Consider the following 72,089-nt stretch of genomic DNA (forward strand, 5'->3'; position numbering starts at 1 on the left):
AAATCCTAAAACACAGATAACTCTATTTTTGGCATTACTTTTTATTTATATTGTTACTGTCACTGGCAACATGGTCATTGTTGTTATTAAGATCTGCAGCCAGACTTTGGACTCCCCAATGTACATCTTCCTGGCCTTCTTGCATTGATAGATGCTGCTATTCCAATTCCATAATCCCAACATGCTAGCTGGTTTGTTCTATTATTAAAAGCTGTCTTCTTCAGTGTCTGCATGACACAGCTCTTTACTGACCATTTCTCAGGAGCTTCAGAGATTTTCCTTCTTGTGAACATGACCTCTATGTGGTCATCTATCGACATCTGAACTATGTGACCTCTTGAAGCACCAAATATGCTGCTTTCCAGTGGGGATGTGTTGGGCAGTGAATTTTGTCCTCTGAAATGGACCTGTCCTGGTCACTTTCTGCCTTCCATTCTGTTGTTCCAACATCATGGATCACTTCACATGTGACATTCTCCCCCCAGTAAATTTGCCTGCACTGACTCTTTCCTGGTTGGTCTCTTTATTGCTGCCAAGGGAGAGTGACACCTGTGATCACTTTTGTAATATTATTAGTATCCTATGTGGTCATCCAATGATTCTTGAGAATTCACCACTCTGCAGGGAGGACAAAGCCTTGACTACCTGTAGTTTTGACATCACTGTTTTCTTGTTTTTTGTGCCTGTATTTTAATGTATCTGTGACCAGTAGAAATTAATCCCATGAATAAAGCCATAGCACTATTCTAGACTCCCGTCACTCCTATGTTAAACTTTGCATATACATAGTAAGATATACAGAAGTTAAAAAAATCACTAGAAAGTTATTAAATAAGAAGATAATTTCAGATAATAATTGGTCTAATGTACAGATTTTATTTCTATTATGACCTTTATTATTTTCATATTTTATTACTGTAAAGCCCTTAAAATACCTCTCACATGACACTTATATACCTGTACAAGGTGAATATTAGGTTATTCCTATTTCACAGATGAAGAAATAATATGAAGTTTCAAGAAATTAAATAATCCACCTGATTTCAGAAACAGAAATAATATTCAGAGCTGCATTATTATAAATTCCAATTTAATAGTATTTCAACTGTTTACACAATATCAGAAAAAAGTCATTTCATCAGAACCAGTTCCCTTTTGTAATACATTGAAAAACATTTTCTTTCCAATTACATAGTTATGTAATATGTCAGCATGTATAAACAGTTGGTACTGAGAAAGCTGTATGGCCTATTGTTATCCAGGATAGTGTGGGATACAATACAGAAAGAAGATAACTCTCAGTACTTCTTGACACACATGTGATATACCTAATATTTAAAATTATATTGGATTTATTCTACTGTTGAGTACAAGTTGTCAGTGATTGCAAAAATTAGTTTTAGGAGTTCCCATCCTGGCTCAGTTGTAAGGAACCTGGCTGTTATCCATGAGGATGCAAGTTTGATCCCTGGCCTCACTCAGTGGGTTAAGGATCCAGTGTTGCTGTGAGCTGTGGTGTAGGTTTCAGCCATGGTTCAAATCTGGCATTGCTGTGACTGTGACTTAGACCAGTGGCTGTAGCTCCTATTCAGTCCTTAGCCTGTGTTTTTCCATACTCCATAGGTGTGACCCTAAAATGACAAAAAACAAAAATGGTTTTATGTGTTAAACCTAATGTGAAAATTTTAAGTGTTCTAATATTATCACGATATTATAAAATTAACATCTAGCATTCTTATTTTACAGAAAAAAATGAAGGATCAAAAAATTTAAAATATTAGATCATATAAGATGTAAGACAGCTTTGAACACAAATATTCTTACTCAAGATACTATGACCTCCTTGTTACACAGAATTCATTTTCCCTGGTATTTGATTGTGGTTTGGAATATAAAAATACTTTGATTATATACCATATAACAAGTTAAAATTTATTAGATTAACAATTAATAGCAATTAAATGCATACATTAAAATGTGTCCTTAAAATGGAGTTCCTGTCATGGCTCAGTGGCTAATGAATCTGACTAGGAACCTTGAGGTTGTGGGTTAGATCCCTGGCCTTGCTCAGTGGGTTAAGGATCCAGCGTTGCCATGAGCTGTTGTGTAGGTTGCAGATACAGCTTGGATTCCATGTTGCTGTGGCTCTGGCATAGGCAGGTGGCTAGAGCTCTGATTCAACCCCTAGCCTGGGAACCTACATATGCCATGGGAGTGGCCCAAGAAATGGCAAAAAGGCAAAAAAATGTATCTGTAAAACAATGTCACTATTAGAAAGTTGACCTTTCATTTAGTTACTTGAATCTGGAATCCTTTTTTGAAAACTGCTTTAGGAGATCATTTATAAGAGATATTTACATATTAAAGATAGGAATCATTACTTCATTGGTGACAAAAGAAAGTATTTCTCAGCTAAACACCTTACCTAACTTATGACTGTTGTGAATTAATTTTGACTCAGTTGAAAAATGAAATCTTTTACCAAAATACAAAAGTGTGTGTATGTCACAGATGTATTTATAGTAAAGATCCAGACTCCCAGTGTTATATATTTTGTTAAAGAAACAAAGGACTCCATTATATAACAACATTTAGCCAGCATATTCTGTTTATGAAAACATGACGGAGGGTAACATGGGTTTTATTTCTCACTATACCATCATCTTATTCCAACCTTAAAAATATTTCCCTATTTCCACAAGTGCTTTACTTTAGGTAATATGGAAAGTGTTTCCAAGTTTTGTGATTCTTCCCATGCCAATATTTTATTGTCATAAACATCATTATATCTTCTTCTATTTCAGTTAGAAGTAAAATTAGAAGAGTTATGAGACCTTTGCTTACCTCCCAAAAGTTTTCCATTCTTAGTAATCAACTTAGGGGATATATATATGGGATAATATGTCATTGGATTGGATTAGTACAATATGAAATCTGCTCTTCAGTGCTTTGTTACTCTGAGATCTGTTCCTCTACCTATTAAAATGCATGAAGCTGCAAATAAAAACATTTCAGCAGGTACCTGGTTTTTGTGAAATTAGTCCCTGAATCTATCAGATGTAAAACCGTACCTCAAAGTGTTTTTGATCAACTGTGAGGTGATCCATACATAATTTCTTTTGCTTCAATTCTGGTTTACCCTGCAAGTTTGAAAATCTTTGTTGCTGTCTCTCCAGCATTTTAGACCACTTCGTATTTTGGAAACAGACTTTCCTTGTAGAGCTCTAGGAACTCCTACATTGAAAAAAGTATTTTCATTGACAATATTCATGTGTTTAGACCAAACCCTGTTCTCTTTCCATTTTGTGCTGCTCTGGCATTTGGGGAGCAGAACAAGACAGATGTAGTGGTTTTAGAGCAGTCTCTCCACCAAGCACTGTAGCTATTTAAGCAAAGCCTGAAAGAGCACTCAATGGGCCATTGTGAATGGATTGCAATCTTTTATGACGTTGGGAATGATGACTTGTCAATTCTCGGATCTGACACTGGCTTTCATTCCAGAGTTGAGAGACAGTTTGAAGAAATTTTCATGACACTTCAGTAAAATATATTTAGATGGCTTCAAATCATCATTCACACTCTCTTCGTCATCTGCCATCACCAATATTATTACAGCACTATAATATTGAGGTGTCTAGTCAAACTAGGTTCAGTTATGTGGTTTCAGTTTTCTTAAACTCTTTTTTCCTTCATGACATATGTTGTTCACAGTGACCATATTCTTTGGAGCTAATCCAGAGTTTGTATAGTTTATTTTCTTATTATTCAAGCTAGCATATTTGAACATGGTGAGTGAGTATGGTTCTATATGGGGAGACTAACAAATTAAATTGAATTAAATTTATTAAACATAATTCAAAATATTGATATTTATTTCTTTTAGTAAATAATTATAATATGCCACACGTCTGCTGGGAGTATAAATGTATAATGCCACTATAGTTGCAAAGCAATAACATAAATTTGTATGTCCTAGCCAGGATTTAGTGGTTGGTGTTCTTTTTTTACCTTGACAGATGGTATTCTGAGACTTTCTTATATTTCCTTGTTATAAGCTGTGGATAGTGATGCTTATTTTTTTCTATTGCATAGAGATATGAGATTAAATATAAATGTCTGAAATAAAGTCATTTTACCATCTCTTAATATAAATGAAGAAAAGAATTATCTTCATCATTATAATGTTAATCTAATTCCAGAATTGGCACAGAAAAAAATACTTTGAGGAAGTATTATAAATTTTATCTGGAGTTAAGTGCCACTATATAATAAGGTTCATAATTATGGCTTAATGTACATCTGAAAACAATATTTAAAATTATTATTAAATGAATGGGAGATCAATTAAAAATAAAATATTATAAAAACAATTTAAAAGTCAGAGAGTTATTCACCTAAGTGATTAATTTATAAAGTACCAAACATTCAACTCCTTATTTAAACTCACTATCAAATATCCAATTTTATACATGGTCATTTTTTTTTCTCTTCTCATGGTGTTTTGTTTTCATGTAGACTTAAGGATGAAGTTCAAAATAATAAAGGAGTGCTATAAAAATTCTCCTCTGATCTTCAGTTACCTTGAGATAATAGTATTGTTGGCAAGATCTCTACTAATTATGGTTAAATACCCCTGAGGTCCAATTAGCCAAGGCTGAGTAAATTCATAGATTTGCAGACAAAAAGGATACCTGGTAGCACAGTTAATGTTCCAGAGAAAGGAGTTATTCAAAGGTACCATTTTATATCTCAAGAAAGACAATTATTGCAGCTGATCTAGATGGCATTTTTAAACTAAAAATTTATTTCTCTTTGAGTGAAGTAGCAACTGCCTGAGGACCTGCCCATGGAGCTATATCAAGTAAGTTCATAGGTGAGATTTTTTTTCTAGGAACTCATAAATAATAGCCTATTAGGTTTAAATAGATCTTACAAATCACACAATCGCCCTTCACTCCAACCAATATAAAATTTAAATCTCCTTTCAGCATAACAAGCATCAGGAAATATAGAGTCAACTTCAATAATTTAGGAATAAAAAATATTTTGAAGTATTTTTCTTAGTGATATGTATTTAACAACTCTGTTAAAAACTCATGTTATTCAAAGATATGAACTATGTCTTAATGATCCATTTCTCCAATGACCATTCTGTGTAGTTTCTAAATTTTCCATAGCTCTTAATAATTGTGCTGAACATATTTGAACATATTGATTTTTCCCTTTTAAAAAATATTTTCATTTAGGATTTATTCCTAGAAAGATATTTGTGAACTCAAAGAAAGAGGACAAAGTAATTTCTATGTTCATAGTTATTACTTTTTATTTATTTTTTTGACTTTTTGTCTTTTCTAGGGCCACACCTGTGGCATATGGAGGTTCCCAGGCTAATCAGAGCTGTAGCTGCCAGCTTACACCACAGCCATAGCAATGTGGAATCCAAGCCACATCTGTGACCTACACCTCAGCTCATGGAAATGCGAGATCATTAACCCACTGAGCGAGGCCAGGGATTGAACCCACAACCTCATGGTTCCTAATTGGATTCATTAACCACTGAGCCACAATGGAAACTCCCATAGTTATTTCTAAATCACTTTTATTAATTATGTCTGATTCTTACTTTATGTATACTGTACTCTTCTGATCTGCTGGGGAAATCTACCTCAGCATAACACAATGCAATGAAGCTACTGAATTTTGTTTCAACATATGAATGGAATTTTCATCTTGGATCATTAAAAAAGAAAGGCATTATTCAATTATTTTTTAAAGGGATAGTTTTTGTAGAATGCATTTTATTATATTTATGTTTCCTCTTCTTTAGGTGAAATGTATGCCCCCAAAATTTCCTCATCCAATTAGAAATGCACTACTTTGTAACCAGAAATGAAGGATGATGGTTGCTGTGGGAATATGGGAGAAGAAGACATGAGGATGCATGTAGCAAAAATATAAAGAAGTGGACGATCACTCATATCATGGCTGGGCAGTTCCTGCTATTGGTAACAAAATATTGGGGGAAAAATATTAAGACATTAAATAGGGATACTTTTTATGAATTTATATGAACAAACATACATTACTTAATATATAGGGTTAGTGTCTAACAAATATTTGTTGAAAGAATGAATTGTTTATTTATTTATTATTTTATTATTGTTATTTCCCCAATACATTGTTTTTGCTACTGTACATCATGGTGAACAATTTAAACATACATGTATACATTCTATTTTCTCATATTATCATGTTTCATCATAAGTGGCTAGATATAGTTTCCAGTGTTGCACAGCAGGATATCATTGCTAATCCATTCCAAAAGTGAGTGTGCATCTATTAACCCCAAACTCCTAATCCATTCCACTCCCCCTTGGCAACCACAAGTCTATTCTTCAAGTCCATTATTTTCTTTTCTGTCGAAAGTTTAATCTGTGCCATATATTAGATTCCAGACATATGATATCATAGGGTATTTGTCTTTCTCTTTCTAACGTACTTCACTCAGTGTGAGAGTCTCTAGCTCCATCCATGTTGCTGCAAATGGCATTATTTCATTAATTTTTATGGCTGAGTAGTATTCCATTGTGTATATGTACCATATCTTCCTAATCCAATCTTCTGTGGATGGACATTTGGGTTGTTTCCATGTCCTGGCTATTGTGAATAGTGCTGCAATGAACATGTGGGTGCATGTGATTTATTAAGGAGAGTTTTGTCCAGATATATGCCCAAGAGTGGGATTGTTGGATGATATGGTAGTTCTATGCATAGATTTCTAACACACATCCATACTGTTCTCCATAGTGGCTGTACCAGCTTACATTCCCACCAACAGTTCAGAAGGGTTCCTTTTTCCCTACACTCCCTCCAGGATTTGTTATTTGTGGACTTATTAATGATTTCCATTCTGAAGTGGTGTGAGGTGGTATCTCATGGTAGTTTTGATTTGCATTTCTCTAATAATCAGGGATGTTGAGCATTTTTTTCATGTGCTTGCTCACCATCTGTATGTCTTCCTTGGGGAAATGTCTTTTCCTTGGAAAAATGTCTTTTCCTTGGAAAAATGTCTTTTCCTTGGAAAAATGTCTTTTGCCCATTTTTTCATTTTTTTTTGTTTTTTGTTTTTTTTTTTTTTGCTTTTTTGCTGTTGAGTTGTATAAATTGCTTATATATTCTGGAGATTGTCAGTTGCCTCATTTGAAAGGATTTCCTCCCATTCTGTAAGTTGCCTTTTTGTTTTCCTTTTGGTTTCCTTTGCTGTGCAATAGCTTTTTAGTTTGATTAGGTCCCATTGATTTTATTTTTGCTTTTACTTCTGTTGCTTTCAGAGAGTGACCTGAGAAAACATTTGCTTGGTTGATGTCAGAGAATGTTTTGCCTATGTTCTCTTCCAGGAGTTTGATAGTGTCTTATTTTTAACTCTTACAGCCATTTTGAGTTTATTGTCATGTATGGTATGAGGGTTTGTTCTAGTTTCATTGATTTGCATTCAGCTGTCCAGTTTTCCCAGCAATGCTTGCTGAAAAGACTAAATTTTTCCCATTTTATGCTCTTGACTCCTTTGTAAAATATCAATTGAACATAGGTGTCTGGGTTTATTTCTGGGTTTTCTATTCTGTTCCATTTGTCTGTCTGTCTGTTTTGGTACCAGTACCACACTCTTTTGATGACTGCGGCTTTGTAATATTGCCTGAAGTCTGCGTGATTTATGCCTCCTGCTTGTTTTTTGTTCCTCAGAATTCCTTTTCAATTCTGGGGCTTTCATGTTTCCATATTAATTTTTTGGATTTTTTGTTCTAGTTCTGTGAAAAATGTCATGGGTAATTCAATAGGCATTGCATTGAATTTTTTCAATATTAATTTTTCCATCCCAGGAGCATGAGATATCTTTCAATTTCTTTACATCTTCTTTAATTTCATTAATCAATGTTTTATAATTTCTGGAGTATAAGTCCTTTACCTCCTTGGTAGGTGAATTGACAGGTAATTGGATTTTTTGCGGTGAAATTTTAAAAGGTATTGTATTTGTGTTTTTTCCTATTCTAATATTTCATTGTTAGGAGACAAAAATGAGGCTGATTTGTGAATGTTTATCCTATATCCTGCTATTTTGCTGTATTTGTTGATCAGTTCAAGTAGTTTTTTTGTTGAGTATTTATGATTTTCTGTGTATAGTGTCATGTCATCTGCATACAGTGACAATTTGATCTCTTCTCTTCCTATTTGGATTCTTTTATTTGTCTGATTGCTGTGGCTAGGACTTCCAGTACTATGCAGAAGAACAGTGGTGAGAGTGTGCATCTTTGTCTTGTTCCAGATTATAGTGGGAAGGCTTTCAGCTTTTTTCTAATGAATATTAAATTTGCTGTGGATTTGTCATAAATGGCTTTTATTATGTTAAACTATGTGCATCTATAAACATTTTGGTAATAATTTTTACCATGAATGGATGTTGGACTTTGTCAAGTGCTTTTTCTGCATCTCTTGAGATGATCATGTGGTTTTTGACTTTGGTTAATGTGGTATATGATGTTGATTGATTTCCATATGTTGAACCATCCTTATGGACATGGATGAATCCCACCTGGTCGTGGTGTACAATCTTTTTGATGTGTTTTTGGATTTGGTTGGCTAAAATTTTGTTGAGAATTTTTGTGTTTGTAGTCATCAAAGTATTGGCCTACAGTTTTATTTTTGGTGGTATCTTTGTCTGGTTTTGTTATTAGGGTGGCATCAGAGAATATCTTCTTCAAAATTTTGAACAAGTTTAAGGAGGATATTTATAAGTTCCTCTTTGTATGTTTGGTCGAATTCATCTGTGAAGCCATTTGGTCCTGGACTCTTATTTGTAGAGAGTGTTTTTATGACATATTCAATTACATGTCTAGTGATTGGTCTGTTCAGTTGATCTATTTCTTCTTGATTCAGTTTTGGCAGGCTGTAAGATTCTAGAAAATTGTCCATTTCTTTTAGGTTTTCAAATTTGTCAGAATACAATTGTTCATAGTATTCTCATAATTTTTTTTTGTATTTCTGTAGTATCCGTTGTGACTTCTCCCTTTCTTTTTTTATTTTGATTATATTGGGTATTTTCTCTACTCTTCTTGGTGAGTCTATCCAGTGGTTCATCAGTTTTTTTTTTTTTTACCTTTTCAAAGAACCAGCTCTGAGTTTGATTTTTTCTATTGTTCTTTGAATATATATTTCATTTATTTCCTCTTTGAACTTTATGTTTTTCTTCCTTCTGTTGACCTTAGGTCTGTATGTTCTTTTTCTAATTCATTTAGGTGTTGGGTAAAGTTGTCAATTTGAGATTTTTCTTCTTTTTTGAGGAAGGCCTGTATTACTATTAACTTCCATCTCAGCATTTCTTTTGTTGCATCCCAGATATTTTGAGAGGTATTGTCTTAATTATCATTTGTCTCGAGGTATTTTTTAATTTCCTTCTTGGTTTCCTCATTGACCCATTGGTTTTTTAGTAGCATGTTGTTTAGTCTCCAGGTAGTCAGTTTCTTTATCATTTATTTTCCTGTGGTTGATTTCTAGTTTCATTCCATTGTGGTAAGAGAAGATACTTGAAATAATTTATATACTCTAATATTTGTTGAGGTTAGATTTGTTCCCCAGGGTGTGATCAATTTTTTAGAATGTTCCATGTGCACTTGAGAAGAAATTATATTCTGATGTTTTTGGATGTAGTGTCTTAGAACTGTCAATTAAGTCTAACTTTTCTATTATTTCCTTTAGGATCTCTGTTGCTTTATTGGTTTTCTGTCTAGAGGATCTGTCCATTGATGTGAGTGGGGTGTTAAAGTGTCCTACTATGATTGTATTCCATCAATTTCTCCTTCTATGTACATTAGTATTTTTTGGAGGTATCTGGGTGATCCTATGTTATGGGCATATATATATATATATATATATATATATATATGATTGTAATACCCTCTTCTTGAATGGATCCTTTAACCATTAAATAGTGTCCTTCTTTGTCTTTCCTTATGACCTTCATTTTAAAGTCTATTTTGTCTGAGTAGAATGTGCTGAGACATACTGAGTATGAGTATTGCAACTCCTCTTTCTGGTCTTTTCCATTGGCATGAGTTATCTCTTCCCATCCCCTCACATTCAATGTATATGTGTCCTTTGTGATAAGGTGAGTTTTTGTATACAGCAGATTGAAGGCTTTTGCTTTTTTATCAAATCTTCCACTCTGTGTCTTTTGATTGGAGCGTTTAGTTCATTGACATTTAAGGTGATTATTGACAGATATGTATTTATTGCCATTTTAAACCTTGTTTTCCATTTTATTATATGTTTCTCTTTTCTTTTTTTTGTTGGATGTTTTCATTTTATTTTATGCTTGAGTACTTTTGAAAGAACAATCTTGTAATAGTACTTAAAGTAAATAAAAAATGTATATGAGTTTGTGTATATATGTATAGTACTATGCTCATCCTACCTAGCAGACTATTTCTGTACTCCACATTAAATTTCTATTTTTAAAGCTTTGAAAATAAAGTCATTCAGAGTTCCCATCGTGGTACAGTCATTAATCAATCTGACTAGGAACCATGAGGTTGTTTGTTCCATCCCTGGCCTTGCTCAGTGGGTTAAGGATCCAGCATTGCCATGAGCTGTGGTGTAGGTTGCAGACATGGCTTGGATCCTGCATTGCTGTGGCTCTAGCATAGGCTGGCAGAAACAGCTCTGATTAGACCCCTAGCCTGGGATCCTCCATATGCCACAGGAGCACCCCTCGAAAAGGCAAAGAGACAAAAAAAAAAGAAAAAGAAAAAGAAAAGAAGGCCATCCTTTGCATGAAAGATTCCATTGTATTGAACACCTATTGAAGATTTTGTTTATTTAAGTCTATGGACATTTTAAATTTACTAAAAAAGACCACATTAAATTTTATGAGAAAGAGAATTTTGAAGTATAAAAAATGTTAAATAAAAATATTTCAATTACCTTGAAAACAAAGTGACAAAGTAATACTCTTTCATAGAGCCAATTAACATTTGTATATTTATTCTATAAATTGTGTTAGAAATTATTAATCTGGATGTCATTTTCCTTTCAAATGTTTATTTATATTTTCCACAAAGCAGAGATTAATAATAAGCAAAACATCATGAGGAGAATATTCAAATTCCTCTTCAGTTTATGATCGAGGAAGCTGTCATATTTTTACCCATGGAGAAGTGCAGTTCACTAAGTGTTTACTCATCTCCTATTAGATTTCTGACGCTGAAGACATCCGACCAGGCACTATGGTATGTGGAGAAACACACTTAAATAGCATATGTGGTCTGGTGGGTACCATGGAGGGGAAGTTGCCAATGACTTATATGCATATCCCTAAACTGCTGGTCTATGATTTTTTTGATGGTCTCATTTTTTCTGCAGTAAGAGATGAGTGTTCAAATGTAAATTTTCACAGAAGAGTGGGTAACTCTTACTTGTGTATTGCAACTCTGTATGGCAACTCTCAGTTTACAAGATACATCTGACAATTGCAATGTATAAGCTCAAAGGCACAGAGGAGATCTCAGAAGTGTGGCACTCTGAGATGACTTAACAATGTCACTTGCATTTGGAATCAAGACGAAAATCAACATCTCTTTTAGATAACCCAAAGTTTTCTCAGTATTTACACAAAGAATTTTACCCTGTAGGTGTTTTAGGTAACAGGTACTAAGTGTCTGGAGAGATGTAAATCATCATGGAGAAAATAGGAAGGGATTGAAATAAGAAGTGTGAAAGACATGCTTTACAGTTATAGTGACCAGTCTAATTTTCTTCTATGAAATTCAGACAAATTGATTCAACAAATCAATCATTTCCTGATTAATATGTATCATTCATTATTCCTTTGTAGATAACTCAGGCCCCAGTAAGGTGTTCCATACTGAAGGAGCTCAGACTCCCAATGATGTGACTGAGTTTGTTCTCTTGGGACTCACACAGAATCCACACTTGCAGAAAATACTCTTCATGGCCTTGTTGTTCATTTCCCTATTTACCTTGCTGGCCAATCTGATCATTGTCATTACCATCTCCCTCAGCCCCACACTCGGGGCTCCCATGTACATTTTCTCAATTACGTGTCCTTCATAGATGCCTCTTACACATCTCTCACCACCCCCAAAATAATCAATGACCTGTTGTATCAGAGGAGAAACTTGGGTGTCTTCTTGACTCACTTCTTTGTGTAACATTTCCTGGGAGAATCAGAAATCATCATCTTTATTGTCATGGTCTATGACCACTATATGGCCATCTGCAAGCCTATGCACTGCATGACCATAATGTGACATGGTCTCTGACATCTCCTGGTGGTGGTGGCCTGGATTGGGGAGATCCAGTGCTGCCACTGTGCAAATACATTTCATGGTCAACTTGCCATTCTGTGATCCTAAAGTCATTGACCACTTAATGTGTAATGTCTTTCCACTGTGAAACTTGCCTGCAGGAACACTTACAGGATTAGAATTGTGGTGGGAGCCAACAGTGGGGCCATATGCTTGCTAATTTTCTTCATGATACTCATCTCCAATATAGTCATCCTGAATTCCTTGAAATCCCATAGCTCTGAAGGATGATGCCAAATCTCTACATGTGGCTCACATTTTACAGTAGTGGTACTCTTTTTGTGCCTTGTATATTCACCTGCATGAATCCTGTGGCCACTTACACTGTCAACACACGTTGGTGACTGTGTTCTTTGAAATCCTCACTCCCATGTTAAATCCTATCATTTTTACAGTGAGAAACATGGAGGTGAAAAAATGCCATTAAGAGCTTATCAAAGAGGAGCACAAATAAGGCTGTTTATGAAGCCTAGAAAGTGATGGAATATATATCTAAAAATATGATAAAAATATCCATAAATATACCATAAAAATATCAAGGGAAATTAATAAGTTTGGCAGACTACTGACAGAATAAAAGACTTGAAAACTAGGATTTGCTGAGTAGTCAATGCTGAGGCTGATAAATTTTAATATACTTTGTCAAACCTTCTGAATTCATGTGCATAGATTCAGCATATACAATGGAAATAATATCTATTAATGCCTAGTTTAATGATTATATGTTATGTTTTTCTCTAGTTTCACTGCTGCTTTACTAAGTTCTTGATACATATTTTACTTGAATGAAATTGGCTTTTCCCTAGGACACTGACTTCCCAACTTCTTTTATTTTTGCTTAGCCTGTAGTAAAGCAAGAAATATGATAGAAATTCTTGTACATTGGCAAGAAAGATTTGGGAAGTGAAATTACTGCTGAAATTTTTTGGCAAGATGAATTTACCAAAATCAAAAAGAGAAACACCCATAAAAGGGGGAAATAATAATTCACAGCCTATTTTTAATTCTTTTTGTTGCACCAAAAACATGAGCCAGAAACATAAAAATTATTCCTAAATTGGTCTTATTTTCTTAAACATCCTATGGCTTACTGCTTTTTCTTGGGTAACTATGATTTAATCCCCTTTTAAAAATAAAAACATGAGGAAAATTTTTTAAATAAATAGTAAATATTATTTAATGAAATTTCAGTATACAGGCAGAGTTAAGAGTTTTAGCTACAAAATTTGAATCTAGGTTTTACAAATTTCAATCCTACTTTATTTCAAATAAAACATAGTTGTCTTTGGTACATTTACATCTTTAGATAAGACATGTACCCATAGTCTTAATGGTTCATTTGTCCTTCAAGAAGATGGTGTCATATTTGTTGTAGCCATGTCTCCTCTGTATCAATATATTTCATCAATATAAGAGTTTCCTGTTTTCCAATAGTTGCTCCACTTTGCTTTATGAAAGATTTACATTTGGGCCTGTTTTCACTGAAAGAATTCTGGAAAGGATTTTTGCTTTTATGAAAAAGTCATTATTGTAATACTGTTGGCTTTTCTGTAAAAGTAAACTTCTACAAAAGTTTTCATAATAGAAGCTTTAGGAAATTAGGTGACACATGTGATGCTCCTCTATGCACATGGAGAATACCAGGCCATTATTTATTACTACATCATTCTTAATAAGTCAAAGATTCTCTGAGCACAACACTCCAATTTGTGTTACTACAAATAAATGGTCAAACTCACTGGTCATCTGGAGCAATTTCTTCCATAATTTTACCATATATTTATGCTAGAGCACTGTACACATGTCCTTTGGTTTTACCATTTATTAAGCTTACACACAGGATCTCAATTCATCAGAAACAGAAACTTTCCCCCACACTGTCCAGGCTTGGAAGATAATATAATTAGCACTTAATATACTAAGGATAATCAGTTTTGCAGTTGATGTTGAGAGTTCAACATTGCAACAGCATCTAGACTAAATGACATATAGTTCATTTTGCTTCATGACTTTTTGATAGAAATTGGAGTAATCCTGGGATACAAATAGGAGACATATTGAGTAAATTGAACTAGAGACTCTCATCTTGAGTGAAGTAAGTCAGAAAGAGAAAGACAAATACCATATGATATCACTTATCTGGAATCTAATATATGGCACAAAAGAATCTTTTCACAGAAAAGAAAATCATAGACTTGGAGAATAGACTTGTGATTGCCAAGGGGTAAGGGGAAGGAGTGGGAAAGACTGGGAACTTGGGGTAAATAGATGCAAAATATTGCTTTAGAGATGAATTAGCAATGGGATCCTGCTCTGTAGCACTGGAAACTCTGTCTAGTCAATTATGATGGAACATGTAATGTGAGAAAAAAGAATGTATACATGTATCTGTAACTGGGTCACCATGATGTACAGTAGAAAAAAATATATATATATAAATGATGAAAAAAGGAATGATAGGAATAAAAAAAAATGTCATATATATTCTAAGATAAAAGGAGGATTTGAAGAGGAAAAGTAAAGCAGCAGTTGAGATTTAGGGACTTTAACAAGGGCTCTGTAGAGAAGCAAGAAGATTAATAATGACCAAACTATAAATTGTCAACAGCAGACTTGGAGGGTATGAGAATTGAAGAAGGAAATGTAAGGCAGTTTGGCATTCTCAGAGAATGGATTTTGTTGGATTTTGAATAATTTTAAGTAATGTTATGATATACCTTTGCATTCATAATCAGAAATTTCCTGAGGACTAGTTGCCACCTAATTATTTCTCATTCTTAAAAAAAAAAGGAAATATGTCTCTCATAAAAATTAATGAGATAAATAATATTTGTATCTGTTGTATAAGGATATTTTGTTTGAATAAAGACATTTTTTTTTTTATTTTCCCACTGTACAGCAAGGGGGTCAGGTTATCCTTACATGTATACATTACAATTACACTTTTTCCCCCACCCTTTGTTCTGTTGAAACATGAGTATCTAGACATAGTTCTCAATGCTATTCAGCAGGATCTCCTTGTAAATCTATTCTAAGTTGTGTCTGATAAGCCCAAACTCCCGATCCCTCCCACTCCCTCCCCCTCCCATCAGGCAGCCACAAGTCATTTCTCCAAGTCCTGATTTTCTTTTCTGAGGAGATGTTCATTTGTGCTGGATATTAGATTCCAGTTATAAGTGATATCATATGGTATTTGTCTTTGTCTTTCTGGCTCATTTCACTCAGGATGAGATTCTCAATTCAATGAAAATATTAGGCATAAGGTGAGGAAAGTGATCTATCTATTGTTGAAGGCCAGCTGTGAGGCATAGATTTTGATATATTATTTTCATACATTAACTATTTTTAATGTAACAGCAAGTATTATTAGATATATTTTTTACTCTATTGTACAGAAAGAAAATGAGACTCAATGTAGTTTAGCATAAATATCAAGTCTTTTAAACTCTTGTTACCTCTACTTCACCCATTTCACAATATTCCTCGATATCATGATGTGAAAAGTACCAAAAGATAGATCTGATCATTAGCACAGTGTGGAGATTGTCATTTAAGCATTCATCCCTTATTATTATGATATTTTTATGGGAGGGAGGGTTTCCTCTTCAAATATCCATTAACCTCCAGGCTACTTGCAGTCTCTTGATTCCTCTTGTATCATGGAAAAGTCATCTAATGATCCCATTTCTGAAGATGTAGTACCATTCATCACGTCATGAAAAGTGAAATGTAATGGGCTCAAGAATTGAAATTCAAATGGTTAAATTTCAAAGAAAGTGACACTTAGATGAAAGAGATATTTGGAGAAACAAAAGAAGTCACTCTCAAGAGACTGAATACTCTGTTTTGGCATAAGGATAGTATTCTGAAGAACTAATTAGGTCCTATTTCTATAGGACATTTCCTTTTATTTTCCCACATTATTAACATTTACTACTGGAAGAATGTCTTCATTGTCAGTTCAGTCTAGGAAATTTTGACTTATTTAATTTACTCAAAAGATATTTTGCAGGACCTGCAGTGGTCCAGAGAGTTATGGGTACAAGATATACAATTTTGAATGACACTGATTCAAATTTAATTCTAGTGGAATTAAGTAGAAATTAATTAAAAACTAGTAGATTATAGGTGGATAATAAAAAAGTAATGAAATAAAAATATAATTTCATTAGCAATGGGTCTGATGAACAACATCTTATGAGAGGCAAAAGAGAATTATGTAGATTTGTGTAGTTGTTTGAAGCACAGCTGGAATTTCAGTTAGGGCAAAGTTTAAATAAATACATTATTCTACCTTCCATTTTTTTTTGTCTTTTTTCCATTTCTTGGGCCACTCTCAGAGCATATGGAAGTTCCCAGACTAGGGGTCGAATTGGAGCTGCAGCTGCTGGCTTATGCCACAGCCACAGCAACACAGAATCTGAGCCACATCTGAAATCTGCACCACAGCTCACAGCAATGCTAGATCCTTAACCCACTGATCAAGGCCAGGGATTGAACCCACAACCTCATGGTTCCTAGTCAGATTTGTTAACCACTGAGCCACGACAGGAACTCCACCTTCCATTTTTTTTTTTTTAATAAATGTTACTCTAACACATGCATTTGAAATGGGGACAATATCTCCCACAGTAGTAAAACTGGTTTCTTAGAATATGCAAAAAACTCTTTGTTTTAATATATAAATCACAGATATACACAAGTCACATAGACAGGTAGTATGTTTCTGGTAGCAATATTTTAAGGGGCAAGATTAAGGGGACCAAATATCTAAAAAATCACCAGAGGTGGGCAATAGTGCAAAGAATATTGAGGAATACTGCCCTAACTCTTGTCTGAATGGTTAGGAAAGAGCATGGTGTGACTGGGCTGTTAGTAAAGGTAATCTAAGCACAGAGGTTGGACCATCACCTGGGAATATCACAGTCAATAAAACTGAGAGGCACTGCCTTCAAAGGAGACTTCCTAGAGTGTATGTGCAACCATGTTTTTGAACCAGTTGTAACCCGTGATGTGTGTGATAAATGTAGAACATTGGTATTTTTAAGTATTGAAAGTTGAAAATGTTTGGAATTTATAACTTCCAATATTTCTAAATCAATTTGAGAATATTGTTATGCAGTGAGAAAAAATGTAGTTCTTGTTTTTTTAAATTTTAAAATCCTTCCTAATGGCAATTCTCACATAGTTAGAGGTGATACTGTTTTAACAATAGTCTTAAAATAGGTAGAGAACATGAGATTATGTAATATAAAAATTGAGTCTGGTACTGGGTGGGTGGCCAAGAACGGGTCCTCTTGACTTTTCTTCATCAGACAGATAATTCATTGACAATTCTATTGAAAAAGAAAGATTAATTTTTGAACAATAATTAAATGGTTGGGGATTTTTGTGGATCCAGCATTGTCACTGCAGCAGCATGGGTTTGATCCCTGGCTAGAGAAACTCCACCTGCCCTGGGTGCCACAAGAAAAAAAAAAAGAATAATAAGAATAAATGAACATCTCCTCAGAAAAGAAAATCATGGACTTGGAGAAGAGACTTGTGGCTGCCTGACGGGAGGGGGAGGGAGTGGGAGGGATCGGGAGCTTGGGCTTATCAGACACAACTTAGAATAGATTTACAAGGAGATACTGCTGAGTAGCATTGAGAACTTTGTCTAGATACTCATGTTTCAACAGAAGAAAGGGTGGGGGAAAAATATAATTGTAATGTATACATGTAAGGATAACTTGACCCCCTTCATGTACAGTGGGAAAAAAAAAAAGAAAATAAAGTGTATTAAGATTAGGTTGTAAAAAAAAAAAAAAGAATAAATGAATGGTTAATACCATGATCTGGTTTTGTGTTTGTGGAGCATCAGCTTGGCCTGGCTCCAGTGAATCTCTGTTCCTAGCAAAAGTGCATCATCGAAAAGGTGGATGGGAATTCAGTGGTATGGTGAGTAGCATCTCAGTTAGTAGAGACACAGCCTCAAAGGGATGCAGTTGATATGATGCAAGTCTACACAGTTTGAGATCATGTGTTATTTGAAAATGGCATTCTGCCTTATTTGAGTCCAGGTCTGTTTCTCAAAGGAATACATTTTTGTAATTATGTTTCTTCTAAGATATGGATTTGAAGCTATTTACAAATTAAAGTCAAATACAGCTGAAAGACAGGTACAGGTACCGAAATGATTTTTTAAGCAACTTATCTGGCTGCCATTTTTTTCTTTTTCATTTTTTTTTCTTTTTTGGCAAGCTTTCCTATTTAGATGAACTTTGAATCCCTCTGCCATCTGCAAGTGTTGTTTACTATACAAGTTTCTGGACACCCAAGACATGTTTCTTTAAAATCATTATAAACTCTGATAAATCAACACAGCTCCCCAATAAGTTATTGGATGATTTGATCCAATTGCAGCTCCTGATTTTTTTGCCTCCATGCTTGGATTTGCTAAGATGAAACTCTAATGTGTCATGGTTCTTATCTCTTTTTCCAATAAAAGTTCCTGTAAGTACATCCTGCGTGGAGCCAGAACTTCACTTACCCTGACAGGATCCTAGAAAAATTATTTGTAGAATATCTGCCTTCTATTTAGAGGGACCATCAGGTAACTTGCTTTTAGAGGTCACAGAGGTGACATGAGACTGAGTTTTGGAGATGATTTTCACAACAATTTTGAGTATTATGGTCTTATTAATTTGAACTACTATTTTGAAATTATCGAAATAACTGAATCACATGTATGTGTAATTATATTTGCAATGTGTCAGTAGTTCATGTGTTTGGTCTCTATAAACAATTTGTAACCTTAGGGTGGAGAGCATTGAGCTATCTACTATTTTTAGCTTAATTTACTTAGATCTCTTTTGGCAAATTATCAATACTTTTGTGTCTACATTTTGTCTCTATCCAGATCATGTGATTAATGTGTAAAAGATTATGCTTATGTTTCAGAGATGTGTCTTGAAATTAAGGAAAAGGAGAAGCTGATGTATAGGACAGTTTTAAACATTTTTTTTTCTTTTTTTCCTTTTTTGGCTTTTTAGGGGCATACCTGTGGCATATGGAAGTTCCCAGGCTAAAGGTCAAAACTGAGCTGCAGCTGTAGGCCTATGCCACACTCACAGCAATGATAGATCTGAGCTGTATCTGTGACCTACTCCACATGTCATGGCAATGCCAGATCCTTAACCCACTGAATTAGGCCAGGGATCAAACCTACATCTCCATGGATCATAATCAGTTCATAACCCATTGAGCCACAATGAGAACTCCCTAGTTTTAGACAATCTTATGTTTCCTTTATTTTATTCCATTTTCTATGTGTGTGTGTGTGTGTGTGTGTGTGTGATTATGTGTATTATAACAATATTATATATGTGTTATATATATATGTGTGTGTATATATATATATATATATATATATATATATATATATATATATATTTCTACTTTCCTCTTGTGCCAGTTTCCTTAAATTTTATTTTTGTTCAAATAACCTTTCAGAAAGACTTTACATAGTGATTTTATTTCCATTTTAATCAGATAATGATTCTAACTTTTCAAAGATGATAAAAAAAGTTGGCTTTAAAAAGACATCTCTCTATCTATGCAAAACCACAATTTATTTGTGAGCACCTCTGCTCACAGCTTTTTTTTTTTCAAGTCATTTTCTTTTTTTTTTGGTTTGTTTTTTTTTTGTTTTTAATAATTTTTTTATTTTCCCACTGTACAGCAAGGGGGTCAAGTTATCCTTACATGTATACATTACAATTATATTTTTCCCCCACCCTTTGTTCTGTTGAAACATGAGTATCTAGACAAAGTTCTCAATGCTATTCAGCAGGATCTCCTTGTAAATCTATTCTAAGTTGTGTCTGATAAGCCCAAGCTCCCAATCCCTCCCACTCTCTCCCCCTCCCGTCAGGCAGCCACAAGTCTCTTCTCCAAGTCCATGCTTTTCTTTTCTGAGGAGATGTTCATTTGTGCTGGATATTAGATTCCAGTTATAAGTGATATCATATGGTATTTGTCTTTGTCTTTCTGGCTCATTTCACTCAGGATGAGATTCTCTAGTTCCATCCATGTTGCTGCAAATGGCATTATGTCATTCTTTTTTATGGATGAGTAGTATTCCATTGTGTATATATACCACATCTTCCGAATCCAATCATCTGTCGATGGACATTTGGGTTGTTTCCACGTCCTGGCTATTGTGAATAGTGCTGCAATGAACATGCAGGTGCACGTGTCTCTTTTAAGTAGAGTTTTGTCCGGATAGATGCCCAAGAGTGGGATCCTGGATTGGGAAAATCAATATTGTAAAAATGGCCATACTACCCAAAGCAATCTACAGATTCAATGCAATCCCTATCAAATTACCCAGGACATTTTTCACAGAACTAGAACAAACAATCCAAACATTTATATGGAACAACAAAAGACCCAGAATGGCCAAAGCAATCCTGAGAAACAAAAACCAAGCAGGAGGCATAACTCTTCCAGACTTCAAGAAATACTACAAAGCCACAGTTATCTTAACAGTGTGGTACTGGTATCAAAACAGACAGACAGACCAATGGAACAGAATAGAGAATCCGGAAATAAACCCTGACACCTATGGTCAATTAATCTTTGACAAGGGAGGCAAGAACATAAAATGGGAAAAAAAATGCTCACAGTTTTTGCTGTTGGTGCTGAACTGATGCTGATTATTTGCTCAAGGAAGTGGTGATGAAACCAAGAAAGCTGTTCAGAGATTAAGCCCCCAGCCTCTGGAAATATTCCAAGAAAGCATAGCTTTTTGTATCTACAATGGTATAATAATTTCCATGCTAAAAATGTGCTACTGTGGATAATTCCATTCCCACTCATTTTCAAGGAAAGCACAGTGAAGACCAATGAACAGAAATAACGCTTTAAAACCCTTCAAAACCCTTCATTAGAGACATAATCTGTTGATGCTTGGGCCCTGGGCATACATATTCAGAGGAACACAAGGCATTTTTGCTCCTTAGAATTGACAAGCCAGAGGCTCTCTATGAGTACATGGCTCTCACTTTACTGTTATCCAGGATTTAATTGACTAAATAATTTAGCTCCATCAGAAATTCAGATACAAGAAACACATGTCAGCTATAAAGGTAGCTTCTTAGATCCATATCCAGACTTTATTAATTATTAACTGTACAATCTTAAGCAAATTAATTATTAGAAAAATAAAGCAATTATCTCAATCATAAAATATGTTTTATCACAACTAGATATGAGGATTAATTGGGTAAACATGTATAAAGTATTAGCAAAGTATCTGGCACATAGTACATACTGAATGATGTATTATTATTAGTTTGATTTGTATATAAGTATAGTTTATTTCTATATAGACATTACATTGAATTCAATTTAATGTTATCTTGAAACCCATAGTGCATTTATTATATAATCAGTGAAATTCTATGAATGAATAATTGAATGACTTAAAATTAACATTACTGTTTGGTAAACATATTCATGAATGGTAATATTTAAGGTAAGGCTGTGGGGAAAATTATTCTTTAATACACTTTGGCAATGAAAGGTTCTTCAGAATTTCAAGAGAAGAATGTTACAGAATTATAAACATATACATATTTTTGACTTTGTAATGACATAGATTTCCTCACCTTATGTTTTAGTAAGTGGCCTGACTACAGTGAAAAGCAAGTTTGCACACCAATGACCATATGGCCTTTCCAACAGTACAAGACAGACTGAGGTGTGCTCTGGCAGTAAGTGATGGGCTTGACTACAGTGGGAGGGAATCATAGAAAAATAGAAGGATGACACTTATGTGAGACTGTCTTGAATCTCAGATTGGGAACTTGAGATGTGAACCAGCAGTCAAGAGAGATTTGCAATTAACTCATAGAGTATAAGGCAAAAAGGGCAGAGTTATCTATTCTGGTGTCTTTTGTTTTAAAATAGCTTAAGTCATGAAAGGGCACAAAGGAAATCTTACTTGGAAACATGAAAATTTAATGAATATCAAAGCTGAGCTACTGTATTTAAAAAGGATATGGTCCCTAACATGGATCTTCTGAAGTCCTACTTTTTCTACTCATAAGCCACAACTCCCTTTTCTACAGATGAAGGAACTGTGACCCAGAGTGGTGAGCAATGTAAAAACACATTCCAGGAGTTAGACAGATGACCTAGAATAGGACCCAGCTTTCCTGAATTCCAAGAATGTTGTCCTTTCTACTTCATTTAGACTGTCTAATATTTTTTTTTAATTCCCTGGGCTGGAGATGGGAGAGGTTGCAGTTAATCTGTATTGTAAATTTGCAAAAAGCATCCTGTAAGGTGGATGCTTCGTTTAGTAAGAGGGATGATTCAGAGAATGATTTTTGGGGTATTTAAGGAGGGCTTAGATAATGTGTAGTTTACTTCCCTATTTAAAGCCATGGTCTCTACTATATTCCCATCAAGGGAAAAACAGTCTCTACTTAACTATTCCTGGAAGAGGAGAGTTTGCTATCAAAGTGATTCTTTTACCATATCATTTGACTATAGTAAAAATTATATTTAGCCAATTGAGGCCACTGATCACTTCTTCAGTGGTATATTCCAACAGTTAAGAATTTCTTTTTCTTTCTTTTTTCTTTTCTTTCTTTCTTTCTTTCTTTCTCTCTCTCTCTCTCTCTCTTTCTTTCTCTTTCTTTCTTTCTTTCTTTCTTTCTTTCTTTCTTTCTTTCTTTCTTTCATTCTTTCCTTCCTTCCTTCCTTCCATCCTTCCTCCCTTCCTTCCTTCCTTCCTTCCTTCCTTCCTTCCTTCCTTCTTTCTTTCTTTCATTCTTTTTTGTTAGAACAACTCAGCAAAATCAAACTCTGGTTTATTATTGGACAGCATTGTTTCACACATACATCAAACAGGCCAAAAAATAAATAAAGACCAACTTAGACAAAAAGAGGAAAAAAGAAGAAAGCTTTTCTCTTGGGCATTTTTAACCATCTAATATGAACCAACTACTTATAGTAAAGCTAAATACACAAAAAAGTTACTGAAATGCTCAGAATAAGATTGTTTTGTTGTTGTTTTTACTTTTTTTAAATAGGTTTTTTCTTTTCTCCTTTGTGATTATAATTAACATGATCACATCACAAGTAAAGTCAGAAGTAGGACAGAGAATGCTATGAAGTCTGGCTTGGTCATCTGAGATCATTAAAAATGGCTGACCCCTAAGGATATGTACAAAAATATAAAATGTAAAAAAATGCATGTAAACAAATTTTCCTTTCTAAAGTACTTTAAGAAAAAAAAATTAGGGCCTTGAAGGTTTGGGTACATTTTTTTCCTCCCCTGTTGAAAATTGATGTTGTGGTTTTGGTTGAGTGGTGGAGAGAGCACTTGTCATCTGTGGGTAGCACAGCCTACAGTAGGCAGGCAGGCAAGTGGGACTCTCTACTCCCAAAAGTAACCATGTTTAGGATTCTTCTGAGAAGGGTAGTGGAGGGTGAATATATCAGGGCCAACTTTTTTTAAGCTGAACTTTTCCATTTTTGCTGTCTAGTCATCCTCACCAGTCTTCTGCTTCTTGCCTTCAACATTGTCATCCTCATCATCTTAAGCTGCCCATTTGCCTGTAGCTGCCTCAGCCTCCTCATCTTCATCTCATCCACTTCCTCACCATAACCTTCCTCCTCCTCCTCTTCCTCTTGCTCCCCACATTTTTCCTCTTCTTCCTCTACCTCATTGTCAGCCTCCATCTCCCTAATTTTCTAATTAGCTTTCCCAATAGCAGGTGCCTCAATCCATTCACCACCTCCTCCATAACTTCCTTCTTTTAAGTCCTTTGTGGTGATCTCAGAGCTGGTGTTCACACCTGCATCTGACATGATGGGAAATGCCTGATAGAATGCTGCTGATTAAAAAGAAAACAGGACTCTGATAACAAGAAAAACAAGAGATCTTGCTATATGTATTGATTTGATTCAGAAAAATCTGGATTTACAATATTTACTAGCCATGGAAAGTAGGTGTCATTCTGTTTTTACCTATTTTAGACATTAGTATCATCTCTAAAATGAAGAAAATTCTCTTAGAATACTCCATTGCCTGAAATGTAATAGATATTCATTGAAGCGTCACAGTGTATGATAATAATCCAGCTTGAGAGGAAGAAATGTAGATGGAAAGAGTATCTGCATTTTAGACACTTCAACTAGCACAGCCCAAGAGTTCAAAAAGTATATGTGGTAAATGAATGAGAAATTATACGAAATGTTCTGAGTTCTTTGTTATTTAGATCTATGCAATGATAAATTAAAGTGAGCTTTCCATCTTGAGGTTCCTAAAATACAGAGACCGAGAGAACAGCTTGTGTGTAGGTAGTTTATTTTGGAAAACAAGAGAGACAGTAAATGACAGAAGGAAAAAAGTGAATCTAAGATTGTGTTTATCTGAATACAATTTGTCCACTGGCTCCTATTTATTCTTCCTTAATTTATGTTAATTCTTTCATATTACAGTGTGTGAGTGATGAAATAATGTCTTCTAAGAGTCTATAGCAGCAAGTTTCAGGAAGTGAAGCAAAGGCCACACTGGTGGGACATAGTGTTGTTGGGGAATAGCAGGGTTAAGCTGTTGTCAGGGAATACTTTTCAGCAGCTGGTTGCTCTACAGATGGCTAGAGGAAAAGGTAAGTCAAGATGGTGTGAGACAGTTTGCAAAAAAGGTCCAACACAGTCAATAATTACTAATTACAAATAATATTCTTTTCGTAGGTTTTCTAGCACAAAGAGTTCATCTTACATCAGAACACAGTAAATGGAGCATCCAAACAATGTGACAGAATTCATCCTTTTAGACATTACAAAGAATCCAGAGCTGAGGAAAATACGCTCTGCTATGTTTCTAATCATTTATTCGTCCACCATCTTGGGAAACCTCCTCATTGTGGTAACCATGGTTACAAGTCAGAGTCTGAGATCACCTATGTATTTATTCTTTACCTCCTTCTCCCTCATGGATGTCACCTACTCTTTTGTCATTGCCCCGAAGATGATTGTGGACTCCTTCTCTGAGAGCACTGCCATCTCTCTGGAAGGTTGTATGGCCCAGCTATTCACTGAGCACTGCTTTGGTGGGGTGGGAATCATTCTTCTCATTGTGATGGCCTATGACAACTAAGAGGCCATCTGTAAGTCCCTTCACTACATGACCATCATGAGGCCTCACGTGTGCTGCCTGTTGCTGGGAGGTACCTGGGTGGGGGGATCCATACATGCAACTATACAACTTCTCTTCATGTATTGAATACACTTCTGTGGCCAAAATGTCATTTATCACTTCACATGTGATTTGTTTCCACTGTTGAAACTGGCCTGCATAGACACCCACCTCCTGGGCCTTTTAGTCATCCTCAACAGTGGGGTGATGTGTATGGCCATCATCCTTATCCTCACCACCTCTTATGTGTTCATCCTCTGCTCTCTCAAGTTTTACAGCTCTGAAGGGCAGTGTAAAGCCCTCTCCACCTGTGGCTCCCACCTCATTGTGGTTGTCTTGTTCTTTGTGCCATGTATTTTCTTGTATGTGAGGCCTGTTGCCACTTATACTACAGACAAGGCAATGGCGGTGTCCTTTACCATTGTTGCACCCATGTTAACCCCCTTGATCTACACCTTGAGGAATGCAGAGGTGAAAAATGCCACGAGGAAACTGTGGATGAAACAAAAGACCTTGTCTTATCATTAACTTACATGCTAAGAGCAAATCTTTCCTAAAATACAATGAGGGCTCACCTTCCCCATTCATTCTAATCCACTGGAACACAGTAGCCAATGACACAATATCTGATTAAGACTGCAAATCAAGTTAAGACAGTAAAATCAGGTCAATGCCTACTTCTTAAGTACATTTTGTATTTCATTCATTTTCTAGAGGCTCCAGTCTTTCTCTCTCTTTCTTTCTCTCCCTCCTTCAATTTTTAACCTGTCTTTTGCATAATTTAAGCCTTTCTCATTTCAGGGTTTTTATTTTTCTTATTCTACTAACTTCTGGAATTTCTTTTCCAGAATTTTTGCTTGGCTGGTTCCATCTCATTTTCTCTACTATCAGATGAACTCTCCTCTTCACACAAGCTTCGCTGATGACTTTCCCTAAACATTCCTCTCAGTTATACTCTAAAACGTCATCTGGTTATACATTTAACATCAATTATCACAAGGTAGACTTTAAAAAATACTTCTTAATTTTGTTTTCATATAATTATTTTTATTTTTATTTTTCTGTTATAGCTGGTTTACAGTGTTCTGTCAATTTTATACTGTACAACATGGTGACCCAGTTATGTCTGGCCACTTATGATGGAGCATGATAATGTAAGAAAAAATATGTATTTCCTAATTTTTATTTTCTATGTTTTTCCCTGACAAGCTTGTAGTCCTTATAGAGGGAGGGATTATATTTATTCATTCATGCTGTGTCAGTCACTTATAAGTTGCTAAATACATATTATTGAATGAGTAGAAGTCTAATAGAAACTAGTTTTTAAATAAATATTTGCAAATCCACAAATTGGATTAAAGCTAGGGGATAAAAATAAATAAAAACTCTTTAGGAGATAGAATTTTCCCAGTTTTCATGCTGCCAAATATTTTTGGACACTTTTGGAAGAAAATACAATTTCAATTTAGTGGTTTACTATTTAATACGGTAGACAACATTACCAAACTTCCCTACTAGTGTTTTTCTTCCTTTAGTGAAGCAGAATAAGAATGACTCTAGTCTATGCACTTTAGAATCTTGTGTCTGTATCTTGAAGTTATATATCCTTTATGAGAAAAGAGTAAATATATATATTTGTCTTTTAGGGCCACACCCATGGCACATGGAGATCCACAGTCTAGGGGTTGGATCACAGCTGTAGCTGCTGGCCACTGAGCCACATTGGGAACTCCTATATTGTTTTCAACTATGGGATAAATGATTCTTGCTGTTTTATCCTAGAGGGGAGTTTCTAAATCCAAAGGATGTGTATTTTCTTCCCATTTTGCTTTCATTGGAGAGACATAGAGGCTTTTCACACCTATCCCTAACTAGATATGTCGGAAGACTAAGGATTTAGACAAATTGTGTATTCAGTTATGATTTTCTTATATATATATATATATATATGATATTACAATATCAGTTACAGTATTTGAAACAGGCATAACAGTTAAAACACCATTTTTATTTTTAAATATAAAGCATGTGTGCAATAGGAAATTCACATTAATTATCAATTGTTTTCTTTTTTCTTTAGTTTTTCATTTTTTGATTTTTTATTATAGCTGGTTTACTTCAACAACTATGAGGTACATTGATTTTTTGAAGAATATTTGCTCTGTATGAAGCATTGAATACTCCTATAGGAGTAAGTTAGACAGAGATTAATTAGACAATACTTTTCACTTTTGTTCTGGAGTTGCTTTCAAACAGAGGAGACAATATAAAAAAGGAAGCTGAGGTCATAGAGTGAAAACTAATATCCAGAAAATTTTAGGGCTGATTGTGTGTGTGTGTGTGTGTGTGTGACTAGTTAGGTTGATAAGGAGGCTACACCAAGACCTGAAAGATGAGATAGAACCATCATTAAGCATTAAGCACATCAGTGGGAAGAGCAGAGAAGGCAAGAGATGGAGTTCCCATTGTGGCACATTGGTTTAAGAACCCAATTATTATCTGTGAGGATACAGGTTTGATCTTTGGTCTTGTTCAGTAGACTATGGATCTGGCATTACCTCAAGCTGTGGTTAGGTCATGGATGTGGCTCAGATCTGACATAAGCCTGTAGCGGTAGCTCCAACACAACCCCAACCTTGGAAACTTCCATATGCTGTGAGTATAGCCCTAAAATAAAGAAAAAATAAAGGAAAGAGAAAAGCTTGTATATAAACCAAATGTAGGACCCAGCCTGAAGTGGAAAATGTCAGGGTAATCAGTGCACAGTGGTCAAGAGGGAAGCTCGTAGAATGTAAGCTGTGAAATGTACACAACAGGGATCTGATAAAAGAATGCTATTATTTTTTTTTAACTCTAGGGCTCACAACCTATATTGACATCAAAATAACTCCATTAGAATAATAACTAATAACAAAATCATGACCATATAGATGACACAGAAAATTGCTGTCAAACATCTTAGCACATAGCTTCCATTTAATTTTGCTATGCCAATAGCAAAGCATAACATTTACTGCCTGCTCACAATATCTAAAAATTGAATTTCTGGATACACATTACAACACTTCACCTTGCCTCATGGCAAAAAAGAAGAATAAAGCCCATGACAGTGTAATAACTTTGATGTCTATAAGAACCTTATGATGAATTTTTTTTCTGTTTTAAATATGAATTTAAAGAACTGGGAAGATCATCATGGGATCCCTAAACTTAAGGATTTTTTTATTAGAGTATAGTTGACTTACAAGGTTGTGTCACTTTCTTCTGTACAGTATAGTGATCCAGGCATACATATATTTTTTACTCAGTATATCTTCCATTATGTTTTGCCCTAAGAGATTGGATATAGTTCCCTGTGCTGTAGAGTAGGACCACATTGCTTACCTATTCTAAATGTAATAGTTTACTAACCTCAATCTCCCTGTCCATCCTACTTCCTCCCCTCTCCCTCCTGGCAACCCCAACTTTGCTCTCCATATCCATGACTTGTTTCTGTTTTGTAGATAGTCATGTGTGCCATAGTTTAGGTTCCATATATAAGTGATAGCATATGTTATTTCTCTTTCTGATTTACTTCACTTAGTATTAGGATTTCTAGTTGCATCCATGTTGCTGCAAATGACATTATTTTGTCATCTTTATCATTGAGTAGTATTCCATTGTGCATATGTACCACATCTTCTTAATCCATTCATCTGTTGAGTGACATTTAGCTTGATTCCATGTTTTGGCTATTGTGAATAGTGCTACAAATGAACACACGCGTGCATGTACCTTTTTGGATTATAATTTTGTCTAGATATATGCTCAGGAGTAGGACTGCTGGAACATATGGCAGTTTCATATTTAGTTTCTCAGGTACCTCCATACTCTTTTCCACAGTGGTTGTACTAATTTTTAATATTTTGGTAATTTTCCAGCATTAAAATTAGAAACATAATTTGTCTCTACTAATAATTAGGCAAGAGCTCTTCTGGCCATTCATGCAGAAATTATTACCTGTCAGTTAGATTCCACAATTTTTTCCTCTGCTCTGTTCTATAGGTTTCCCTAATTACTTCAAAGGAAGTAGCTTTACTCATTAAACATATTACTTAGCAATTCAATGCTTGCTTTTTTTTTTTCATCTGTAACACAAACTTTTGAAATAAATCTTGGTCTTAGTGGCTTTTTACAGGAAATTGCTTTTGCCAATATTAGATTGTAAATCATAAGATCTCTATATCAGAATTGAAAAAAGCAATAGTATTTATGATCCAAAGACATTTCTGGAAATGCAGAAATCCAATAGCATTTTAATTTGAAGGAGAGTGTTGGTCAAAAAAAAATTGCTGCAAATATCAAACTTATTGGGAAACATTAGGTGCACTTGCTTCCAGTTTCACTCAGAAAATTTATGTCACCAGAGGAGAACTTCCTCAGATTCTTACACCTCTGTCTATGAATTTCCCAGCACCAATTCAATTATATTCTACCTTATTGAATCTTATAAATACATTTTATGTGCTACTATCCAAACCTCAAAACCAACCTCACAGACACTGTCCTCATCTGTTAATATTTTACATTGGTAAAAAATCTCATCTATGGATTGAATAAGCAGCGAGGTCCTACTGTACAGCATAAGGAACTATATCCAGTCTCTTGGGAACTACATCCAGTCTCTTGATAGAACATGATGGAAGATAGTATGAGAAAGAGAATGAGTGTGTATGTGTATGTGTGTGTGTGTGTGTATGTGTATATATATATATGTATGTATGTATACATATTATATATGCAGTTTTCTATTTCTGAATATGAAGAGAAATGAAATCATCTTCAAGTAGAAACTGAGAAATATTTAAAAAGGAAAAAAAAAAACACTTGGCTTTGTTGAGGACATGAAAGTTTTGCAAACATTTGAGCAAGTCAAACCACAAATAACTGTGTCATGGAAAATCATATAGAAATTTCCAAACCCCAAGGGGAACTGAGAGCCAATTCTGCAGGTTCATGACCTCTCACAGAAACCTCTTTAAATTCCAGTTGGAAGCCAAGGAGGAAACTCTTTCTTTTTTGTTTTATTTTTTTTTAATTTCAGACCATGTTGAAGGCAGTGCTTGAGAAGCAGTAGGGATAATATTCTACTAGAGTTGCCCTTCCTCTCTCTCAGACCTAGAATTAAGATCTGGAACCCTGCTTCACATTTTGGCAAGTTATCAAATTGACTTTTCTCCATATAAAATAGGAGATTGTCATTACCAGAAATTTCAAGGAACTGTCACATAGTGAGATTTATAATAAATATTTCTGTATTTTCACAATTCAATTTTAAATTGTAATGCAGTACTTAAAAGCATGAATATGGTGGTCCAGGCTCCCAATTTTAAGGCAAGTTAGTGTATCACATAACTGTATATACTTGAGCTAGTTATTTAACCATCTTTGGTCACAGAATCTTTGTTTCTAAAGATGGTTATATATTAATAACCTCAAAGTATTTGGAAACAAAGAAAATAATAATGTGAATTCCATTGGATAGCACTTAGCACATATTAGGTCCTCAATATATAGCCACTGTTTGAATGCAAACATTTTTTGTTGGACTACTCATACCTAATTTCTTCAGGTTAAGGAGATTAGACCTACCTTCAGTCTTTCTTCTTCAAGTTAAATCCAAAAAACTGTGAAATGCAGGGGAATATTTTGTAATAGCTACTCAATAGCATTTTATTTATTCTCTCAATATATTCTCATTTATTGTTAATTCTCTATTGCTGTCCCTCATCCTGGTGTTTTAGATTAAAAGCCAGATTTTTTTGAGTGATATGATTCACATAGGAACATGGTAATTCAAGTGCTGTTTACCATTTATGGTGTTATGGGTGTATCATATAGAACTTAATATTCCCACAACAAAATGCTAAGGAATGGGCCAGAGAAGGACAGTAAGGGTAAGAAGGAGTTTCTTACTCAAGCCACAGAGCAGAGCCTTCTGAATTAATATTTGCCCACTTAGTTTTCTCTAAGATCACATGATGTCATAAATGGTATTATACTTCTGCCATAATTGTTAAGAATATTTAAATGGGTGAGATCTGATCTTCCTTCATGCTAGTTGCAGTTTTATCTCTCTCTTTTAAAATGAGCTAAATTGCAAGACAACAGAAGGAAAGAAGAATTAGATGTCCATCAGAAAAGAGACAAATAGGAATATTAAGTTTATTTTTTTTATAATTCCAGAAACAATACCTGTAAAAAAAGTCAAGGCATTTAGGGAATTCAACAGAGAAATGCTGAGGGTAGAGAAGGACTCTGAAATCTGAAGAAAACATATTTCTCAGATTGTCAAGGGAAGAAATATGCATAACTAGGCAGACAAAGAATCCAAAGAATCAATCTTTTATTGCTCAAGTAAATAATAATCCTGGACCAAAAAATACAGTACATTTAAGGAATTTACAAAGTAAAGTAATTCAAATGGGATTTTAATCTAATAACTTTATATTGATTTATAATTCTAAAACACTAGTTAGAGTGACAAACTATTGATTTCTTACATAGTTTTGAATATATATTTTAAATTTGAAGCAAGAATTTATATTATTTTCCTAATGACGCTAGAATAATATTGTTGCCAAAATGAATGGGAAGGAAGTGTGGGCAGTGGAAACAGCGGAGAGGAAAAATTCTAAAGTCACAATCCCAGAAGTTGGTGCAGAGCCCACAGTTCATGTTTTGAGGGGCCATGAACAAAGCTCTGATATTTCTTCAGCATTTAAAGAATATGACTATAAAGAAAGACCTGGAGGTCCCAGCTGGCAAAGTTGTATAAAGATCTTGCATTGTTTCTACTAAGGCTCAGGTCACTGATGTGGCTCAGATTTGATCTCCTGACCCAGAACTTCTGCATGCTATGGGTGTTGGCAAATAAATAAATAAATAAATAAATAATACGAGGAAAGAAAAAAAAGGTTGATCTTGGAATCTTCTAGGAGAAATAGGAACAGAATAAGATATCTACCATAGGAGTATATGAAGTTAAAATTGACATCAAAGTGAGTACATAGGATAGGGAAGGCTGGGCCCATTATTCATCTATTTGTGGATGATTTAGCATAGCTAAATAATTTTTTTCAAAAATTATTGCAATAATTACAGTGTTGTGCTAGTTTCAAGTTTACAGCAAAGTGATTAAGTTATACACATTTTTTTTAAATTCTCTTCCTTTATAGGTTATTAGAAGATATTGAGTGCAGTTCCCTTGGCTATATAGTAGGTCCTTATTTGTTGTCAATTTTGTACATAGTAGTGTGTACATTTTTTATTTTATTTTTTAAATTTTATTTTGATTTGCATATAGTTGATTTAGAGTGTTGTGTCAGTTTCTGCTGTACAGCATAGTGACCATACATTATTTTTCTCATGCTATCTTCCACTATGTTTTATCCCGAGAGACTGGATATAATTCCCTGTGATATACAGTAGGACCCCATCACTTATCCCTTCTAAATGTAATAGTTTTAAACTACTAAACCCAAACTCTTGGTCCATCCTTCTTCCTCCCTTCTCCCCTTGGCAACCACAAGTCTGTTATTTATATTTTTAGTATGTTTGTTCCACTTTTGTAAGTTAATTATACTGAATAGATAATGAAATTTTCCTTAAACCCTATCTTCATTTTCTGAACTGTTAAATAATGGAGAAGATTGTGTCATGGGTTTTAAACTTGATTTTTGATGTTAAAACTTCTTATAATTATATCAATACAGGTATTAAAAATAAAATTCTCTATTTTCTAATGTTCCCTTCTTGATTTTAAAATTATATTAAAACATCTGTACAACTGGGCAGAAATAATGTTTTCATTTTTTTCATTTAACAAGTAAGATTGCTTAACCCTCCATATCCTTATATTAATAATTACTATTTTATACATAAAATACTGTGATATTAATTTGTAGAGGCTTTATTTATATAATAATCTACTTAATATTGAGCATTTTGGAAATTTTCAAATTTTCAATAGTGTAAATGACACAGTGTCACCCTCCATTATAAAACTTACAGCACCTCATTTCACTTTTAGAAAACTTTTTAGATATGGGGTCACTATAATTAAGAATACAGACTTGTTTATGATTCTAAAAATAGTTGCTGTTAGTTTTCCTGATAAACATCATCTAATATTACTAGGAATAGTCTTCAAAACTGCACGGAGCCAAGAATATACAAGGAGCCAAGGAAGAGAGCTTGCCTGAATGGTGCAAAACCGAGGGCAGGCTCCTAATCAGAAAAAGGACCTTGCTTGATGGCAGAAAAACCTGAAGGCAGGTTCGTAACCAAGGAATGGAGCTCACCTGAATGGTACATGCTGAAGGTGGGCCTCTGGACAGGATAAAGCCTGCCTGTATGGTCCAAGCTGAGGGCAGGCCTCAGGTTACATGGCTCTCATGTTGATGTTGATGGGGAAGAATTGGGGCTTTCCTGGGAAAACAATTTCCATGTTTGCACTGGAGAACATGGATTGTTTCTTGGGTGAACTAGTCTTTTCCTGTTGTTTTATTTGTTATTCAGTTTTCCTCAGTCTTTCCTGATTATTTGCTTATTATGCTTATTTCCCATTCTTATTTTCCTGTGGTGATTTGTGGTTTAACAAAATTACAGTAATAAAATAATATGAATTTCATCGTGAAGAACTTTCCCCTATTTTAAATCCAACTTAATTCAAACATAGTGTTTATCTACTAACTAGTTATACAATAAACTTTAATGAAGTCTATAGAAGTTAGACATATATTATTCTTGATCAAAAGAAACCCAGCTATGAGTTTTGTCCTTGATTTTAGAAACTTTTAGAGTTATCTAACTAAGTTGATTTGTATGTTTTCACTCTGTCTCTCAGCCAAGGACACTTTGAAGATAGACACTAATCTGAAGACAGGATTTTTTGTGTCTGTAACTTCTTCAGCTTGTAAAAATTGGCTGCCCATGAGATGGTTTGTTCTGGGTCTCCTCTTTCCCACATGATATGCTGTGCCTGTTTGTCCTTGAAGTGTACTCACTAAATTTACTTGCACTAAAGATTTTAAAACATGACGTTTTGCTACTTTACCATGTGATCAAAAAACAAATCCTAATAGCTAACCAGTGTACTTTTAACAATATGATGTAATCCGTAGTAAAAAACTGTCTGTATAATCAACCACTTATGCTAATAAAACTTGAGCAGTCCAGCGCCCTGAAAGAAGGGACAAAGAGGCTGTCTTCATATCAAACAAACACCGATGCCATGCATCTCCTATCAGGAAAGTGTACACTCCCTGGCAGCCGGAGTTGGGCTCCAGCACAAACCTTGGAAATTAACATTTTTATAGCATTCTTAATGAAGCACCAGATTTTATTCATATTTCACTGTTTTTTGCCACTACTGTTCCTTTTCTGTTTTAAGATTTAATCCAGTACAACACACTACATTTAGGACAACCATGAGGGCACTCTTCTCTTCATTGTCAAAATTTTCACACTAATTTTGGAATTTCCTCTTCACTGGTAAAAAGATGGTGGTGCCTTGTTTATACTTAATGAGTATTTCATTTGTAAAATACTACTTCTCTTAGAAGCTCCCCAGATACAGGAGGTAGACAGCCTAAGAATTATTTAATTGTTAGATTAATATAAACCCTAGTTCTTTCTCTCCACCCTTTTCCCTATTTGATTTTCTTTGTACACCAAAGCTACCTGAAAAAGAAGTAGACATGTGTGGGACTGAAGGCCACAATAATTTATTCAGGGATTATTAGAGACATTTTAAAATGTTCCATATTTAAACAAGACCATATCTACACTGTGACCAACACAAAGGTTTTATATTTGTGAATAAGTAGAAGAATACATAGCAATACTTAACAGCCTTGATAATGGGAAATCAGACATCAGGAGTAAAAACATTGTCATTTATGCTTTGTGCCAGTGGCTCTGAGAACTTATTCTTATCATTTATTATTTTCTCATGCACTTTTTCCTGTGTAAATATTTTTAATCAGTATTACTTTATCTGATTCTCACGAGCCCTATCAATAGACATTGTCATTATACTCAGTCATAAAAGTTATAATCCAAGTCTGAGTATTTTAAGTAACTTTCAGATCACATAATATAACTAATTAGAAGAGCATGGTTTTTACTCTAGCTCTGGTTTGTTTTCTTAGCAACAGCCTGTAGCTGGCTATAGAGTTTATAATGCAAACATTATTTAAGAATGTCTTTTAACCTGGAAGCATAATGGAAATAGTTATTTCAGAATAAGCAAAAGTCAAATATAAGTTAACATGCAACTGTAAATGCATTAGTGTAATTAACAGTGTAAATTATTTTTGTTGGCTGTGTCATTCATGAAAATCAGCTTATTTTCAATTTTCACTGTAACTTTTATTTTTCTTTCATTCTATTTAAAAACTATGTATTCATACACACATATGTCATTTGAAGAATAAGTTTCTGTTATATATATAAATATAAATATATATATATATATATATATATATATATATATATATATATATATAAAATTCTTCAAAACTGTGTCTTGCTATGGAAAATGAAGTCAAATTTGGAGTAATAATCTTGATGCCCCATGGAAAATCTATCTGTGGGTAAGATGTCTTGCTTTTTAAGTGAGAGAAGAGTAACTAAAATTGGTAAGGGCATTTTATCATCAGCAACTTCTTCACATTTTCTTATTTGACCCTCATTATAATCCTGTGAGCCAGGAGGTTAAGGAGTAACACCCGACATTACTGTAAAGTCATATACATTTGAAACAGATATCCTTGGTACTTGATCAGATTGTGCCACATTATATAAACATTAGAAAATACTTGGTAAAGCCTCAAGATTCTGGCTATATTCAACATACTCTCTCTCTTCATTAATGGTGTGGTTGTTGCAAATTTGCACCTATAACTAATCGGTCTGGTATCTTATGATTCTACATCATTTGTTGTGTCCTTCATCAAGAGACATCATTCAAACATGAACATGGGTATCAGAAGATTTTAGCTTCCATGGGTGGATAGAGATTGTAGAAAGACCACTCCTGCTCTCAAGTTCTTGTTAGAAATATTTTCTCTTCTTTCCATGTAGAGCCAGTGGGAAGGACATGGATATGGAAGCCAGAATTTGGGGGTTAAAATTCTAATCCAGGAGTTCCAATACTGCTACAGCAGAAATGAATCTGACTAGGAAACATGAAGTTGCAGGTTCAATCACTGGCCTTTCTCAGTGGGTTAAGGATCTAGTGTGGCTATGAGCTGTGGTGTAGGTTTCAGATGTGGCTTGGATCAGACATCGCTGTGGCTGTGGCACAGGCCAGTGGCTACAGCTCCATTTGGACCCCTAGCCCGGGAATCTCCATATGCCATGGGTGCGGCCCTAAAATAGACAAAAAGACAAAAAAAAAATCCAGATCCAGTATCTGTTATTTGTTATATTTTATCTCTTTAAGCATGTTTCCTACCTGTAAAATTGGATATTAAGATCATGTATATGGTTTCCTATACGTGAGACCCTGAATAGACTGATTTAACTCAGTCACTAGTATATATTGTTATTTTTTATAAATTTCTCTTCTTGCTTTCCAATGATGAATTAAGAAAAAAAATCAATACATGCATATTTATTATTAGCCATGGTTAATCTCTTAATCTCCATATTGTTTCTTCTCTCTTTTTAGCTAAGCAAGTCCCTTGGTCAGGAATGTCACAAATATCACCCTCACTCCCATTCCATGCACATGGCAGGCATGACTAATAAACTGCCATCATTTCCTCAGACATTGGATGTTAATTCAGAATCCTTTTCACAATTCATTACAGGAAAACACTACTAAGTGATGGGAGTTGACAATCGAGATAAAAAAACAAACATGTTTCTTATCCCTGCCACACATGGATACCTACCACATGTGGATACTCACATTTTGCCTGTAATTATATTATGGTTATCCTAAAGTATTTAAGAATTTACATGAATTTCAATTCTTCCTGACATTCCACTATGAACAAAAAATTTCTTGTTTTGGGAGTTCCCATCATGGCTCAGTGGTTAATGAATCTGCCTAGGAACCATGAGGTTGTGTGTTTGATCCCTGGCCTCGCTCATTGGGTTAAGGATCCGGCATTGCCATGAGCTGTGGCACAGGTCACAGATATGGCTCAGATCTGGCATTGCTGTGGCTGTGGAGTAGACATGTGCCGTAGGCAGGTATCAACAGCACCGATTATACCCCTAGCCTGGGAACATCCATATGCCATGGGTGTGGTCCTAAAAAGACAAAAGACAAAAAAAAAAAATTCTCATTTGTATTCACAATGGGAAGAAAAGCATAAGCACATAAGATAATTTTTCATGTATATGTACCATCTCATTGGTTATGACAATATTAGAAATGGGGCTGAGACAGATTTTTCTTTCTTATAATTGTAGATTCCACATGCTTATCAGGGTAGCTTTCACTTTTTCCTTGGAAACATGGAAAACCAAAGTTTTGTAACTGAGTTTGTTCTCCCAGGTCTTTCACAGAATCCAAGTGTTCATAAGATATTATTTATTGCATTTATGATTATCTATATTGCAACTCTTGGGAGCAACTTGCTGATTGTGGCAATCATCACTTGCAGCCCAGCCCTCCTGGGCTTTCTTGGCTTTTCTGTAACACTTTGCTGAGGTGGAGGTGATTGTCATCACTTCCATGTCCTATGACTACTATGTGTCCATCTACAAACCCATGCACTACTCATCTGTCATGAACTGGAGACTCTGTGGCATTCTAATTTGGGTGGCCAGGGCAGGGGGCTTTCTACATCCCACTATAAATATTCTCTTCACTTTCTAACTGCCCTTCTATGACCCCAATGTCATCTACCAATCCATGTGTGACTTTTACCAATTACTGGAACTTGCCTGAAATGACGCCCATATTTTTGGCCTTTTGGTGGCCAACAACAGTGGGTTTATCTGCATCCTAATCTTCTTCTTGCTTCTTGTTTCCTGTGGGGTCATCTCACTGTCTATGAGAACCCATAGTATTGAGGGGCAGAAGAAAGCCTTCTACACCAGTGGAGCTCACGTTTCTATTGTGGTTTTGTCCTTTGTCTTGTGCATATTTGTGTAGGCACAACCTCCTTATGTTTTCTCCTTTGACAAGATGGCAGCCACATTTTACACTATCCTGATTCCCTTGCTCAATTCTTTGGTATATATTTTCAGGAATAAGGAAGTGAAGAGTACCATGAAGAAAGGGTGCCACAGAAGAATGGTGGTTCCTAATGAGAAATAAAACATGAAATTTTGAGAAAATTTTAAGTAAGTATACAAAATGTCAAATTTTCTTAGACAAAAACTTTTTATAGATGGACCTTGTTTGACCAGTGGTAACATCATGCAATTGCATTAACATGGGTCCCACAAATAATGTTTTCACTTTTAGATCACTTATGAACTCTGATTTGTCAAAGCTCAGTTGTCATCAATTCCCATTTGCATTTTCCATGATAAAATTACCAGACTCAACTACATTCAATAGAACCCTGGCCTTGAACTGAAAGAACCTCCTTGCTAGGTAATCAGGTCATTCAACCTACAATGAATTTTAATTCACACAGTTAGTTCACTCAGAGTTTGAAGGGACTCCTGGAGATCACTGAATCAGGTTTTTTGTTGTTGTTGTTGTTGTTGTTGGTTAAAGGGTCTCTTTTGAAAGTGTCTTTTACAAAGATTCTCACCGGAACTGGAAAACTTAACAATTCCCTCAAAAGTAGGGAGTTAATTTAGGGCTCTATGACTGGGATATTTAATGCAGGAACTCATTTATTTGCTTTTGTTTTCCAGTCCAGGAAATCTTATAACACTACTATACATTTCATACTAAAATTCAAGTGATTTTGTCATTAAAAAAATTTGGATTCTAGGCTCAATTCTCTTACTAATTAAGCTTGGTGGGATATTATGCTTCTCTCAATTCCTCATATTAAAGGCAGATTAATAGAAAATTACTATTTCTTCTGCACTTTCTCTAAGAGGGACAAAGGGATTCTTTCTTTTCATGTGTTACATACAGTTTGGTATTTAGACAAAAAAAATTAGAGGTATGTCTTCATTTTCCCATTCAATTGATAGGAAATCTGAGGCTCAAAGACTTTAAGTTACACACCAATAACCTTCCTCTGAATTCTTCCAGTCTATTTGTAACAAAAAAAAGGACAGGTCTAGTGATGGGATTTTTCTGTATAATGTTTCTTTGAGATACTAGGGCTAGCTGGTTTCCAAAGGATATTTAACAAAAGTGCAAAGTGTGGTGCAATATATTCATGGTATTCTCCCACTGAAATTTCTGCCTCCACCTCTCTCCATTCACCTTTACTCTCAACCTCTCACTACATCCTCATTGAAGGTACCTAGTGGGCAACATCATGATTACAGGTTATTCTTAGTCTAGAGTGCTGATTGTAACATGGTCTTCCAGGTAGGAAAGTAACTTTATAACATAATCTATCCTATCTTTAATACCTTACAACCATTTGAAAGCAAAGGTCTAACTCTTTTCTATAAACAGAAGGATATGTATTGTTAGAAATAAGAAAATGTGTGTGAGATGAGAATTCAATAATTCCTTTCCCTTTACCTTATTTCCTGTTGTCCTCCCTAAATTGATTTGAAAACATGGGTAGGATTAGAAATTGAAGACCTTAAGGTTAAAAATGTTAAAATAAACAAATATGGATTATTGCTAGTTGCCTTTTGTATAGAGAAAAAATGTAATTCAAGAGGTTAAAAAATTTTTGTTTGTTCACGTAATGTAAGTTCCCATGGTGGCTCAGCAGTAATGAACCTGACTAGTATCCACGAGGATGCAGGTTCAATCCATACCCTTGCTCAGTGGGTTAAGGATGTAAGGTTGCAGTGAATAGGTCACAGACATGGCTCAGAACCCAATTTGTTGTGGCTGTGGCATAAGGCCAGCAGCTATAGCTCCGATTTGACACCCTCACCTGGGAACTTCCATATGCTAAGGTTGTAGCCCTAAAAAAACTAACTAACTAAATAAATAAAATGAATTCACATAGCAGATAAATGGTAAACCAGGGTTTAAGTTAACAGTAATTTCATCTCTGAGCCTTTAACTCTTTTCAAAGGTTTTTATCCTCTAGAAGAGATGGCTTAAGCAGATGTTATAAAGAAGGAAACAGCATTTCCTCACATCAAGTGATATAGGTTGAAGTTTGACTAATTGTCCCCAAAGTTTGCTTTTGCTTTTGCCCTTGGGCTGTCTAAGCTAGGTAACTGATTGCATATATTTTGGGATTGGTTGGGGAGAAATAGATTCCTTGTAGCTCCTGAGGCCTAAAGCCTGTTTTAGGCATTTGCAAACATTTGTGGGAATTACTACAAATATCCAACACAATAAAAAGAAAACACTTGAATTTATGATTTACCAAAAGTGATACTCTTTTGTGAGAGCTGGCTTCAGAGGCACTTCTCATTTGAAGTTCAGGAATATTTTTCACCATCAAGTTTCCAAGAACCAAATTAAGAAACTTCCCCCATTTTTACCACCTTGCTCTCTGCTCTTCTACAGAACTTGTTTTGTTTAACCCAGTGTTTCTGAGGAGGAACCCTGTGAAGTATGGCCACATGCATACTTCATAAACTCACTACATTCCATAACTGTTTGTGATAAAATACACCAATCAATCTCAATGAAGTATAGTTTATGTATTTTATTCTGGATCTATGTAATTCACCTTCTAAGTAAATTAAACTTGAATATAAGAAAATTAGAATTTATTGGAAGTCATTTATTCTCTCATAAGTAAAGAGGTATGTTTTCCAATCTGTCTGAAATATTTTATTTTGTCTTCTCAACCCTGACCTCTTAGAATCTTTACTCAGTGTGTATTATAACAAATGATTGAGCTTCTGGGGATGAGACTCACCAGGGAAGGGTTAAGGTGGTCCAGGGTTCTTAAGCCTTTCCCGACCCCAGCACAAAACTATGCTGTCTCTCAAATGCATCTCTATGCACAGAGGATTCAGTAAACTGCACTGAGGCCAGCTTGGCAGAAGTTTCTATCTTAGGGATGGCTGTGTTTGAAGTTTTAAGTCAGTGGGACAAAGTATAAACAGGGTTGCCCTGTCTACACATCTGGGTTTTCAACACCCTTCATAACCTTTGCTTGTGACCCAAAGGTGCAGATCCTCTCTGGTTTGGGGGCAAGTGTTGGTGTAATGGGTCTGGGAGAGAGAAAGTCAACTGGGTGATGAAATTTCAGTAAAATCATCCACTAACATTTTTGCTCCCCTTCCTGGATACTATCCTGAACTCTTCTCTCTCTGGTGTCTGCTCACTCTCACTCTCCTCTCTCCTGCTCTGACTTCATTTAATTTCTGCTTCTTTCCACTTCTTCAGTATTATTCATTTAGGTATTTATCTTTCTGCTTTGATATTAGCCTTAATATGCAGTTTAAGTATCTTGTGTTTGGAGTCAGGACAGCTATTTAAGGTATGAGTCAACATTCTTCTCAGTTGGCTAAGAAATTTAAGATTCAATCTACATGATGATTGGGATGTTATGTTTTATATAACAAGGAGAGTGAATGCTAGGGGGAGAGGCAATCTAGTTGAATCCCTCTCGAGTTTTAATCTGCCTTAGGTAAAACATTTTGTATCACAGGTCAAACTTTGTACCTAGAAAAGAACAAAACAAATAGCCACACTTACCTTGCCAAAAAGTATACAGGTCAGATGACATAACACAAGTGAAATATTATTTGGATGACATGATTATAGTACAAAGTAATATTTAATCATAGCTGCATATGTGCTGGCTCTATCCCTGGCTGGGGAACTTCCACATTAGGTGGGAGAAGCCATTAAAATATATATTTAATCAAGGCTTGCCTTATTCAATTAAAACCTGCAGGGGCTGAGGAGATACAGGAGGCCAAGGAAGGGAACTAGCCTGATGGCCCAGTTCCGAAGGCAGGGTTCCTAACCGAGGAAAAAAAAGCCTACCTGCTGGCATAGTTCCGAGGGCAGGTTTAGACATAGGGAAAGGGGCTTTCCCAGCGGCACAGTTCCAAGGGCAAGTTCTAAAAATAATGAGGCTCACCTGCTAACCCAACAGCAATGACAACAATAACAAAATGAAGGCTTTGCACAATAGTGCAAGAATAAAAATTGCTTCTTGGAAAATTCAGTCTTTCCTGTTATTTTCTTATTACTCAGCCTTTTCTGTTATTTGTTATTCTTTGTTATTTTTCTATATTGTTTTGTGGTTCAATAAAATTGGAACAACAAAAATTGGAACAGTAATAAAATAATAAGAGTTTCACCTTAGTGAAATTCCCCCTATTCAGATCTAATACAAGCAAAAACACAGTGTTCATTGGTTTGTTACAAGTAAAAATAGGATTTAGAGTTAGGTAATCATGGAGTGTACAATAGGTTAGAATAGGTTAGACATACATCATTCTTGATGGAAAAATATAATCTTGCTTTTAATAAGTTTTGCAGGGAGCTTTTAAGTTTTATGAAATTAAGTTGCTCTGATATAAAAAAATATTTTCTCATACTGTCCCCTGACCATAATGCTTTGAAGTTAGTACCAGAAGCTTTAATCAAAAAAAATGAATTTTTGTAAATGTTAAATCCTTGTGCTTGTGACCTTTCTAGTTGTTAAAGATTAGCTTAAAACAATAAAGGGCGGTGCTTGCTAAAAGTAACCACAAGACATTTTATACTGAATTGCCTTATTTTTTCATATAATGATTTTCCACATAATGTTTTGTACCCATTATAATTTTGCATGATGCATTGCATCCATTAGTTTTAATTAAAATTCTTAGAACATATTGTATATCTACTGTACCATGTAGTCTAAAATATAACTTTTGAGGATATGATCTAAGCACTGTGATGTAAGCTACAATTAAGCTGTCTATATAAACTGTTACCTATGCTAATAAAATTTGAGCAGTCCAGCGCCCTGAAGGAAGGGACAAAGAGGCTGTCTCCGTGTGCTTTGCCGACAGTGTCCATCTCTGGAGGGGGTACCCTGGCTGCCGGAGCTGGGCTCCAGCAAAAACCTACATAGTAAATAGAAGCATAGAAGATAGAGGCAGATTTCTATCAGAGGGAAAAATGGAATACTTTTGACACCAAATATATTTGAATTGGTTAAACTATAAGCAGGAGAAAGTAAAACTTAAGAGTTTGGGAAGTTAAAATAGTTTCTGTAAATATTGTGATGTTCTCCCAAATTAGACTTAGGATGTTTGAGGAGGCTTAGGAAATAATGGCTGAATTCAATAGTAAAACTCTGAGGTGTTGCTGATCTAACCTAATGCGTCCATCTTGTCAAGTGCTGCTTTCCTGTCTTTATGTCTCCAAATCTTCTCTTTGCTTATTTAAAATAAAACAAAGTAGAATTATGTGACCTGGCTTTCATGGTTGTATATTACCTGCCCATAAATTTATCTCTTACCACTTTTAGTTTAATGAGAGTGTAATTTTTATGGAGAGGATGTCTATTTTTCCTGAAGCAATGCATGCTGTTCCCTTTCTAATGATATTCAATGACTGTTCTCTCCAAACTGCTCCTCTCTTCACAGCAAAGAGCTCCCCCCTTTCATCTTTATCCCCCTATTTGAAACCTAATGTACTGAAATTCAGTAATCATTAATTTATTTTCTTTTTTATAGTCATCAGAGACAACTGTGATTCCTAGTCAGAGAGTGTAATTATTATAATACCTCTGATTTATTCTAATATAATTTTAGATAGATTGCAAGGAAACCTAAAATTTTATTTCTATATATAAATCTATTGGAAGTAGTTGGAGATTTGGCTTACTAATATTGAAATATTGATCCTACTTAGGGAGATCCAGTATAAGCTTATTGAATACTTGTATTTCAGACAACCGTCTTGGAAACTTCTGTTTAACACATTCTAAGTCATTTTTTCCATCACATTTGAAACTTCACTGTCCAAACACTCTCTAACAATCTTTCTACTTTTAGAAACAAAAATCCTTTGCTATTGTCACATAGAGTTGTAATTTTTATGTAGTTAATGATCTTATCTAGATGTATGTCATCCCACCAACTTGGTTGTAAAGTGTTTGAGGACATCTTTTGCTGTTCTATCAGTTGACTCCAGATATGAGTTAGTTCTTTGTACTAAATAATAACTGAGTTGATGGTGTTTTTGATGCATTGAAGGATTAGTGATTAATCAGAATGAGGCAGAGTATCTCAAAACTCATATTAACATAAATTCTAGGTAATTCAAACTTATAAATATTATGAGAGAATAAGAGATAAATCTCCAGTTGAAGTAATAGACTAAAATGGAAAGGGGAGTAAATTTTATAGACTTTATCATAAAATAATTTTATAAAAGAGCTTAAAACATAAATACAACAAAAATTACAGATAAGATGTACATATTCATAACATGAAATCTAGAAGTAAAATATAGAAAATATTTTATACTATTTTTATTTTTTATATAATGATTTTTTTCCATTAGAGCTGGTTTACAGAGTTCTGTCAATTTTCTACTTTACAGCATTGTGACCTAGTTACACATACATGAGTACATTCCTTTTTCTCACATTATCATGCTCCATCATAAGTGACCAGGCATAGTTCCCAAGCTACACAGTCAAAATAGTTTCTGTAAATATTGTGATGTTCTCCCAAATTAGACTTAGGATGTTTGAGGAGGCTTAGGAAATAATGGCTGAATTCAACAGTAAAACTCTGAGGTGTTGCTGATCTAACCTAATGCGTCCATCTTGTCAAGTGCTGCTATCCTGTCTTTATGTCTCCAAATCTTCTCTTTGCTTATTTAAAATAAAACCTCTTGCTTTGCCTAGCTCCACAGAGTTCCTGTCTACTTGCTAGATTGGATGTCACCTGATTCACAAAGTGCAGAATATAGGGGAAAAAGCCTTTAAAATGTAATCATTTTATTTTTTTTTCCTTAAAAGAATGAAATGATAAAGAGTAGCTAAGGAGTTCCTCTTGTGGCTCAGCAGAAAAAATCTGACTAGCATCCATGAGGATGCAGGTTTGATCCCTGGCCTTGTTCAATGGATTAAGGATTTAGCATTGCTATGAGATGTGGTACAAGTTGCAGTTGTGGATTAGATCTGGCATTGCTGTGGCTGTGGTATAGGCCAGCGGCTGTGGTGTAGGATAGCACCAATTCAACCCCTCTCTTGGGAACCTCCATATGCTCTGAGTGCAGCCCTAAAATATGAAAAAAAAAAAAAAGATTAGTTAAATCACATACTCAAAATTTGGTAAGGAGGAGTTTAAAAATCAGTTATCTGCACTTTTGGGACAGCACTCCTCCCATGACATTTTGATTTTGCTTTACTAAATTTCAGTGACAAATCTACCTCCACTGCTATGTGCATCATAATCACCATTTTTGTCATGATCTCAATCATCACTATTATCATCATCATCCTGGACCATGTATAAAATTCTTATATAAAACTTTAAAAGGTAAGAATATGTATGTGTGTATATATATATCTATACTATTGTTAATAAGATACATAATCAAATAAATGTAATACTTTATGTTAGATGGTAAAGGATATACATGAGTTGATGAATTTAAATATAACTACCTATAGAACAGGAGCTAACACTGACATATACATATGTCTAATTATAAATAAACCTACAGAATGGCATGACTGTCAAAAGAACTGCCAGCAAATGTTCTCAGAGCAGATGCAGCAGATAATTTCCAAATGTGTATTGCTGATTTGAGAATGAAATTGGGAGTATGAGCATATCAACTATTCTATTGACAGTTGTTCCATTTCTTTGATGATATCAGTTTAAAGTTTTAAATATTTCAAATATTTTAGAAAGAGTTCCAGACATGGAAGATTAGGTAAGGCACACTAATGTAATGTGAGTATGTGGATTTGGGGTAATTCTAAAAATAACTTCTAATACTTTTTTTCATTTTTAAATTCATAGATAAATTAAAAATTATATACAATCATCATAGGATTAGATGTTAAGAGTGCATTAAAGGAGTTGCAATAATTCAAAACCAACTAATTTGCAGCCAATATTGAAAAATAGAAGAGAGGAATATGTGCTGGGTAAAGATGTGGAGACAAGTATGTGTGTCCTACTATATCACACAGTTAGGAAGTAAAATAAGTGCATGAAAGCTTTTCTTTTAGTATTATGGTTGGAGTAATTCAAAATGGGTTCACAGTAGGTTAAATTAATATGCTCAAAATGTTTATTGGTTCTCTGAAATCTTTTTTTTTCTTTTATTCTCCCACTGTACAGCAAGGGGATCAAGTTATCCCTACATGTACATATTACATTTACATTTTTCCCCACCCTTTGTTCTGTTGTAACACGAGTGTCTAGATATAGTTCTCAATGCTACTTAGCAGGATATCCTTGTAAATCTATTCTAAGTTGTGTCTGATAAGCCCAAGCTCCCGACCCCTCCCACTCCCTCCTTCTCCCAGCCACAAGTCTGTTTTCCAAGTCCATGATTTTCTTTTCTGAGGAGATGTTCATTTGTGCTGGATATTAGATTCCAGTTATAAGTGATATCACATGGTATTTGTCTTTGTCTTTCTGGCTCATTTCACTCCGTATGAGATTCTTTTGTTCCATCCATGTTGCTGCAAATGGCATTATGTCATCCTTTTTTATGAATGAGTAGTATTCCATTGTGTATATATACCACCTCTTCCTAATCCAATCCTCTGTCGATGGACATGTGGGTTGTTTCCATGACCTGGCTACTGTGAATACTGCTGCAATGAACATGCAGGTGCATGTGTCTCTTTTAAGTAGAGCTTTTTCTGGATATATGCCCAAGAGTGGGATTGTGGGGTCACATGGAAGTTCTATGTATAGATTTCTAAGGTATCTCCAAACTGTTCTCCATAGAAGCTGTACCAGTTTCCATTCCCACCAACAGTGCAGGAGAGTTCCCTTTTCTCCACAGCCCCTCCAGCACTTGTTCCTTATAGATTTATTAATAATGGCCATACTGACTGATATGAGGTGATATCCCATGGTAGTTTTGATTTGCATTTCTCCTATAATCAGAGATGTTGAGCATTTTTTCATGTGTTTGCTGGCCATCTGTATATCTTCCCTGGAAAACAGGCTATTCATGTCTTTTGCCCATTTTTCCATTGGTTAATTGGCTTTTTAGCTGTTGGGTTGTATAAGTGGCTTATATATTCTAGACATTGTCCCTTGTCCATTGCATCGTTTGAAACTATTTTCTGTCATTCTGTAAGTTGTCTTATTGTTTTCTTTTTGATTTCCTTTGCTGTGCAAAAGCTTTTCAGTTTGATTAGTTCCCATGGGTTTATTTTTGCTTTTATTTCTTTTGCTTTGGGAGACTGACCTGAGAAAATATTCATGATGTTGATGTCAGGGAGTGTTTTGCCTATGTTTTCTTCTAGGAGTTTGATGATTTCCTGTCTTATATTTGAGTCTTTCAGCCATTTGGAGTTTATTTTTGTGCATGGTGTGAGGGTGTGTTGTAGATTCATTGCTTTGCATGCAGCTGTCCAGCAATGCTTGCTGAATAGACTTTCTTTTTCCCATTTTATGTTCTTGCACCCCTTGTCAAAGATTAATTGACCATAGGTGTCAGGGTTTATTTATGGGTTCTCTATTCTGTTCCATTGGTCTGTCTGTCTGTTTTGATACCAGTACCACACTGATTTGATGACTGTGGCTTTGTAGTATTTCTTGAAGTCTGGGAGAGTTATGCCTCCTGCTTGCTGTTTATTTCTCAGGATTGCTTTGGCAATTCTGGGTCTTTTGTGGATCCATATGAATTTTTGGGTTGTTTGTTCTAGTTCTGTGAAAAATGTCCTGGGTAATTTGATACGGATTGCATTGAATCTGTAGATTGCTTTGGGTAGTATGGCCGTTTTTACAATATTGATTTTTCCAATCCAGGAACATGGAATATCTTTCCATTTCTTTACATCTTCTTTGATTTCTTTGATTAAAGTTTTATAGTCTCAGCATATAAGTCCTTTACCTCCTTGGTCAGCTGTATTCCGAGTTATTTGATTTTGTGAGGTGCAATTTTAAAAGGTATCGTATTTTTGTATTCCTTTTCTAAAATTTCATTTCTGGTATACATAAATGCGACTAACTTCTGAATGTAAATCTTATACCTTGCTACTTTGCTGAATTTATTAATCAGTTCCAGTAGCTTTTGGGTTGAGTCCTTAGGGTTTTCTAGATATAGTATCATGTCATCTGCATACAGTGACAGTTTGATCTCTTCTCTTCCTATATGGATGCCTTTTATTTCTTTGGTTTGTCTAATTGCTGTGGCTAGGACTTCCAAAACTATGTTGAATAGCAGTGGGGAGAGTGGGCATCCCTGCCTTGTTCCAGATTTGAGTGAGAAGACTTTGAGTTGTTCTCCATTGAGCATTATATTTGCTGTGGGTTTATCATAAATGGCTTTGATTATACTCAGGAATGTTCCCTCTATACCCACTTTGGTGAGGGTCTTGATCATGAAGGGATGTTGAACTTTGTCAAATGCTTTTTCTGCATCTATTCAAATGATCATATGATTTTTGACTTTTTTTTGTTAATGTGGTGTATGACATTGTTTGATTTGCGTATGTTGAACCATCCTTGTGAGCCTGGGATGAACCCTACCTGGTCGTGGTGTATAATTTTTTTGATATGTTGTTGGATTCGGTTGGCTAAGATGTTGTTGAGAATTTTTGCATCTATATTCATCAATGGTATTGGGCGATAGTTTTCTTTTTTGGTGGTATCTCTGTCTGGTTTTGGAATGAGGGTGATGGTGGCCTCATAGAATGTCTTTGGGAGTATTCCTTCTTCTTCAACCTTTTGAAAGAGTTTAAAGAGGATGGGCACCAATTCCTCTTTATATGTTTGATAAAATTCACCTGTGAAGCCATCTGGTCCTGGACTTTTATTTGTAGGGAGTGTTTTTATAACCTCTTCAATTTCATTTCTAGTGATCAGTCCATTCAGTTGGTCTGTTTCTGCTTGATTCAGTTTTGGCAGGCTGTAAGATTCTAGAAAATTGTCCATTTCTTTCAGATTGTCAAACTTGTTGGCATATAGTTGTTCATAGTATTCTCTTACTTTTTTTTTTTTGTATTTCTGCTGTATCCATTGTGATTTCTCCTTTTTCATTTATAATTTTGTTTATTTGGGTTTTTTCTCTCCTGTTTTTACTGTGAAATCTTTATATTTGCCAGGAGTCTGAGGTAATCCTCAGAAATATTTATTTGTCCATGTTTTCACTCAGTGCCTCCTTCAAACATGCATTATTTAATTGTATTTTTATTCTATCAAACCAAAATTGAAAATACAAGTGAGAAGATTAAAGAACTTATTTACTATATAATATTTCATATTTTTCATTATTTTTTAAGTCAAAAATATTAACATATTGAAGCCTGGGGGTTTTTTAAATAAATTACTTTTTACTCATAAGACATCATTATTCTTTAGGCATAGAGCATTGGAGATACTTTGCCTTCTCTAGACTAAAAGCAGTAAATTGTGGGTTAATGTTTAAGAGTATCTAAAAGTACATTACAAAGTAGAAATGATAAACTTTTTAGGGGGCATGTAAATTTTTTTCATGTTTCTCTTATAAGTCTAGGGCAAACTTGAACATATTTAAAATTAAATTTATCACAATATTTTTTAAACAATAATTTTCTGGATGCTGCAATCACATCCTTGTTCTAAAACTGTATATCATGGGATTAAACATTGGAATCACGATTGTATAAAACAGAGAGAGCAGTTTGTCAGTTCTTGCAGAATGACTGGATTTGTGCCTAAAGTAGGAAATGGTAGCAGATCTAAAAAATATGAGCACAACCAGCAGGTGAGAACATGTGAAGAAGGCTTTGGTTTGAACTCTGGCTGTTGGCAACCTCAGAATAGTGGAAATGATTTTGCTGTAAGATGCAAGTATCAACATTAAAGGAACTGTGGCAACCAGCAGAACTATTACATAGACAGAAAGCTCCTGCACAGAAGTTTCTCCACAGGCTAACTTCAGAATGGGCAGATCATCACAGAAAAAGTGGTTAATTTTTTAAGAATTACAGAAGTGCAGAGAAAAAACCTGGTATGTTTGTCTGATCTGCACTGGGATTCCACTGATCCAGGAGCCAACAGCCAGCTGGATGCACGTCTTGTGGTTCATGACTAGAGGATAGTGCAGAGGGTTACAAATGGCCATATAGTGGTCGTAGGCCATCACAGCCAGGAGGAAACATTCTGTGGCTCCCAGCATAAGGAAGAAACATATTTGAGAGGCACAGTTCAGCATAGAAATGTTTCTATCTTGTGTCCAAAGATTGACCAGAATCCTCACGAGAGTGACGGACACATAGCAGATTTCCAAAGAGGAAAAATTTGCCAGGAAAAAATACATGGGTTTCTGGAGTGCAGTGTCAAGCTTAGTTATAATTATGAGGCTATTTCCAATTAAGATAATGATGTAAATAATGGAGAACACTCCAAAGAGTAACCCTTGGAGGTTTGGAATGTCAGAAAATCCCAGGAGTACAAATTGAATCACTGTGGACACGTTGTCTTCTACTCCCATCTCTTCATATTTCATCTGTGTGAATGAGTTATATATTCATTTTGTTTCCTTGTTTCTTTAATTTTTAAGGACAACATATAAATTCCATTATGAAATTATCATTCTACAACTCTCTCTTTGAAATATTATTACTTGATTCTTAAACAGAATGATTTAATATGCTCTGTTATTCCACTTTCATTGGGTCTTTTTTTTCTTATGTAAAACAATATTATATTCCTTGCAAACTTTCCTATAAAAGCAAAGTCTATGACTGATAAGAGGTCTAAAAGTGTCAAGTATATTTTTCATTATTATTAAATATATTTTAAGTAAAAAAAGCTCTTTAGTCTCCATTTCCTATTATCATATTTCTTTGTTTCTGAAGATATGATTGTAATTTTGCTAGTTATCTGAACACTCAAAACACAAAATATTAATTTGTGTGCAACTGTATCAGTTATTTCCTTCTTCCAGCTGACATGTTTTTCTCCTCACCTATCAATTCTATTTTATATTATTATCAATTCAAAATTAATATTATTGCACAAGTAAATATTTTGTAATATATGTAAGATAACCTTAGGGATAATAATGGTTGATTTTTTTAAAGTAATGGAAATACCCTGTTTAGCTTTGACTTTCCATTTAATCTATTTTTTGGTCTTTTTTTCTAGGGTTGCACTTTTGTGGCATATGGAGGTTCCCAGCTAGGAATCTCATCAGAACTGTAGCTGCCAGCCTACACCACAGCCATAGCAACACAGGATCAGAGCCACATCTGCGACCTACACCAGAGCTCATGGCAGTGTTTGTTCCTTAACCCACTGAGTGCAGCCAGGGATTGAACCCACAACCTCATGGTTCCTAGTCAGATTCATTAACCACTGAGCCATGATGGAGACTCCCCCATTTAATCTATTTTTTTATAAGCAAATGAGCTGACTCAGCAATATTTGGGATGGTATTTAATATTTAAAACTATGTTTTCCAACATAAGGTCTATAAAATCAACACTAATCATTTTCATCAGACTTTTCAGTCATGGGCAAAGAAACTCTAAGGTGGTCTTCCTATCCAGGAACACTCATGAGTTCAGAGGCAGGGACACCTACCATTTTTGTTAAAGAAGCCAATTTAAACTAGTATGTTCACCCCTCTGCACTTATGGTGTGAAAGAGACAACAGCCATGACTAGTCTATGAGAATTTCCTACATTACTCACACCCTCAACAATTGCTATTATTCTGCTAAATCCATGTAATCCATTCATTCATTTTTTTGACACACATATGTGTGTTAGTTGAGGCATGTGAACATGTTAGGTTGAGACTGCCCATCTTTATGTTGTACATTTTTGTTGATCTGTGGAGAGATTATATGCTTCTTTTGATATTCTATACATATTTTTATGCAATGTGTAGCATATTTGTTCCACAAAAAAATTTACTAATTGCTCAAATAAATTAAAAGTGATTTAACCTGATTGCTTCTTTGGAATAGTGTTCAAGGTGTACCCAGAATTCAGACTGACCTCCTCCTTCTCCTGGTATTGTTCAATCATGCTTTCTGTGGTGCATGTGTGTGTGTGTGTGTGTGTGTGTGTGTGTGTGTGTGTGTGTGTGTTGGGAGTGGGAGCTAGAAATTATACTTTTTCACTCACTCTGGCAGAAGTAGCAAATTACTTCATTGTCAGCAGTATGTTATACATAACTTTCACAGTATGTGTTAACTGACTTAAAAGTCCATATAGACTAAGTCATTACAAAGAATGGACACACCTATCCATTTTCTATAGGTTAGGTGAGGACAGTGGTCAAGATTTCCACTACAGAAATGTAGACACATATGGAACAAAAGCAACAATTCATCTAAAACTTGTGAATCCTGAGTATTTTGTGTGAGTTAGAGAAGGAAATTTGAGTAGTAATTTATTTTACCATCTACAATATTTCAGACTGCATTTAAGGTACAAAAAGCATTTAAACCTTGCTCCATTACTATACAATTCTCCCAAAGAAAATGTGACTCTATTTAATTCAAAATGCTGTAACTCTGTCTTTAAAACAATCAGAACCTAATGGCCAATAGGTGATATTACTAGGAAATGATTTCATATGTAAGACAAATGACCATACATTTTTGTTTGTTAGTTTTTCTCATCCTGACACCTTTACACATTTTTATTCACATATTTAATTCAATGTAAAATGTAGTACTTGGACACTAATTAAATTTTTTGTTGAATAAATAACCAATCTTTTTGGACCAGGGTGCCTCATGCACCTACATGGGCAAATTATTGTCTTCAGAGACAGTCACCTGTTTTATTCCTTTTATTATTTCTGCTCTTTATGTAAAGTCTTCTTGCATTTTTGACCCTCTCTCTAAATTATTCTTTAGTCTTCAAGTACAGTAGTGCATTTGAAAAGCATACTGAAACTCAGGTAGGAAGAAATAGCTAGGAAGAAATAGGCAGAGAAACTAAAGAAGAACAAAACTTTCAGCCAAGAATATAGTATCCGCATTTACTGAGAACACTTTTAGCCTTATCTTATTTTTTGTCAAATTGAACAAATAAATGGACAATTAAATGGAACAATTAAGTGGAATTATGAAATGGATTATCTATATAAAACTATTTGCAAATTAAGAAATAATATTTCAAATCTTATCTATATGTATTTACCTTCTAAACTCAATCTCATCTACAAAGATTTCCTCAAATCCTGCAGTATATTTGCTGGTTTCTGAATTTTAGAAACATTTAGTGTTTCTTTTTATAAAAAACTCAGGAAGAAAACCATGGAATAATTCAGGTAAATGTATCCACTTTTGTTTTTACTCAAATAACTTGTGTTTATTTTTCTGGTCTTTCCACTTTAATAATGATATTTTTTGGTATACCAGTTATACATACATATATATATATATATATATATATATATATATGTATTTAATGCTACTTAGAGCAAGTTTATAAAATAAAATTGGAGTTAAGGAATAACCAAAAATGTTTTAATGCAGTTCAGAAGCTGTTTTTCTTTAGGAGCCATCTCTAAAGATAAAAATGAAAACAAGCTATTATCTCTTTAGCATCTTCAGATTCATTTACCATCAAACTTAATTTTAACAAACAAATGATTCCCTTGGAATTAGAAGGATGCAAAACTATTTTAATAAGGATAATCCAGTATCTTACTCTTTAGTTATATGCAATTAAATTTTTATGAGATATCCCCAGATTATATATATATATAACCTACTTAAATACATGGTTACCATATAGTCATCACTTAATAAATATTAGCACCTAAAATAATGTTGATGATGATGATTAAGAAGGCAATAATCTTTTGTATACTCGCACATCATATTACAAAGTAATTTGTAGTTTCTCATTTGATAATATAATGATGAGACATACTGTCAAAAGCTGTCTAAATCAGGGTTTGAAATTTAATAACAATGACATCAAAAAATTTCTCTTTTAAATTCTCCAAAATAAGTGTTCTTTGGTAGATGCAAAATATATACAGATGTATGTAAAATTAATTTTTTAATGGACAACAATGATTCATGTTCACCTGTTTGCATTGACATTAAATGCAATGCTTACCTTCATGGATTGATTTAAAATACAGAGATAAAATGAGATTTTATTTGGATAATCAGGTAATTCACATTTATTTGAAACAGAGGTTAACCAGTGTCTGTAATAAGTTCTATTGTCATAACTAATATGCTCTTTAAATAGGAGCTATTATTTACCCTGGAGATTAGCTCCTTCCTCAAGTCATTTCTTAACTGAACTAATCTTTTCTACCTGCTGCTCAAGGAGTTGAGCACAAAAACCTAAAACATATCTGTCTATATAACTTCTTCAGTAAGTTTTCTACCTCTCTTACTGGATTTTGTGTTTATTAAGAAATAAAAGTCCTTGCAAAATCAGAAATTTATGATTAAATATTACCTGTAGCATAAACTAAGATGTTCTAAAAAGATGCAATTGTACAATGTCTTAAATGAAGTAAAAGTCTATTCCTCTGTCATTATAAATTCAGACGTGGGAAATCTGTTTGGGGCAGTGATGTCATCTTAAACATTAATCCTCCATTTCGACATCCACACTACCCTGGCAGTCCCCATAACTTCCCATACTATGGAAAGGGGGCCAGGCATATAGGGAAGCACTCACTTTTTATTTTTTAGATGTACAAAACAAAAACAGCATGTAGGAGTTCAGTCCCTCACCTCAACTTTAGTTATGAGATCATACCAAACTGGAAGAGAAGTTTGGGAAGATTTCTCACTGCACTGCCATGTGACCAGACAAGACTGCCAATGTCTATACTCAACTATCTTCAGTTGCACAACCTAGAATTCCAAGTAGTTCCTTTATTGAGTTCCCAGCTACAGGTGTCCTCAGCTTAGTTGTAGCTCCTCTCAGCTTAGACAGTATGTAGTGATAGAGTAATTTTTCTGTAACAACCCTTAAACAAACACACATTCACACACACTCACAAAATAAAATGGAGGAGAATAATAGATTTAACTATAGGAAGCAGGAATAGATTTATACTTGTATATAGAAGAATGAGTTGAAACATGGAGAAACCTTCATTATAAACATTGTGTCCATGCTTTGAAAGCTTTCATTAATAAAGGGTTATCTATTTATGTACCAATTTTGAGTTATAATATTTTGTGTTTTACTTTATTTAATTTTAATTCTAGGCACTAAATATATATGTGTAGGATAGCCTCATTTTGGTTTTAATTTGCATTTTAATAATGGCTAATGGTGGTGAGAATCTTTTATCCAATTATTTGACTTATGTATATTCCTTTAAGTAAAATATCTATTTAAGTCCTTGGTACATTTGCTAATCAGATCGTTTCTTATCTCACTGTAAATTTTTAGACTCTCAGGAAGAAGCTGCCTCAAGGCAGAATTTCTTCTTAAGCAAAACCTCAGTTTTGGTTGTAAGAGCTTCTAACAGATTGGTTGAAGCCCACACTTTACGGGGTGATCTCTACTTAAAATGTACAGATTTTGGGTGTTAATCATGTCTACAGAATATCTCAAAACAATGCCTATATTATTGTTTGATTGACTAGCTGGGCACAATTGCCTGGACATGTTGTCCATCCTTTGTCAACTTGACAACCATACAAATCACCTGAGCCTGACTGATCTCCAAACAATGGCAATAACGAAGACATAAATCCACATAGCATGATGCAATTATTCTATGTGCAACCAAATGAATGTTTATTCTTTTTTTTTTTTTTTTGCCTTTTCTAGGGCCGCTCCCACAACATATGTAGGTTCCCAGGTTAGGAGTCTAATCAGAGCTGTTGCTGACAGCCTACGCCAGAGCTGCAGCAACATGGGATCCAAGCCATGTCTGCAACCTACACCACAGCTCATGGAAATGCTGGCTCCTTAACCCACTGAGTAAGGCCAGGGATTGAACCCACAACCTCACGGTTCCTAGTCAGATTCATTAACCACTGCACAGTGACTGGAACTCTGAATGCCAATTCTTTTGCCAAAAGGAAATACAAAGTCCTGGAGTAGTGTTCACTCTGGTTTTTGATATTTTGATGTATTCATAATAAAACAATGAAGAAATACTCATAACAATTATAGATTACAGTCCTTATTTCTGCAAGTTCTCATTAGTTTTAACTAGTATTGCTAACTCTCTTCTTCTGATATCTAGTCCTTTTTCCCTTTGCCCCCAGAAAGCACCTCAGCTGGTCATGGCTATGTCTTCAGTGGTGTGAGGCAAAACTTCATTCCTGAATGGTCTGGGCAATTAGCACATCTGCTTCAATTGACTTGGTATAGTTTTACTTTGAATTTTATAACAGGAATACACACATACTTATACATTTATATATAGATTGCATATTCTGTTGTCTAAAATAAAGACAACAATATAATGTTGGTGGAGGGGTAGCCGCTAGACCAATGGAATTTAAGACAGTTTAAAAATAACCCCACATTAAGATGACTAAATGATTTTTGACAAATTTTAAAAACCATTCAACTGAGAAAATATATTGTCTCAAAAAAAGTGTTGAAAAATTGGACATGCAAAACAAACCAAAAAAAAAAAAAAAGAAAAAAGAAACACAAAAAACTGAACCTCTAGTAAACCTCAAAACTTATGCAAAAATTAACTTAATATTGATCTAATGAGGAAAATGTGGAGACTATACTACTGAAACAAGGTTGCTTGTATGTTCTTAATAATTCAAGGAATTTAACCATATTTTTCTGTCTAATTTTGTATGTCTGAAATTTTAAATCATATTTAAAATTGCTACACTTCTGTTTTTTTCTTTATAAACATCAATTCTTTGTCCCTTTAGTCACCTACCATGTTTCACTTATAATTCATAGTTCCCTGAAATCTCAATAGTGACATTTTCTTTCACCAATATTCTGATTTTATAAATTATTCCACTTACTGTCCATTTTGAATTTCTGCACAAGAGCATTTAATGTATAAGTGACAGATGAGTAACCATTATAAAAGTCAAGGGAGTATCTAAATTGTAAATGTCAAGCGTTTACCTGCAAATCATAGTCTAATAAAAGCACTAATTAAAAGCAGTACAGAATATCTAACTAGTTAAACATATTTGATTATTGGAGTCTGCAAAAAAGAATAAAATAAAAATCACAAGAAAAACAAATTTCCTAAGAGAAGGTAGGGTAAGACATAACTGCAAAGGAATTTTATGTCCAGAGACATTTTTTGGTTGCTTTCCAAAGTATGTGAATGCCAAGTATGAGGTAGCTCAATTAAAAAATGATATGGAGAAGGAAAAATTCCCATGTAGCAGAAAATAAAAATTAAGTGGTACTATTTGTTGTGAACAACAACAACAACAAATGTTTTTAGAAAAATATTTGGACCTCCTAACATTAAAATAATTTAAAACTGAATTTCAAGAGAACAATATATAAAAGACCATGTCAATGAAGGAAATAATTTTATTCCAGTCTGTGAAGGTAAGTATGAACTTTTTCACCAAAAGTTTGATATACCTGATTTTCCATTGTGGCTCAGTGCTTAAAAAACATGACTAGCACCCAAGAGGACATGGGTTCAATCCCTGACCTCACTCCGTGTGGTAGGGATCCAGCAGGGCTATGAGCTGTGGTATAGGTCACAGAAAGTGCTTAGTTCTCACATTGCTGTGGTTGTAGTGTAGGCCAGTAGCTACAGCTCCAATTAGATCCCTAACCTGGGACCATCCATATACCACAGGTGTGGCCCTTAAAAAAACCAAAAAGTTTGACTTACATTTTAGATTGGTCTTCTTAGCAAATTACATCCTAAATATCAAAGTTCAGAAAGTCCAAATATTTACAGTATATTAACAGAATAATATATTTAACTTAACAAGTTAAACTCTATTTCAGGCAATATTTACATTTTTCTTTTAGAAAATGAGTGAGGTAAATGATTAACAGTTTTTGAAATATATTGTTAGAATGTAACAAATATTACTAAAAGTTATTGAGACAGTTTTGAAAAAAATCTGATACAAGAAAACTTACTGAAGAAGGCAGTAATTGTTTACTTCAAAAATAATTTTGCACATGACCATCAATGAAATGAATTATTTTTGAAGAAACACTATCTTGAAAAGGAATCTAAAATTTTAGGGTATTTAAAAAATTCATTGGCATAATACTTTTCTGATTAAAGACATACTACAAAATCCAACTACACACATAACTAAATATCTTTGTCTCTATCCAAGGTAATTTAGAGCCCTGAGGTCATTAGTTAAGTAAAACAAAAATTGCCCTGTCTCTGAGTTAATAAATCAACTGCAGAAGAAAAACCTCAATTAAAAGAACAAAATAATCAAGTCCTTGTTTACTGTTCACTTTGAAAGACTTATAGAAAAGAGGACTGTGAATAGTATTAATTTTGGAGTAGTGAGATACCACTTTGTTCTCCTCTAAATATAATCAAGGGATACATATATGTGATCAAATTATAGTACAAATCTCATCACTGATGTTAGGCATGAATTTGGTGTATTTAAAAAATAGGAAACCATATTTTACTAATCACTAAGGTGAATATATTTATTTATTTATTTATTTATTTATTTATTTATTTATTTATTTATTTATTTATTTTTAGGGCTGCACTTGCAGCATATGGAACTTCCCAGGCTAGGGCTCCATTTGGAGCTGTAGCTGCTGGCCTACACCACAGCCACAGCAATGTGGGAGCCATGTTGCCTCTACAACCTACATGACAGCTCATGGCAACACTGGATCCTTAACCCAGTGGGCAAGGCCAGGTATCAAACCTGCATCTTCATGGATACTAGTCCAGTTCATAACCACTGAGCCACAATGGGAACTCCAAGGTGTATATTTTAGTATGAAAATAATTTGAAAAATTCTTAGGTTGTGGCTTTTCTCTCACTTCATCCCTCTCTTTTCCTTACTTCTCTCCCTCTTGCCCCTACCCTTTGTCTCTCTTTCTTCTTTCTGATGCTTAAATGTCATCCCATTCCTGATTCTCATATTGCTTAAATATTATTTGAGGAAATACAATGCCAACAGCATTGGTGCTTTTATGGTGAATAATGTTCTCCTTGTTGCAGAACATCTTAATTTCATTACATTTTTTTTGAAATTAAATATAAAATCATTTTGCAAAAATATAAACTGTTAGTCAGAATTTTAAGTATATAGTGGAATTAGAATAGGATTTGTGGTCAGAATTGTTGGGTTTGTGCACTTTTTCTCTGTAACTCAGTTCTTTCAAATTTTCTGGGTTATTAAAATATTTAGGGATAGTATATGTGCTAATATATAATATATAACATTTGTCAATTTTATGGTCCAAGATATAAAATATTTTGAAATTGTGATAAAGCCAATGGTTTTCCTGGAAAAACTGAAAAATTCCAAACTCAAAGGGAAAATCCTCAATATTTTTATGTTAAGGAAATATTTTATGCTAGTGTACTATGAAAGAGGGAATTCAAAATTGGATAGAAATTATTTAATAATCCTATTTCAGACATTTCAAAGCTTTTATCATGTAATTACTATTTAATATTCACAATACATGTGGAAAATTAAAAAATACTGGGAGTTCCCATTGTGGCATAGTAAGAAACAAATCTCACCAGTATCCATCCATGAGGATAGGGGATCAATCCCTGGCCTTGCTCAGTGGTTTGGGGATCTGGCATTGCCATGAGCTGGTGGGCTGTAGTGTATATCACAGATGTAGCTTTATTCCACATTGCCGTGGCTGTGTCATAGGCTGGTAGTTGTAGCTCCAATTTGACCTCGAACCTGGGACTTCCACATGCTATGGGTGTGCCCCCCAAAAAATACTGATTATTACTTCTTATTCAAAACTTGTTTCATATCCTGTTTGAGTAAAAGAGTAAATTAATGACTCAGTTATAGATTATTAATTTCTAATTTGTTTTATAATTGTTTCCTTTGTTCTGCTTTGTTTTTCAAAACATTCACCTGTTAGAATATTGGAAACAAATTAAGACAGAATTTCAGAGTTCCCTTGTGCTCATTGGATTAAGGATCTGGGATTGTTATTACGATGGCTTGAGTCACTGCTGTTGCACAGATTCAGTCCCTGTGCCAGGAAATTCCACATGCCATGGGTACAGCAAAAAAAAAAAAAAAAAAAAGTAGGACTTCAGTGGGAGGGGAGAAGTAGACGTGAACACAAAACACAAGAATGAGAATAGCATGTTCTACATCAATTATTAATGTTGGACTGGCCTAGTTCAGGCATCAGGGTGTGTGGAGGTCAGGGAAGAGGCCTCAATGGTGATTAGTGTTTGGGAGCCTTCCTGCATGGTATAGAATATGTCCTTTGCTTATAGAGCCTTGTGGAAACTTAGGCAAGGTGCAACTTTCAGAATGTAATTTAAGCTGAAGGAAGAAAATACTTTCTTTAGTTTCTTCTTTACACTGGAGGAATTAGTAGCAGTTATAATTCACTTTGATCAAATGATAGCCACAATCCACATCTCAAAATGCTCATTTAGTTCATCATAAATATTTGAGCATATTCATAACATTTGCCTGGAAAATTTTAACACAGACTTTTTGAAAAAATATTAGCACTATTAGTATTAGTATTTCTGAAATGCTATTATAAAAATAATCTATAATTTCAGTATCAGAATACAAAATGTCTAAGCCAATTTCTTTCCCATGTTGTATGTTTCACATTTAACACTAATAATACATGAATCCTTCATATTAGTAAGGAAAACAACCCTCAAACTGCCTGTACTTATAACACTATTTTAAAAATATATAAATGGGTTATGGTATTTTTTTTTTCTTTTTTATGATTACACCTGTGGAAAATGGAATTTCCCAGACTAGGGGTAAAATCAGAGCTGTAGCTGTTGGTCTATACACACCACAGCCAGAAGCAAAGCCATATCCTATGCAACAGATTGCCTTAATGCTGGATACTTAACCCTCTGAGTGATCCAGGGAGCCAGGGATCAAACCTTCATGCTTATAGACACATGTGGATTTCCCTGGTGGTTAGCAGTTAAGAATCCAGTGCTGTCACTGCTGTAGCTTGGGTAATTGCTGTGGCTCAGGTTCAATCCCTGGCCTTGGAACTTCTCATGTTACAGGTAAGGCCAAAAAAAAAAAATAATTGAATTCCCATTGTGGCTCATCAAGTTAAGAACTCAACATGATGTCTGGGAAGATGTGGTTTGGACCCCTTGCCTCACTTGGCTAAGGGTCTGGTGTTGCTGTGTCTGTGGTATAGGCTGGTAGCTGCAGCCCCAAATGACCTCTAGCCTGGAATTTCCATTTGGTGCAAGTGTGACCAGAAAAAAGAAAAAAAGAACAGTACAAAGATTAATTTACTAAGTTTCTTATGTAAGGAAAAACTTTGTCTTCATAGTGGCACATTAATTGCCATATTTGTTTAAAAATGTGTATATCTCTGGATTGCCTCATAAAATCCCTGAAAGGACTGAAGTGCATGTGGAATGTTATGCTACAACCATCCAAATTAAAAAAAAATTGCTCTAAAAACATTAATTTGAAAATGTATAAGTAGATGAACATTTATATACTATCCTAATTAATTTAAAATGTCAACACTTTTATATTTTTATGCATCATAATTTTTTACTAAACCATATGAAAATAAGTATATAGTATAACTATATAAATAATCCCTTATGTGAAGTTGTCTAAAATAGCAATTAAAACAAAAAACACTGTTTGAATGGATATTTTTTAAAAAGAACTGACTATAAGTTGCCTACAAGAAATTCACTTTAAATATAATATGATTTAGATTAAAGTGATGGAGAGAGATATATCATACTAACACATATTTTAAAAAAACCTAGAATAACCTTATTAATTTTATATAGAGCAGACTGCAGAACAAGGAAAATCATAAGGGATAATGAAGTTCATTGCATAACATTAAGGAGGTTAATTCTCCAAGATAAAGTAACAATTCTTAATGTGTATACACCTAGCAGTATAGGCTCATGGTTTGAGGCAGAAATTGATAGAACTGCAAGGAGAAATATATTAATACACTACTGAAATTAGAAATGCCAACACCCCTCTGTAAATAATTTGACAGAAGAACACTCAGGCATAAAATCAGTAAGGGCATAGTTGAACTGAATGGCACCACTGATAACTGTATCTAGTCAAGTTTCTAGAAGACTCCATCCAACAACAGGAGAATAAGCATTCATCTCAAGCTCCACTGTTACATTCACCAAGGTAAAATACATTGTAGGCCATAAAATGTGCCTCAACAAATTTAAAATAATAGAAAGACTTCAATGTTCTCAAAACAACAATGAATTTAAACTAGAAATCAATGACAGAACTATAGCTGGAATGCCCCAAATATTTATATATTGACACTTTTAATTAAGACATAGTTCAAAAGAACTCTCAAGAGAATTTGAAAAATATTTTGAACTTAATGAAAATGAAAATACCAATGATCAAACTTTGTGGAAGGCAGGGAAAGCAGTGCTTAGAGGAAAATTTATAGTATTGAATTAATATTTTAGAAGAGAAGAAAGATCTAAAACAAAAAAAAAATCTAAGCTTCCACCTTAGAAAACTAAAAGATAGAGTAAAAAGAAACATTAGAGTAAGTAGAAGAGAATAAATAATAAAAATTAGAGCAGAAATCAGTGGAACCGAAAACAGAAAACAAGAAAGTCAATGAAACTAAAAGCTGATTCTATGCCAAAGTCATTAAAGTCTATGAACTTCTGTCCATGATAACCAAGAAAAAAGAGAGAAGATCCAAATGACTAGTATCATAACTGAAAATGAGACTATCCCTTCTTATCCTAAGGGCATTAGAAGGATAATAAAGGAATATTTTGGTGTAGGTTGCAAATGCAGCTCGGATCCTGTCTTGTTGTGGCTGTGGTGAAGGCCAGCAGCTACAGCTCTGACTTGACACCTAGCCTAGGAACCTCCAAAAACACAAAAATGAAAATCAAAGTAATCCATCACATCAACAGGCTAAAGAAGAAAATTATATAATCATCTCAATGCAGAAAAGCATTGGACAAAATTCAACACCTATGTCAAAAAATTGACAATCACAATAAGAACTCTGAGCAAATCAGAATAGGGAACCCCCCCCAACTTGATAAAGAACATGTACAAAACCCTATATCTATCATGGTATAGAATGATGAAAAACTAGGTATTTTCCCCTGAGACTGAGAATAAGGCAAACATGTCCTCTCCCACAGCTCCTTATCATCATCCTGGAAGTCCCAGCTAATGTAATTAAGACAGAAAAGGAAACAGAATTGAGAAGGAAGAAATAAAACTGTGTTTGTTCACAGATGCCATAATTATCTGTGTAGAAAATCCCACAGCATCAACAAAAAGCTCCTGGAACTAATAAATGATTATAGCAAGATTGCAAGGGTCAAGGTTAATACACACAAGTCAACTGCTTTCCTACATATTAGCCAGTGGGAGACCCTTGAAGCTACCTTCTCTGTCCTCTGGTGTGATCCCATTAAACTCTGAATCCTGCCATTACTGCTTCCTGTCAAGCCAGATATGGTGTATACTTTCATTGCACAGAGCTGGAAGCAGCTGTTTCTTCAAAGAGTCTGGTTTGTTCTAGGAGAAGATAGCATTTTGTAAACAAGATTTGAATGTTAGATGCACTTATAAGTAGGAGGTAATTAATTGCAGAGTCCTTCAGTAGATAGAACTAAGAAATGTTTTCTATTGTGATATTGTATTTAGATTTTTAATTCAAACTTAATATCAACAAATTGGTCAAACCTCTATGGAAAACAGTATGGAAATACTTCAAAAAAATAAAAATAGAACTAGCATGTGATTCAGCAGTCCCACTTCTAGGTGTATATTCATAGGAACTAAGATCGGAATCTGAAAGACTGATTGTTCTTGTATCTCTTTAACATTTGTGTTAGTTTTCTTACTTAGAGTGCTATATTGGTATATAACCTTGATACTTCAAAATCTTTGTGCTAATTTATTTTATCTCACCATTAGTATTATTTCAATTGAAATATCATATAGGAGAAGAGGACAAGATGGCGGAGGAGTAGGGGGACACGCTCGCCCTCTCCCACAAACACAACAAAAAAAGCACATCTACAGAATAAATGACTCGCACAGAACAGCAACCAATTGCTGGCAGAGGAACCTAAACTCCAATAAGAGCAAGAAGTTCGTGACATTATTGGGCAGAATGGGAGAAAAGAGGAGAGTGAGAGAAGGTGAATCTGAGCGGGACAGGCACTCTCGAAAGGGAACTGCGGAGGAGAAAGGGATCCCGCACCCTGGAAAGTCACCTACCGGGTGAAAGATCAAATGAACCAGAGGAATCTCCAGATGCAGAGAAGAGTGCAGCAGTAAGTTGGAGTACGGAAAAGCCGATCAAGAACCCAATGGACCATCTGAACTACGGGCAAGTCACCAAAAATTGAGACGCCTGGGTGGGGGCTGGGCACCGAGACCTCGCCTCTGAAGGTTAGTCCCCGAGAGGGGGCAGGGGGATGCCTGGGAGGGGGCTGGGCACCGAGACCTCGGCTCCAGAGATTAGTCCCTGGGCTAGCGGAGCGGGGCAGAGCAGAAACTGCTTGGGAGGTCTAGAAACCATTTGTCGGGGCAGAGACTGCCTGGGAGACTAGAAAACAAAGCTGTCACAGAGGAAGGGAGCAATACTCTAGGAGCAGGGAAGTGGAAAGCCTCATCAGAGGGAACCTGGGAGAAGAGCCTGGTCTGCGCCTGTGCTGGGGAAGGGAGAGATGAGGGAGTGGGTCCCCATAGAATACCCCCCACACCACAGCAAGCTTACAGGCCCGCTAGCTAGCTGAAAGCTGTGCTTCCCAGTGCATCCCCCCACCCCCACCACCCCCTATGCTCTCGCTGGACCTGGGGCTGCCTGCCATCCAGGAGGGCTGGCCTCAACAATTGCCTGAAGCCTACCACCACAGGGGCTGTCCCTGCACAGGCCTGCTTGCCCTTTGGAGGGGCTACACTTCCGCAGAACAGCACCAAACACCACCAGCCCTCGAGAAAAGGCCTGCAGCCCAGAAAAGCTAAAACAAGCTTAGCCAGGCTGTGAATAGATTGGCCTAATTCTTGGACGGTTTTTCTGAGTCAGGTTGCCCCGGAGAGGAGCCTCGTGGGTTTCCAACGGCCCTGCTACCCGCCCAAGCCCCCAGGGGATGCTCTAGTGGACCAGCTCCATAGGACTGCCAGCTCCAGGCAGGACCCCCTGCAGCCCAGAAAAGCTGCAACAAGCCTGGCTGAGTCAGGAAAAGATCTCAGACGGTTCTTCTGAGTTGGGCTGCCCTGGGGAGGAGCCTCTAGGGTCTCCAACGGCCCTGCTACCCGCCCAAACCCCGAGGGGGTGCCCCACTCCTGTGAAATAACTGCTCAGCACCACCAGCCCCCTGGAAGAGCCCCTGCAGCCCAGAAAAGCTGCAACAAGCTCAGCTAGACTGTGAAAAGATCTGCCTACATTATCAGGCTGTCCTTCTGAGTTGGGCTGCCCTAGGGAAGAGCCTCTTAGCTTCTCAGTGACCCGGAGAGCTGCTCCAGCCCCCAGGGGGTGATGCACCCCTGAAGAGCAGCTGCCCAACACCGCCAATCCCCTGCAAGAACCCCACAGCCTAGAAACACCAGAGCAAGCTCTGCATGACCAAGTGAAATCTGCTACCATCGTGGTGTGGACCTCCCAATCCTGTCTGCCCTCAGGAAGTCCTCCTTTGCTTCAAAGAAACACTGTTAGCCCCATCAACACTCCAGAAAAGCCACACTGCCTCAAAAAAGATTGACCAACAACGCCAGCCCTCAGGAAATATTCCACGGCAGTGACAAGGCAAACACTGCCCGATCACGGACAGTAAAACTCCCTCAGGAGAAAGAAAACAACAAGCAAGATGAAGAAGCTGAGAAACCACTCCCAGTCAAACCAACAGGAGAACTCACCTAAAACAGTCAACAATGAAACAGATCTCTGCAGTCTGACAGACCTGGAGTTCAAAAGAGAAATAGTGAAAATACTGAAGGAATTAAGAGAAGATAGGAACAGTAATGCAGATACCCTCAGAAAGGAACTAGAAAATATTAGGAGGAACCAAGAAAAACTAGAACATTCATTTGCAGAGATGCAAACTGAACTAGGGGCAGAAAAAACCAGAATGAATAATGCAGAAGAACAAATCAGTGATATGGAAGATAGAATAATGGAAATCACTCAATCTGGTCAACAGACAGAAAACCGAATCAAAAAACTGGAAGCAATATGAGACCTATGGGATAAGTAAAGCGGGCCAATCTATGCATAATAGGAATTCCAGAAGGAGTAGAAAAAGATAAGGGGATTGAAAATATATTTGAAGAAATTATCGCTGGAAACTTCCCAAATCTAAAGGATACTGGGTTCAAGATACAAGAAGCACAGAGGGCCCCAAACAAACTGAACCCAAACAGACCCACACCAAGACACATCATAATAAAAATGGCAAAAGTTAGTGATAAAGAGAGGATCCTCAAGGCAGCAAGGGAAAAACAGAATGTTACCTACAAGGGAACCCCCATAAGAATATCAGCTGATTTCTCTACAGAAACACTACAGGCCAGGAGGGAATGGCAAGAGATATTTAAAGTGCTAAAAGGAAAAAATATGCAACCTAGAATACTCTATCCAGCAAGAATATCATTTAAAATAGAAGGGGAAATAAAAATTTTTCCCAACAAACAAAAACTTAAATAATACTGCAACACAAAACCCAGGTTAAAGGAAATATTGAAAGGGCTTCTCTAAACCAAAAAGAAAGGAAGAAAAGGGAAGAAAAAAGAAAAGAAAAAAAAATAAGAAGAAGAGGAAGAACTAGGACTGAGGAAACTGCAGTCAGAGAGCAGTCACTCAAATAAGCCAGCATACAGATTTAATCATGAACATGCTTCAAAGAAAATAAAATTAAAAAGAAAAAAAATAAAAAAGAGTCATCAAAATCATAAAATGTGGGCAAGGGATGTTAGGAAGTAAATAACCCTTTTTCTTTGTATGTATGTTTCTCTTCTTAATTTTAATATAGTAATGAAGTGTTTGAACTTACAGGACCATCAGGCTAAAACACACAATTATGGGAAGGGGTTAGCATACTTAAAAAAGAGGGCAACCACAGGCCAAAACCAAATACTGCAGTTGCAAAAAATGAAAAAAAAGTACACTCAAGCAGATAATAACAGGAGACCATCCAACCAAAAAAAAAAAAAAAAAAAAAAAAAAAAAAAGGAAAGGAATAAGGAAGAACCTTAGAATCAACTGGAACACGAGGTTCAAATGGCAATAAATAACCATCTATCAATTATCACCTTAAATGTCAATGGACTGAATGCTACAATCAAAAGACACAGACTGGCTGAGGGGATAAAAAGGCAAAAACCTTCAATATGCTGCCTACAAGAAACTCACCTTAGGACAAAAGATACATATAGATTGAAAGTGAAAGGGTGGGGAAAAATATTTCACGCCAATAGACATGACAGAAAAGCAGGAGTCGCAACGCTCATATCAGACAAAATGGACTTTAAAACAAAAGACATAAAGAAAGACAAAGAAGGACACTACTTAATGATTAAGGGATCCATCCAAGGAGAGGATGTTACTATCGTCAACATATATGCTCCAGATACATACAACAAATATTAACAGACATAAATGGAGATATTGATGAGAATACAATCATAGCAGGAGACCTAAATACCCCCCTCACATCAATGGACAGATCCTCTAGACAGAAAACCACTAAAGCAACAGAGATCCTAAAGGAAACAATAGAAAAGTTAGACTGAATTGATATCTTCAGGACACTACATCCAAAAAAAGCAGGATACACATTCTTCTCAAATCCTCATGGAACATTCTCAAGAATCGACCACATATTGGGACACAAAGCGAATCTCAATAAATTTAGGAGCATAGGAATTATCTCAAGTATCTTCTCTGACCACAATGCCATGAAATTAGAAATCAACCATGGGAAAAGCAAAGAGAAAAAACCTACTACATGGAGACTAAACAACATGCTACTAAAAAACCAATGGGTCAATGAGGAAATCAAGAAGGAAATTAAAAACCACCTTGAAACAAATGATAATGAAGACACAACCTCTCAAAATCTATGGGATGCTGCGAAAGCAGTGCTCAGAGGGAAATTTATAGCAATACAGGCCTTTCTCAAAAAAGAAGAACGATCCCAAATTGACAACTTAACCCTCCACCTAAACGAATTAGAAAAAGAAGAACAAAAAAGTCCTAAAGTCAGCAGAAGGAAGGAAATTATAAAGATCAAAGAAGACATCAATAAAATAGAGATTCAAAAAACAATAGAGAAAGTTAATAAAACCAAGAGCTGGTTCTTTGCAAAGGTCAACAAAATTGACAAACCCCTGGCCAGACTCACTAAAAAGAGGAGAGAAAGAACCCAAATAACCAAAATTATAAATGAAAAAGGAGACATCACAACGGATACAGCAGAAATACAAAAAACCATGAGACTACTATGAACAACTGTATGGCAACAAGTTTGACAATCTGGAAGAAATGGACAATTTTCTAGAATCTTACAGCCTGCCAAAACTGAATCAAGCAGAAACAGACCAACTGAACAGACCCATCACTAGAAATGAAATGGAAGAGGTCATAAAATCACTCCCTACAAATAAAAGTCCAGGACCAGATGGCTTCACAGGTGAATTTTATCAAACATATAAAGAGGAATTGGTGCCCATCCTCCTTAAACTCTTTCAAAAGGTTGAAGAAGAAGGAATACTCCCAAAGACATTCTATGAGGCCACCATCACCCTCATTCCAAAACCAGACAGAGATACCACCAAAAAAGAAAACTATCGCCCAATACCATTGATGAATATAGATGCAAAAATTCTCAACAACATCTTAGCCAACCGAATCCAACAACATACCAAAAAAATTATACACCATGACCAGGTTGGGTTCATCCCAGGTTCACAAGGATGGTTCAACATACGCAAATCAATCAGCATCATACACCACATTAACAAAAAAAAAGAAGTCAAAAATCATATGATCATCTCAATAGACGCAGACAAAGCATTTGACAAAGTTCAACATCCATTCATGATCAAGACCCTCACCAAAGTGGGTATAGAGGGAACATTCCTGAATATAATCAAAGCCATTTATGATAAACACACAGCAAATATAATCCTCAATGGGGAAAAACTGAAAGCCTTCTCCCTCAAATCTGGAACAAGACAGGGATGCCCACTCTCACCACTGCTCTTCAACATAGTTTTGGAAGTCTTAGCCACAGCAATTAGACAAACAAAAGAAATAAAAAGCATCCATATAGGAAGAGAAGAGATCAAACTGTCACTGTATGCAGATGACATGATTCTATACCTAGAAAACCCTAAGGACTCAACCCCAAAACTCCTTGAACTGATTAATAAATTCAGCAAAGTTGCAGGATATAAGATTAACATTCAGAAGTCAGTTGCATTTCTGTATACCAGCAATGGAACATTAGAAAAGGAATACAGGAGTTCCCGTCGTGGCGCAGTGGTTAACGAATCCGACTAGGAACCATGAGGTTGCGGGTTCGGTCCCTGCCCTTACCTAGTGGGTTAACGATACGGCGTTGCCGTGAGCTGTGGTGTAGGTTGCAGACGCGGCTCGGATCCCGCGTTGCTGTGGCTCTGGCGAAGGCCGGTGGCTACAGCTACGATTCAACCCCTAGCCTGGGAACCTCCATATGCTGCAGGAGCGGCCCAAGAAATAGCAACAACAACAAAAAGACAAAAGACAAAAAAATCAATAAAAAAAATAAAATAAAATTTAAAAAAAAAAGAAAGAAAGAAAAGGAATACAAAAATACGATACCTTTTAAAATTGTACCACACAAAATCAAATACCTCGGAATACACCTGACCAAGGAGGTAAAGGACCTATATGCCGAGAACTATAAAACCTTAATCAAGAAATCAAAGAAGATGTAAAGAAATGGAAAGATATTCCATGTTCATGGATTGGAAAAATCAATATTGTGAAAATGGCCATCCTACCCAAAGCAATCTACTGATTCAATGCAATCCCTATCAAATTACCCAGGACATTTTTCACAGAACTAGAACAAACAATCCAAACATTTATATGGAACCACAAAAGACCCAGAATCGCCAAAGCAATCCTGAGAAACAAAAACCAAGCAGGAGGCATAACTCTCCCAGACTTCAAGAAATACTACAAAGCCACAGTCATCAAAACAGTGTGGTACTGGTATCAAAACAGGCAGACCAATGGAACAGAATAGAGAATCCGGAAATAAACCCTGACACCTATAGTCAAATAATCTTTGACAAGGGAGGCAAGAACATAAAACGGGAAAAGGAAAGACTATTCAGCAAGCATTGCTGGGAAACCTGGACAGCTGCATGCAAAGCAATGAAACTAGAACACACCCTCACACCATGCACAAAAATAAACTCCAAATGGCTGAACGACTTCAATATACAACAGGACACCTTCAAACTCCTAGAAGAAAACATAGGCAAAACACTCTCTGACATCAACATCATGAAGATTTTCTCAGGTCAGACTCCCAAAGCAATAGAAATAAGAGCAAAAATAAACCCATGGGACCTCATCAAAATGAAAAGCTTTTGCACAGCAAAAGAAACCAAAAATAAAACAATAACACAACTTTCAGAATGGGAGAAAATAGTTTCAAATGATGCAACTGACAAGGGCTTAATCTCTAGAATATAGAAGCAACTTATACAACTCAACAGCAAAAAAAAACCAATCAATCAATGGAAAAATGGGCAAAAGACCTGAATAGACTGTTCTCCAAAGAATATATACAGATGGCCAACAAACACATGGAAAAATGCTCAACATCGCTGATTATAAGAGAAATGCAAATCAAAACTACCATGAGATACCACCTCACACCAGTCAGAGTGGCCATCATTAATAAATCCACAAATAACAAGTGCTGAGGGGCTGTGGAGAAAAGGGAACCCTCCTGCACTGCTGGTGGGAATGTAAACTGGTACAGCCACTATGGAGAACAGTTTGGAGATACCTTAGAAATCTATACATAGAACTTCCATATGACCCTGCAATCCCACTCTTGGGCATCTATCCGGACAAAGCTCTACTTAAAAGAGACACATGCACCCGCATGTTCACTGCAGCACCATTCACAATATCCAAGACATGGAAACAATCCAAAT

General features: G+C 35.3%; 3 pseudogenes; 1 reads left to right on the forward strand and 2 right to left on the reverse strand.

Annotated features, from left to right (window-relative positions):
* Positions 1 to 23,913: 23,913 nt before the first annotated feature.
* Positions 23,914 to 24,242, reverse strand: LOC110258771 (annotated as a pseudogene).
* Positions 24,243 to 25,173: 931 nt separating this feature from the next.
* Positions 25,174 to 26,103, forward strand: LOC110258764 (annotated as a pseudogene).
* Positions 26,104 to 26,164: 61 nt separating this feature from the next.
* LOC110258765 lies at positions 26,165 to 51,289 on the reverse strand (annotated as a pseudogene).
* Between the last annotated feature and the right edge of the window lie 20,800 nt (positions 51,290 to 72,089).

This window comes from Sus scrofa, unplaced genomic scaffold (genome assembly GCF_000003025.6).
Source record: "Sus scrofa isolate TJ Tabasco breed Duroc unplaced genomic scaffold, Sscrofa11.1 Contig42, whole genome shotgun sequence".
NCBI lineage: Eukaryota > Metazoa > Chordata > Mammalia > Artiodactyla > Suidae > Sus > Sus scrofa.